Source organism: Epinephelus moara, chromosome 6 (genome assembly GCF_006386435.1).
Source record: "Epinephelus moara isolate mb chromosome 6, YSFRI_EMoa_1.0, whole genome shotgun sequence".
Taxonomy (NCBI): domain Eukaryota; kingdom Metazoa; phylum Chordata; class Actinopteri; order Perciformes; family Serranidae; genus Epinephelus; species Epinephelus moara.
Window position 1 is genome coordinate 2,217,875 of NC_065511.1, and position 60,959 is coordinate 2,278,833.

At 41.2% G+C, this 60,959-nt stretch overlaps 1 protein-coding gene across 5 annotated transcripts; it reads left to right on the forward strand.

Moving 5' to 3' along the window:
* The first annotated feature begins 755 nt into the window (after nt 1–755).
* LOC126391239 (transforming growth factor beta-2 proprotein-like) lies at nt 756–60,542 on the forward strand. 5 transcript variants are annotated; one of them, XM_050045870.1, is made up of 2 exons: nt 756–2,106; nt 60,414–60,542. In XM_050045870.1, exons 1-2 carry the CDS (start codon nt 1,761–1,763, stop codon nt 60,455–60,457), a joined length of 390 nt encoding a protein of 129 aa, XP_049901827.1. In that variant the 5' UTR covers nt 756–1,760; the 3' UTR covers nt 60,458–60,542. The 5 variants fall into 5 exon arrangements, 4 of the variants coding, with proteins under 4 accessions (XP_049901827.1, XP_049901825.1, XP_049901828.1 ...); XM_050045868.1 differs by lacking the exon at nt 60,414–60,542 and adding an exon at nt 24,622–25,101; XM_050045871.1 differs by lacking the exon at nt 60,414–60,542 and adding an exon at nt 16,660–16,955 and having other exon boundaries at nt 757–2,106.
* The last annotated feature ends 417 nt before the right edge of the window (nt 60,543–60,959 follow it).

The following is a 60,959-nucleotide window of genomic DNA, read 5'->3' on the forward strand; positions in this document are numbered from 1 at the left end:
TGGGGCCAAGTCTGGCTGCACTAGAAGGCACTTTTGTTTTTGACTTCTTTGCATTATTTATACTATTGTAACATGTCTAATTATGTTACAATTTCGTTATTATGCTGTGTTGGATGTTGCCTTGTTCAAATCAAGTTCCAAATAAACCTTTATTTTAATGGCAAGGGAGTTAACAATATAGTTACAGTGCACTATTTAAATAGATCTACAGAACACCAACACGTAACATTTTCACTTCAATGAAGCCAATGATTTCTGTGAGTTGATGAAACACACACAGACTATAGAAATAAAATAAAATTCTAATAATTAATAATAGTTTTATATATATATATAACTTTTCAAGCATAAGCAGATTTAATATTTACATAATAATAAAAAATATCAGAAACGACTGCAACTGCAAAATAAAATTACAATTTCGTAAGTAAAATATTGATAAGATAGCTCATATAAAGCAGGTAACATTTCAGAAGAAAGAAGAAAATACCCATATATATATGTAAACAAATAAAATTCAAATAGAGGAACATTTCTGACATTCTACAGCAGTGATACTCAATTTGTGGTCCAAAACAAAGGAACGAGTCTAATGAAACTTTTAAAATGGATTAAAACTTGGCCCGTTTCAAGAAAAGAAAAGGAGAGAGATGAGATAGATGAGAAAGAATGTTTTAGAGTCCTCGACTTAACCGGCTTTAGGACCCTGCGTCACGACTCAGAAGGGGCCAGTGGGCCATTGGCCGTTGCGGCGCTGTCCCAATGGGCACGGTGAGCACTCCTATTTACAAGAAATCGTCTCGTAACGTGGAATTGAAGGGGTTCCCTTCTCCGACAGTGATGACCACAATCTCTGTTTGAAGCGGGCGGAGGGGGGAGCACATGGTAACTTTAGTCTTTTTCAAATCTCCTACAAGCGACCACTACTGTCCGCTTGGCACGCGTAAAAGAAGAGTGGTTCCCCAACTAGATGGGTTGAGGGAGACGCGTGAAAGCGCTATGCAGTCGCACCGAATGCAACTCTGAGGTGTGATTTTTTTCCTTTTGAACCACTTTTAAAGGAAGACGCGTTCATCGTGAATTCACAGTTTCCTATGGATATTTGATTTCGCCTTAACGCCTCAGCCAAGCTTGCGAAGTTTACACCTTGCGCCCCCCACTCAACGTTAGGACCGCGTCTGAGTTCGGATGTTTATCAAGCAACCTTCTGATATGTCTGAGAATAAAAAGCACAGACTCGCGTGTCAAGACACTAAAGTCTGACGGATTAAACCCTCGGAGTCCGGGCTGGTATTAGCTGTGGTGCGGAGAACTGCGAGCCGAGCGCTCTAATGCGGTGGGGGTGTGCGCAATCCCGCAGGCTATACGTCTGTGCGTCCCGCTGATGATAACCTCAGCTGTTTTTAACTCTCCTCTTTTCATCCATATAGTTCAGACTCGTCGGATTTCCGCACGTCTACCTGCACCTTTATGCACTCTCGCTGTGCGTTTACCGTCATCCGGGAATAGATCCGTGCGATCCCTTCCGACTGAATAACGGATCTATTTTTGTGTCGAGACAGTTGAATGGATTTTCAGGTACACTTAGCTGAAACTGGGGAATTGGAACCATACGATTTTCAAAACATTGTTCGGGGCCACTTGGCTCGTGTGCCCAAGAAATGCGTCTCTCTGGCGACATTTAAATCGCTTCGGTTAATACTTTTCTGAGTCTGATTTTTATTTTATTTTTTTGAGATATTAAGACATTGGAGGATAAGATGAACCTGTGCATCGTCAGTCTTCTCCTCACTCTGGATTTAGCCACCGTGGCACTCAGTTTGTCCACATGCAGCACGCTGGACATGGATCAGTTCAAAAAGAAGCGTATCGAGGCCATCCGAGGGCAGATCCTGAGCAAGCTGAAGCTTAGCAGCCCACCGGAGGACTTCCCCGATCCGGAGGAGGTGTCTCGGGACATTGTCGCCATTTACAACAGCACCCGCGACCTGCTGCAAGAGAAGGCGAACGAACGGGCGGCGACGTGTGAGCGGCAGCGGAGCGAGGAGGAGTATTACGCCAAGGAAGTGCATAAGATCGACATGCAGCCATTCTACCCCTCAGAAAGTAAGTGTGTCTGTGTTTGAGGATATGTGTATGTGTGTGCATACATTTGCAGGCCCTCTGCGGCCCCCACTGAGTTGCGTTGGTATGTGGTCGCGTGTGTTTGTGATAGTTTTGGAAAATCCATCCCATCGTGCTGGGCTGGATGCAAGGGAAAACAGACAAAATCGGGGAGTTGTGACTGAGCTGCAGTTCTTTTATATCAGCAACGCCTCCTCCTCTCTAACACATGAAATAAATCCTGGTGCAGTCTGTTCACTACTAAGACCATTACATCCGTCAACTTTACCATCACCAGCAGAAACACTTAGAGCTAGGATCTGTAGCTGCGGCTTTGTTACTCCTTTAGTGTTCACTTTCATTTCTCCTCTAGTGGTATCCCTTTATATATCGTTTTCGGTTTTGTTCACTCATGTTTAAAATCAGCTGTCTCTGAGATTCTTTGCCTCTCCTCCACTCATTGGAACTACTTTCCACTACAATTTTAACTCGTGTTAAAACCCCCCAAAACAAAACAAAAACCTGTGGGTAGATTATCCAGAGTAATAGGGACCCTGTTAATGAAAGTACTGTCTTTGTAATTTGGAGAATTAACCCTTTAAAGCACATTTATTCCCAAATTCCAACCCCAAAACTCTCACTCATCTGAAAATATCCTACGTAATATCACCACATGTATGTATGTATGTATGTATATATATATATATATATATACATATGTATATGTAGGCCTACATATATATGTATATTTATATACACACACACGTGTGTGTGTGTGTGTGTGTGTGTGTGTGTGGCCTAATAATAAAAAAGAAAAAAGTCCCAGATTTAATAATCTGTCATTCTGTTAATACTTGTACTTGAAGAATATATTTAGTTACACTCCACCACTGTTAACATAAATACATATATTTGACTATTTTTCCAAATCTAGTCAATAAATGTGTAATGATAGAAGATGTAAAGCTCTGTCTGCCTCGTTGCTTTCCTCTATGGGTAAACTTCATATTGTTAAAAGAGCTCATTTTGGGCAGAGTAGGATTTGAACACGAGCACATCGTGTCACAGCCAAAGTGATCATTCTGATTCTTTTCTGTCTTTCCTTTAATGTGAAAGCAGCAGCAGGTTGGTGCTGACATCAGAAGATAAGATAAGATAAGATAAGATACACCTTTATTGATCCCACAATTGAGAAATTCCAGTGTTACAGCAGTCAAGGAGAAAGAGTCAGATTAAAAATTTCAAAATTTAAACTTAAAAAATGAAAACTTAAAAACTAGCCATGCAAAATAAAGTACAAAAATACAAGAAACGGTGATAATAATAATAATAATAATAATAATAATAATAATGAGAAGTGGATAATAATGAGCAGTGAATAAAAATGAGCAGTGGATTAAAGAGAGCATATCTAGTGCAAGTGATTGTATGTGCAAAAACAGCAAACAGCAACAAGGGGGACAGTAAGTTTATAATGGTGTTTATAAAGTGTCCGTACTGTCCATAAAGTGTCCATGGTGCAGATTACTGTGAGCAGTGCTGGTTATGTAGTCTGACAGCAGCAGGCAGGAAGGACCTGCGATAGCGTTCCTTCACACACTTTGGGTGAATCAGTCTACCGCTGAAGGAGCTCTCCAGAGCTTTTATCTCCTCCTGCATGGAGTGGGAGTCATTAGTCCTCAAGAGTGGAGCCAAGCTGTCATCCTACTTTCTCCCACCACCTGCATAGAGTCCAGAGAGCATCCCAGGACAGAGCTGGCCTTCTTGATCCGCTTGTCCAGTCTCTTCCTATCTGTAGCCGAGATGTTGCTGCCCCAGCAGACCACTCCGTAAAAGATGGCTGATTCAACCACAGTGTCAAAGAAGGTCTTCAGGAGCACCCCCTGCACTCCAAAAGACGTGAGCCGCCTCAGCAGGTAGAGTCTGCTTTGGCCTTTCCTGTATAGTGCTGTTATGTGATTAGTCCAGACCAGTTTATTGCTAAGATGAACACCCAGGTACTTATAAGATGTCACCATCTCAATGTCGTTTCCTTGGATGTTCACCGGTGTTTGGGGGAGGAGTCTGTGCCTGCAGAAATCCACCATCAGCTCTTTGGTTTTACCCGCGTTGATCTGAAGGTGGTTCCTCAGGCACGAGTCCACAAAGTCCTGGTTCAGTTCTCTGTACTCCCTGTCGTCTCCATTTGTGATGAGGCCGATCATGGCAGAGTCGTCGGAGAACTTCTGCAGATGACAGGTGGAGGTGTCATATGAAAAGTCTGCAGTTTAGAGGGTGAAGAGGAACGGCGCCAGCACCGTCCCCTGCGGGGCCCTAGTACTGCAGACAACCAAGTTGGATACACAATCCTGGGTCCTGACATACTGCGGCTGGTCCGTGAGGTAGTCCAGGATCCAGGATGTGGGGTGATTAGCCACCCCTGTGTGCTCCAGTTTGTCCCTCAGAAGTGCAGGCTGTATGGTGTTGAAAGTGCAGGCTGTATGGTGTTGAAAGCGCTGGAGAAATCAAAGAACATGATTCTCACAGAGCTTCCAGGTGAGAAAGAGCTCTGTGTAGGAGGAAGATGACGGCGTCGTCCACCCCAATGCCAGGCCGGTAGGCAAACTGCAGCGGGTCCATTGAGGGGCCTACTACGGGGCGGAGACAGGACCAGGTGCTCCAGAGTCTTCATGAGGTGTTAATGCCATCGGTCTGAAGCTGCTGAAGTCCTTGGGGTGCGGAGTCTTGGGCACAGGTACCATGCAGGATGTCTTCCACAGCTGTGGTACTCTCCCCAGCCCCAGGCTCAGGTTGAAGATGGTTTCAACTATCCCGCACAGTTGGTCTGCGCAGGACTTCAGGAGCTGTTGATGCCGTCTGGACCCGCAGCCTTCCTCGTCTTTATCCTCCTCAGCTGATCTCTCACCTGACAGGTGAAGGTGAGGATATGGGGGGGTTGCAGCCGTGGTGTCTGGGCCAGGGGAGGGGCAGACTGATCAAATCTATTGAAGAACAGATTCAGATCATTCACCCACTGCTGGTCGCCTCTGGCCTGGGAGTCTGGTTGTTTGTGTCCTGAGATGGTTTTCAGACCCCTCCTGACTCCGCTGACGTCGCTCTGCTGCAGCTGTTCCTCCATCTTCTTTTTATATCCTTCCTTTCCCCGCCTAATGTTTCTCCGTAGCTCCTTCTGCATGGCCTTCAGCTCCTCCTTGGTTCCAGAGTTAAAAAACTCTGCTTCTCCTTCAGGAGAGCTTTTATATCTGGAGTAATCCAGGGTTTGTTGTTGGAGTAGCAGCGTACAGTCATGGCGGGTACGGTGCTTTCCACACAGAAGTTTATGTAGTCCGTAATACATGATGTTAGACTGTCAATGTCCTCCCCATTGGAATCGCTGAGTACATCCCACACAGTGGTCTCGAAGCAGTCCCTCAGGGCCTCCTCGGCCCCTTCAGACCACCTCTTCACAGTGCGGGTGGTTGCTGGTTTCCTCTGCACCAGGGGTCTGTAGACAGGCAGAAGATGAACCAGGTTGTGATCAGTTTTGGTGTTGGCATAAAGTAAATCCAGTGTTTTATTGTCTCTGGTGTGGCAGGAAACATACTGGGTGAAGGTGGGCAGGGTGGTGAAAGGACAGGTGTGGTTGAAATCCCCAGAGATCAAAAGGAGGGCCTGAGGGTGCTGTGTTTGCAGCCTACTCATAACAGAGTGGAGAATGTCACAAGCAGACTCAGCTTTAGCTGACGGGGGGACATACACTGCTACCATAATGACATGAGAAAACTCCCTGGGTAGATAATATGATCTCATGCCAACAGCCAACAGCTCGATGTTCCCAGAGTTACACCATCTATCATTCAGAAACACAGCCAGCCCTCCTCCTTTCCTCTTACTGCTGTCCGCTGTCCTGTCATGTCTGATGAGCTGGAATCCGTCCAGCGCGGCCATTGTGTCCGATACTTCCGTGTTCAGCCATGTCTCTGTAAACACCAGCACGCTGCTCTGCCGGTACTCCCTCTGATGGCGAGTCAGCGCCGACAGCTCGTCCATCTTGTTGGGGAGCGGTTTTCCATTCCCCATGACAACAGACGGGAGGACGGGTTTGTACCATCTCCTCTGGTATCGGCGCTGCACTCTGGCGCGACATCCCCGTCTCCTTTTCCGCAGCTTGCGGGGAATATCGTGCCTCTCCTCGGGCCGTACCGTGGTGTGATGCAGCGCTAACAGCTGGTCCTGGGTGTAAACAATGGAGCCACGGCTGGGCGCTGGGTCCCCGCACATGATCATGTCCATGGAAAAATAGGAGAAAGACTGCTATGAAGAGAGCAGTCTTAATCTCCATACTAATACAAAACATGAGTGCTAACTAGCTAACTGAAAAAACTCCAAGTAAGAAAGTTAACCCTATGGGCACGAACGACGCATAGTGCGTCCAAATTCACACCTGTTCTTCTCTATGGATTTTCTCCGTAACCGTTCGTCAAAGCGAGAAGCCACGCATATCACTTGAAACAGCGGAATCGTAGCTTTCCAAGACCAAGCACTTGTCAGTAGTCCAATGTTTTCACAGCGAAAAAAAATGATAAAGTTACACTAAAATGATGTATAACAGAGCTTTCATACAGCTTTGCACACACATTACTCTTGGATGGATTACTCGCGAATGCAGGGTCGCACAGAAATGCCATGCATATCACATGAAAACGCAGGACCAGAGCTTTCCAGTGATACCACACACATCATTGCGCTGTCATCCCATCACGCTATAAATACAGATTTATTGTCTACAAAATAAAAACCTGACAAATTTCTTTACAATCTATTATACAGCTCTTGTTATCAGTCACTTCATATANTTTTGGACAGCTGTGAAGTGACAGAATGTCCCACCATCATGGTTCTTATATTGCCAGATTCCAGAGAGTCTACCCTCTTCATATATGGCAGAATATGTCATTTTCCAACTTGCTATGCTGAGATACATGTCAAAATGTAAAAATTTAGTCATACTGATTTGTTTTTTCATTGATATAAAAATTAATATAAAATACAGGCACATAGCAGGACATGGAATGATGGCAAATCTGGTTAGCCCAGATTGTCCTGAAAAAACAAAACAAAACAAGATATAGCATGTGTATGTAGCCTTTATAATGACTGTGATATGAGCTTTAAAGTAAAGGCAGTAAAAATACCCCAAAAAGGCCTAGGGCCCATAGGGTTAAATGAAAAAGAAATTGAAAGAAGCTCAGCGGTGAGCAGGAGCTGCTGTAACAGGCGACCGCACTGGGGGCGCCATCTTGCCAAGAAGGGTGGCATCATGTCAGTGATGACTAACAAAGACAAGTTGTTATTGTACTGAGTATGTGAGCAGTTAGGCACATGGCAATGATGAGTTAGGCAGTGATCCAAGATTTGTCCTTTAACCCCATTTAAGAGTGTTTACCCTGTCTTATCATGTGTCATCCTTGTGGAAAAATGATTAACTTAGCATTATACAATCACACAAACCAACCTCAACTCAGTTTACCCAACTGTTTATTTGCATAACTTTCACGGCTATTTACATCAGACATTTTAGCAGTCCCGAAAACTGGAGCATGTTTTTAGTTGCCACGTACAAACTTCTTCCTTTCTCCTTCTTGAGAGTGTAGGCATCATCAGCACTATGAAGTGTTTGCACTGACATGCAAGCTTCGTAGCTGTTTATGATTTCATCCACTGGGACTTCTCAGTGTAACTTCAGATCTTCTCCCAGTCAGTTTTCAGCACTGATCAGCTTACTTTTGAATTTAGCCCAAAATTTGCATCTGCTTGAATGCACCTTAAATGCTAGGTGCCACTTTCCATTAAAAAAAGGAAGATGACAAGACCAGCCACCAAGGCTTACTGTCACTGAGCAAATGTGTACGATAACCTTATAACATTACAACAACCTTCAATGTGCTCCTTTGATCATGGATAGCAGCGCTGGGCTACCCCATGATATAATTTGCCACATAAGGTTATCTTTAGTAGCTGTATGGATAGTCAACTTATGTAATGCTAATAGTAGGTTAGCAAGTTAATGTTACGTTAATTGCAGCTATTTCATTTTAATGAAATGACATAACCTAAATAAATGTGGATAAACATAATATGAATAAAACTTTAAAACATTGAATTGTCCATGAACATGATTCCTGCCTGAGTCACATAATCACTGTCTCCCCTATATGCATTTAGCAGCAGTGCTGTGCCACTGCTATAAAAATCTCCCCGTACAAAGGCAACTCACTCTTTCTACTTTAAGCAGCCAGAGTTTGGGACAAGCGGGAATTGTAAATTGAACACCCAAAGACAAGGGTGCTCTGATTGATCAGCCACTGATTATTATCAGGAGATATTTGTTTGAAATAGTTCAAAGGCCAATTAGACGAGCAGATCACATGATGCAAAACACTCCAGACAATTTCTCTATGCACCACTAAAATAGCTTCACTGTAGCTCACAATAAATATATTTACTTATATATTTATACTGCTATCCTGACGTCCTGTTAGGGGTGGGAATCACCAGAGGACCCATGATTATATATTATCACAATACTTAGGTCACAAAACTATACTACTACAATAATAAATGTATTGCAATATGAGTATTGTGATAAAATATATTGTGATATATTGCCACATATTGCAATTTATTACCTTTTTATCCAACTGCAAATTATTTTCCCAAAGGAAAACTTTGTCAACATCAGTTTTACCTCATAAGATTAGTCTGTTCATCTGACTTTAATCTTTTTTATTGCAGCAAAATGTGATGCAAAGCAGAAATGTTGCAACTGAACTGTTGGCAGATTTAACAGCCTCTGCAAGGCCAGATCAAGCATGTGAGCAAAACACTTCACATGCAGGTGTACTGCTAACTGAATGGCGACACCCATGTTAGAAGCATTGTCTGTTACAACCACAATCCATCATTCTTGTGCTGCATTTTGCAGGAGGTCTGCAATATTTGCTCCAGTGTGACTTTCATGTACTGCTCTAGTTTGGAGAACCTGAGACAGCAGTCACTAAACCTCTGTGAGATAATGTGCCGTTACAATTACATATGAATCCACTGAACTTGACGTCCAGACGTCACAAGTTAATGTCACCCTTCCTACTGTAATCAAAGATTCCTCAGCTTTATGCATTACTTCTCTGTAGAGCTTGGGTACGGCTGTGTCGGTGAAAAAATCTTCCAGAGTTGGATAGTAGTTTTGTCAAGGTATGTGTGTCCAGTGTTGGAATTTTTCGGCGGAGCGGGTTTGACATTAGCTTGGCCGTCAGCGGCTGGATGGTGGAGTGTGAGGTGAGCCCTCATGTTCGTCATATTCCATGAGTATTTTATTCTCATATGACACTTTTTGCAAATCGTGTGTCATATCCAAGTCAGCTTTTCCTTGCGTGTTAAAAAATCCAAAATAAGTCCAGACAGTCGACGTAAATGTTGACTGTGCATTTCTGATTGCTTTATCAGGTGCCTCCATAATTGTTTTGATAAATTCCCTGCTAGATCTGGCTGACTGAGACCTTTGCTGACCTCACAAGAAAAAAAAAAACCTAAGTACCATCTGGTGGACCAAAAAAGCAATTGTGATACACTCAGCTGTTTTATGACAGTGGTTACATTTAGCTTTGTTTTGTTCTGTATTGTCCCCACACGACTGACATGGCGTCTTTAATGTGGGGAGACAATTTGGCAATGTTTGGTTGTGTTGCAACCCCCTTAAAAACCTCTTGAACTATTCGGATACATTTTTGATGTAGATAATGTGTATCTGTGTACTATTTATTAATAGTCATCAACTGTTTTTACAGTAACCCAAAGTTAACAGTGTGGTTTCTTCAGCGTTCACTCAGGAGCAAATAACAACTTCTATACTTGAAAAAAATAATGATTTGACATTTATTGTAATGATTATTGATATCGACTGATATTATATTTTTTGCTGTGATAACATTTCTGGCCATATCACCCAGCCCTAAGTTTTCCTGTTACTATTTAACTACCACTTTGTATAAAGTAGGAAATATTGATGCGCGAAATATTTTCCAGCCATAATGCATGATTGAAAAACCTGACAGTTTGTGTATTTGAGGTGTGATGATATACTAAAAACAGTTCTTTCATGTATGAATCTCAAACAACATGCCATTTGCAGAGGAAGTCATGTTTGAGTAATAATCCTTTGAGCAGAAGGCATGGGTTCAGTTTTTCTGCTGACAGCTCCTGTGCTGAATCCACCAGCTTCAGTGGTGTTGTTCTGTAGCTGAACCTGACCTCTAACCTCCCATGTGGAGAGGATGAATTTCTCTTTCAGCAGATCAAAGAAACATCAGAGGAAAGGAATGGCTGTTGAAACAAAAATAATCATATTAAATGAAACTGCAGAGCCATTAATCCCAATATGGTATTCCCATTCACATCAGAAATGCGAGCACATGAACTGAAGCAAAAATAAATTAGCACATTTTGTATATCCTGAGGTGTATTTTGCATTAAATGTTATCCTTGGCTCTGCCTCTTGCATAAATACCCTAAATATGAATAGGTGTGGCCTGATGCCAAGTGCAGTCAGGAAAGCATTTACAGGTTATAAATAATACTGAGTCAACATGCAGGGAGGAAAGAGGCCAAAATTGATTCCCATTCACATGAAATGGTGACACTGGTCAGGTTCTCTCATCTGGAGACAGATGCTTACAGGAGAGAGATCAAGCAGTGAACTCTTCAGCTGACAGCTCTATTTATTAAGTCTCTTTCACTTGATGTGTGAGCTTGAGTTGCTGTGAAAGGGAATCTCTATAAAAATAAAAAAATAAAATAAAGAGAATAATGTGTGTGTGTGTGTGTGTGTGTGTGTGTGTGTGTGTGTGTGTGTAAGGATTAATAAGATTGGGTATTATTAGGCAATTACAAGTTACAATGTAAAACATATGTACACATATAGTTCATATTAAGTGATAATAATAATAATAACAATAATAATAATAAAATAAAATAAAAAACAACAATATTATATTATAGCAATAATGGTTCTGATCAGCATTCGCGCGTTTCTCTAGTATCATGGCAGAGTGTTACATATTGTGCAGCTAATTTTATAAATTGTGGCTCTTCTCCCAGACATACTTTTAACAGTTTATCACATTTTTTTCCCTGATATGATGGATCTGCTGCAGTTATCTGCTGTAGGAAAGCCACTCTCTCAGTTTGGTACAGGGGGCAGGAGAGGAGAAAATGGGCCTCAGTTTCTATTTCTCCTGAGGAACAGTGTTTACATACTCTTAATTCTCTGGGCTTCCATTCTTTCTTATGCCGACCTTTTTCAACCTGTAGTTGATGGTCAGTGAGTCGATACATTGTTAATGTGTGTCTCTGTTTGGGGTTTTTATGCTGACCAGATATTGTGCTGGAGAATATTCTCTATCCAGTAAGCGATAGCATTCTAATTTATTGATGGATTTAATTTCATTCTTCCAATTGTCAATGTAAGTAATTTTGTTCTCTTTGTCTATAGATGCCAGGTGAGTTTTGTAGAGATTTTGGAGGTCTTGGATTTTGAGGTGGCAGGTTTCTCTGGTGTTTTTCAGAGGGTCTGTCTGTGGATAGAGGCTGTTACTGAGAAAGGCTCTGTGGTGATAGGAATCAGGATCAGCTTGTGCTAAGTGAACCTGGAACTTAATTGACCTTTTGATTATGTGTAGAGAGAGAGGGAAGTGTCCCAGCTCTGCTCTACATGCATGGTTTGGACAGTTTCTGTGGACCTTGAGGATTTCCTTGCAGAATTGAAGATTAAATTTCTCTGTGGGTGTTGTGTCCCATGAGGTGTGCCTCTGGGTAATTAGAGGGCCCCACACTTCACTTCCATACATAAGTATGGGTTTGATTACACTGTTAAATAGTTTTAGCCAAACTGAAATTGGAGGATGGAATTTATAAAGTGAACTTTTGATGCTATAGTAGGCCCTGCGTGCCTTTTCTGTGAGGGAATTTACTTATGGTGAATTCAGGTAATGTGGGACAGTTTTTGGTAGATGCTCCGGTAGACTTATATAAAAACTATTTACTTGCTCCAATGATGTTTCATTAAATCATTTTAGGCCTTATTAACATTTTATGTTTGAATTCAGTGGGAATACAATCTTTTTTTAGAAGCTACACACCTTCAAACATAACATGACACCCTCTTTCGTTCGAGCAGCATGTTCAGGTAATGTGGGACAGTTTGTTTGGTTAAGTGGGACAGTCATTCTTAGATTTAAAAAACAGGCCTCTTCATTCATTGCCCCCTTCATCCTTTCCTCACTCCACATATTGTGTCTCATTCCTTTTCTTCTTCCCTGACTATTTCTTCGTCCATCTTCCCTCCTTTTTCCTTTCTTCCCTGTCGTTGCCTTTCTCTGTAATTGCCCTGACTCTCCTGGTGCCATTATCTGCAATAGATAGTATGCATTGTTTAACTCTATGTATGACACCCATTTTAATTAGTTTGAAAATCTTAAAGTCAAATAATGCAGGCTCTGTTTAGAAACACACACCTGAGGTTCGCCCCTCCCCCCTCCTCTGTGCCCGCTCTCAGTACTGCCTGTGTGTGTGTGTGTGTGTGTGTGTGTGTGCGCGCACGTGTGTGTGCGAGAGTCTTGCTAGGCATAAATTTATGAAACAGAAGATTAAAACACTATTTCTGAATATTTTCAAAGTGGTAACGTTGTGAAAACACTGATAAACACCCACAACTGTGACAGATTATGTTTAAATGTGCTCTGTATTTGTGTCGCGACAAAGCATTGACTGCTTGCTAGCTAACACGAGATAGCTATCAATGTTACCTATAGCTAGCTAAATGAAATGATGGAGTAGGCCTAGTTGTAGTTCTACAAAGGTTAAAACTTAGGAGGGTTAGGGTTAGGGCCAGTTTTATAGCATAAATAAAGCATAACACGCTGTCCCACTTTACCTGAACAATGCCGTCCCACATTATCTAACATGTTCAGCTAATGTGGGACAGTGACATAAATCATGTTTTCATAAAAACAAAGGATTATTTTACACTTTTTTCTCCTGTTTCTCAACCAGTGTTTAACCTACTTCATTATGAAACAGAAGTATAGGTTCTTACCTAATTTAAATTTCATTAAAAGCCTTAACATTGAAAAATTGAAACCCACTTGCCGCTGAACTTACCAAGCGTTTGTGCTGTGCAGACCTCCTGTGAAGATAGGCCACGCCCACTCTGATGATGTCAGACCAACCCAAACCATTGTTTAGTGGCAAGAAGTGTTGTAGCAACAATTCAAGATCAGTTCTGATCATTGTGTATTGATTTTGACCATATTAAATCATCACAATGCATAAACGTCCCACATTACCTGATGTCCCACATTACCTGAATTCACCATACTACTTTTTAGTTGATACTTTGTCAAAGCTGCCGGATGCACTGATGATGATGCCTAGATAATCATATTCCATTGTATCCTGAAGTGTGGTCCCTCTTACACTGAAAACATGCTTGGATTCCTGTAACCTGGCCTTTTTTTGGAATACCATGACTTTGGTTTTGCCAAGGTTGATATCTACCGCCCAGTTTTGACAGAAGGTCTCCAGCAGAGAGAGGCTCTGCTGTAGACCATGTTCTGCTGGGGACAGTAGAACCAGGTCATCTGCATACATGAGGAATTTAATTTCTTTGCCTTGTAGATCTCTCTCACACACACACACACACACACACACACACACTCACACACACACGTGCGCACACACACACACACACACACACACACACACACACACACACACACATCACACAGGGTATCGGCGTTATTTGGTTGGGTGCCAGGAATCCTCAGAGGCAGCAATGTGGGGCACAACAGCCCTGGAAGCTTGTCAGAAATGCTGGGCAGTCGAATGAGGAGGGTAAGGAGGGGTGAGGGAATGTGGAAGGGGTTGGAGACACTGTCCCAGGTCTCACAGTCATTTATTTAAACCCACTTTGCTGTAAGGCATTGTGTATACCCAGCCTGCCTACCAATGCATGGAAAATTCCAGCAGGAGAGAGTGTAAGTTAGTGGCTAATAACTTTTAAGGCCTTTCTGGAGATTTACCAGAGAAACTGGGGGTGTGGAGTTGGGTGTTTAAAAGGCAAGGAGGGTCTAATGACAAAATGGTTGCATCATAGGAAATGTAGAAACAAGCACTTTTTAAGATTGACTAAATCTGACTGAAAGTGAAGACATTTTGGCCACATTTGATTTAATCAAAGTTGTGAGTTCCTCAGCTTAATGGAAGTGTTACACTTAAGTGGGGTTTATACTTCTGCATAGAATCGACACCATATCTACGGCATAGGCTTTGTGTAGACATGTACCCTACACTTTAGCCTGTGCCCTAGTTTAACATGCACCTCTCCAGAACTGTAACTATGCATAGCGCAATACAAACCCCCTGTGTATTTTTCTAAGCTGAAAAACGTTTCCCTTAGTGGAATTGACACTTTTATTTACTTTTATTTCACAGATAAGAAATAGTAATTGTGAAGAAAATAAAGCCCCCACAAAATGGCATCTTAAAGGAATACTCCGACGATTTGGGAGTTATGCCCTTTCTCTATCATTTTCATATTGAGACAACATGATCCATATCTTAGTGCAAGGAACTCATCCCTGCCATGAAAGCTGCCAGAGAACGCGGCGATATAGCCTACATCTGATATGATAGGCTTATTGTCCATCCCCCCTCCCAAAAGCAAGGGATGGGAGCTAGAGCCTAGCTCTCTGTCTTCTTCAACTTCAGCTCCTATTTCAGCATCACCATGGACTGAACTGACCTACTGACAAGGAATCAACTCAGTATGAACTTACCTAAGGGCTTAATTTTCGCACACTTAAGTATCTGTTGTTTGAGAAACAAAATACATGAACTTGAAACACTTTTAAAAACAATGCTATTCATATTATGGCTATAATTGAAACACATCTAGATGGTTCATTTGATGACTCATTAATATTTATTAATGGTTTTTCTATATATCGTAGGGACATAAACAGTTTTGGTGGTGGCATAGCAATTTACATACAAGATCACCTGCCAGTACAACTACGATCTGATTTAATGAAGGATAATATTGAAGCTCTGTGGATACAAGTGCATTTACCTTTTACTAAGCTGATAGTTGTTGGCTGCTGCTATAGACCTCCTAACACTAATATGGAGTATCTGAATGATATTTGCACAATTGATTGACAGAGTGACTGATGAAAATAGAGAAATGTATCTGCTTGGTGATTTTAATGTGAATTGGCTTGCAGACAACTGCCACATGAAGAATAGATTGTTGTTAATTCTAGTACCTGCAATTTAACTCAGTTAGTGTCTAAGCCTACAAGAGTGGTTGTTAGTAAGGATGGTGTTCTATCTTCTTCGTGTATAGATCATATATATACTAATATGCCAGAAATTTGCTCCACAGTCATGTCCCTCCCAGTTGGATTCAGCGACCATAACCTCATTGCAATGTCCAGAAGAACCAAAGTTCCTAAAGCCAGAACAAAGATAATTAGTCCTAGGTCTTATAAGCATTTTAGTGAGAATGCATTCTTAGAAGATTTTAAAAAGGTTCAGTGGTCTAAGGTTTGTGAGGAATCTGACCCTGAGATAGCTTTGAAAATCTGTATGGAATACTTTGAGAATATAGTTAATAAACATGCACCAATCAGGAAGTTTACTGTAAGGTCTAAAGGTGCACCCTGGATGGATTTAATCAGTTTAATAAAAGAAAGAGACCAAGCAAAAAAGGTTTATATGACTTTGGGCTCAGGGAGCGAAAGAAAAGTATATTGCACACTACGAAATCAAGTAACTAAACTGAACCAATAGTAAAAGGCTGCGGAATGTGCTGAACAATATAATGGGTAGACATTCTAAGATGCATCCATCCTTCATTGAAACTGATGGAGTGTTTATAACCAAACCGTTGGACTTGGCAAATTATTTTAACAACTACTTTGTAGAAAAGGTTAACAAACTACGGTGTAATATGGGAATGGTAAACAATTGTAATTCATGCACACTAATTGATAATTACATTATGAGAGGTAAAAATTGTAAGTTTGAGTTTAAACAGGTGGATATTAATGAGGTTCAGAAATTGTTATGCTCCATTTCTGCTGATAACTGTGCTGGTACAGACTGTCTTGATAGTAAGTTATTAAGAACAGCAGCTATTTACATACCGACTCCCATTGGCATATCGATATGCCATTTATTCAATGCTCTGGTGCGAGATGGCGGCAGGTGTCCGCCACAGTTCGGCAGGTGCTGTGGTTTCGCCTTCCCTAAAACCTTCTGGGGAAACGCCACTCTTTTTTCTTACTGAAACTAAGGCAAAGTTGACATCCTGGCTGCTAATCTTGGGCAGAATCAGATCCCAAGAGCTATCGCGCTGTAATCCTGATCTTATATGTTTTATTTGTCACTGTGTTACATGCCCCCCCCTTTGCTCCTTGATCCTTGATCCTCATCCTGTGTCTGCCTCTTCTCCACCAGGTGTGGCTGCACACTAATTAAGAGTACCTGTAAAGAGGGGGAGGGGAATGCAGCTCACTCTCTTCCCTCACTCTGGCCTGGCAGCAGCAGCAGCAGGAGCTGCTGCAGTGTTTCTTGGTGAGACCTTATGTAGCTTTTTGGTTTCCTTTATTTTCTCTTCTCTGGTGGGTCCAGTGGTTCAGTTTTCGTGGCTTCTTTTCATTGTTTAGGGTAGTTGCTTATGTTAGGGTAGAAGGGAGAACCCTGTTCCGCCGGCCCCATGTGGGCTGGGCAGTGGTGGCTCCCTTTCTTTTGTTCTTTTCAGCTGGCCCACCAGTAGTTAGTTAGTTTGGCAGGGGGGGGCTTATTTAGTCAGGGTTTTTTTTCTTGTATGATTTGGTCTCTTGAGTTGGTCACATTTTGTTGATTAATAAAAAACATGCTTTTCAATCGCAACTCCTGGCTCCTGTGATTATGTTAGATCCCACTGGCACGAGCTGATTCATGGGATCGTAACACACTGTCCTACCTGTGTGGAGGAGTTGGCACGCTGCCCGCCTGCAACCATCCTGCGGTGATGGCTGCTGAGTAAATCCGCCACTCTCCAGCATCCCGTTGGTTTGTGGAGCCAATTCATCATATATTCCACTATTTTGAACAATGGACGAGCATCACCTGAGCGTCGCGGGCCGGGCCGTGGTGACGGGCATGGAGCATCCTCCGGGAGGTTCGCCACTTTTCTCTGCACTATTCTCCTGCTCTGCGGTGATATCCATCTAAACCCTGGGCCTGGAGACTATTGATTGCACCGAGGTGACGGCTTCCTAACCACACCCGGATCTCTGGATCAGCGGCCGGGGACAGGTGAAAAGTCTGGATACACACGTGTTGTTCACGGACGCACTTTGTTCCCTGAGATTCTGCATCCCTCCGGCGGCGAACGATTTGACGCCACACAAGGTAAAAATGGGGTTAACTCCACACACAAACAAAAGGACACAAACTCCGTTCTTCAAGCTTCTTCAATAAACAACACTACAACACGCAACAACGATATTGCGACCAGAAAACAACGGACTCTAAATTTCTAAATTTCTAAACTTTCAGACTGTAAATCATGAATTTTTGGTGGACACTTAAATATAAGAAGTATTGTCTCAAAAATGGAGCAACTTGAACATTTATTGTTGGATTCTAACCTTGACTATCTGTGCCTCTCTGAAAAAAAAGGGAAGGGTGGTGGTGTTATGATTTATGTTAATGAAGGGATTCAGTGTAAAAAAATTGATTTGCCCTGTGATACCGTAGAATGTGTAGGGGTTAATATTACACTCTCCCCAGAAATGTCCTTTAATGTCATTGTATTGTATCGACCACTTAATGAAAAGGACATGTTTTTTAATGATTTATCTGGTGTTCTTGAAAAATGTAATGGCAAAGAAGTGATCCTAATGGGAGATTTCAACCTGAATTGGCTGGACAAAACACGTAGAAAGAAATTAAAGGATATATCCACTAAATTCCAGCTGACTCAGATGATAAAAAACCCCCACAAGAATAACAAGATCCTTAATTTTTACAAACAGAGTTGATCGTATATCAAAAACATATAATTTAATAACAGGTATGTCAGATCATAATCTTACTTTAGTTGCGAGGCAGCTGTCCAAGTTGAGGTACAACCACCAAAATAGAATGGCGGGTAAGAAACATGTCCCTCTGATTCCAAAGAAAGATATAGAGCATTTTGAGAATGCTGTCAAGAAAACTAAATGGGAGGGTATAGTTCATAATAAAAACTGTGAGCAGGCCTGTGTGGATTTAATATGAACATTTAAGGCACTTTTGTCTACATACACTAAAACAGTGCTTGTTAAGCAAAGTAAAAAACAAACTTTACCCTGGTTTAATGACACCCTATGGCACTTAATGAAGACAAGAGATGCAGCACTAAAACAATCTTTAAAATCTGGTCTGGAAACAGATCGCTTGATATTTAAAAGCCTTAGAAATAAGGTCATAGGGCAGCTTCGAAAGGCAAAAGCAAATTTATTTCTTGAGATAATTAAACAAGCAAAAGGAAACTCTAAATTGTTGTGGAAAGGCATAGATCAACTCAGTGGAAAAACTCACTCTAACAGTGCCCCTATAGAGCTTAAGTTAAATAGTAACATACAGACTGACAGTCTAGCTATTGCAAATGGTTTTAATGATTATTTTCTCAACTCTGTTATAGAATTGGGAGGCAATCTCCCTGAAGTTCAACTCCCTATTGTCTCAACTAATGAGGCAAATGCCATGTATTTTAAAAATGTAGATGAGGCAAAGGTAAATAAAATCTTATCATCATTGTCAAATTCAAAGGCTAAAGATATTTGGGAAGTTGATACTGTTTGTCTTAAAAAACATAAGGATGTCCTAACTACCTCCATCACTCGAATTATAAATTTGTCGCTGAATGAAAATATATTTCCCAGCACACTGAAGATTGCCATTGTGACTCCTGTTTACAAATCAGGTGACAGACAGGAAGTGAGCAACTACCGACCCATCAGTATACTTCCGGCTATTTCCAAAGTTGTTTAAAAGGCAGTTGCTGAACAATTGGTAGCTCATTTAAATAAAGAAAACCTACTGCATCCTATGCAGTTTGGGTTTAGAGCAAACCACTCTACTGAAACAGCATGTTGCTACTTCCTTGAAGTCATTAAAAGTAGCCTTGATAAAGGAGGGGTGGTGGGTGCCTTATTTTTAGATCTGCGAAAGACATTAGATACAGTTAATCATTCAGTGCTTCTTTCAAAGCTGTCATCATTTAAACTCTCAGTTGATGTATTAAATTGGATCCAGCCCTATCTACTTGGCCGCTCTCAGTGTGTGCGGATTAATGACAAAACATCGTCTTTAAAAGCCTGTGTGTTGGGTGTACCGCAGGGTTCCATCTTAGGATCGCTGTTGTTTAGCGCATACATTCATGACCTTCCATCCATGTGTGCTGAAGTGGGGACCCTGATGTATGCGGACGATACAGTCCTGTATACTAGTGGGAAAGATCCCGAACAAGTGGCTGCTAAGTTGTCATTGACAATGGAAAAAGTTACACAGTGGCTTCAGTATTCCCGTCTCACCCTTAATACTGACAAAACAGTGACCATGTATTTTTCAAACAAGCAGTGAAATATGGTTTTTCCAAACATTTATGTCAATGGACAAATGATAAAAAATGTTAATGAGTTCAAATATCTGGGGTGTGATATTAGATCCCACTCTCACATTCAAAAACCATATAAAAAAAATGAGCCTCACATTGAAATGTAACTTATCAAATTTAAGACACATAAGGAACTCATTAACAGTTGAAGACTCTAAAACTTATTTCAATGCCATGATTTTGTCTTATTTTCATTATTGTATGTCGTGTTGGTCTCAGGCAAGTACATCTGTCTTGAAACCCATCAGGTCACTCCACAAACAAGCCCTGAAAATCTTAGATAGAAAATCACGACAGTTTCATCACTGTGATATACTCAACAAATATGAAATGCTTAGCTTTAATAACTTAACGTTGTATTCAGGTGTCCGTTTAGTGTACAAAATAATTCATAATGCTGCTCCTCCCCCACTGAAAAACTTTGTTAAACTCCGCTCTGAACACACTATCAGAGCCTCAAGATCTGTCTCAAGTGGAGACTGTAACATCCCTAAGCGTAGCTCTGCCTTTGCTCAATCTGCTTTCTCTTTTAAAGCCATCAAATCATGGAACAATCTTCCAACCAACCTGAAACTTTGCACAGACTTCAGTGTTTTTTCTTGTGAAGTAAAAAAAATGGATCTTAAGGAATCAGACTTGTCAGCATTAATCTTAAGCCTAAATGATCTTACAACTTTGTTAAAGTATGTAATATTTTAATACCTGTATGTTCTTATTTCCCTCTGTTATGAAATATCTTTTGTACCTGAGTGTTTGTGATGTGTGAGTGGGTGTGTGTACGCACATGTGTATAGATGATTGTTTTGTTTTGTATGTTGACACTTTTTACCTTCTTATTGTCCTTACTTACCTGCCCGGTACAAAGCATCTCTTCTCATTTTGAGACTAATGTTATTTTGTACATTATCCCTGATACAAATAAACTTATTAAACTAAACTAAACTTGTCTGTCAAGTGGAATTTGTCCAAAGCTTTGGAAAGAAGGAAAAATAATTCCCATAATAAAAAACCCTAAAATTACTGAATGGTCAGAATTGTAAACCAATTACAATCTTATCAATTCTCAGTAAACTACTTGAAAAATTGTATTCAAACAGATTCAAGTTTATTTGATAAAAAACAATCTGATAAACTAATGCTCAACATGGCTATAGAGAAGGTCATTCCACATGTACAGCACTGGTAAAAATGACTGATGATTGGCTAAAGGGAATCGATAATGGCTTGCTATCTGGTGCAATATTACTCGATTTTAGTTCAGCTTTTGATCTTATTGACCAAAAATTGCTGATAAACTGAAGTGTTATGGATTTGGCTGTATGGCTGTCTCTTGGCTAGAGAACTATTTATCTGACAGTACTCAATGTGTATATTTAAATGGTACGCTGTCTACCAGCAAAAGTTTAATCTGCGGGGTGCCACGAGGCAGCTGTCTTGGACCACTTTTATTTTCAATTTTTACGAATGATCTTCCTCTTGTGACTCAAAAATCCAATTTGGTATTGTACTCTGATGACTCCACATTATATTATTCTGCATCTACAATTAGTGAACTTCACTCTGTCCTCTCAATGGACATGGATGCTGTGTTTGATTGGGTGACTAGCAATAGACTGGTTTTAAATACTTCAAAAACTACTGGGGCGTCAGTGGCTTAGTGGTAGAGCAGGCGCCCCATGTACAAGGCTGTTGCCGCAGCAGCCCGGGTTCAAATCCAGCCTGTGGCCCTTTGCTGCATGTCATCCCCCCTCTCTCTCCCCCTTTCACACTTACCTGTCCTGTCCATTAAAGGCAAAATGGCCAAAAAAAAAAACAAAAAAATTAAATACTTCAAAAACTGCTAGTATAGTCTTTGGTTCACAATATAGTCTGGCTAAAAATCCTGTACTTAACTTACAGATTTCTGGGCAAAAAATAAAACAAGTTTCTAAGGTAAAGCTTTTGGGCATTACTCTTAGTGACACACTTTATTGGTTTGATCATATTAACCAACTAGTTGCTAGGATAGGTAGAAGTATTGCAGCTGTTAGGAAATGTACCACCTATCTAACACCTGCTATATCTGCATAGATAAACCAGGTAGTACAAACTTTGGTGTTGTGTCATCTTGACTATTGCTCTGTTATTTGGGCTTCTGCACCTAAGTCTGAACTTAGGAAGTTGCAAACTGTACAAAATAGGGCAGCTAGACTTACTCTTAATTGTGCTTATAGATCTAATGTTGACCAAATACATTCTCAACTCAGATAGCCTGAAGTTATCAATAGGTTTTCAATCAGTTTATTGTTATTTATTAGAAATATTATCTACAGCCAGTACGCTATAGATCTTGCTAATCAAATTGGATATAGTTCTGATGTTCATCATTACAGTACCAGAATTTCAGCTCATGGATTACTTACATTACCTCGCCCAAGAACTAATGCAATGAAGAGTACTACACTATATAGGGCCATATTTTTTATAGAATAATCTTCCTTTGAATATTAGAAATACTTCAAGTAAGAAAGCTTTTAAAAAACATGTAAAGTCACTTATGAACCCTTGAGAGTTACTGTTGTCTCTTATTGTTATTGCTTTTGTAATTATTATTGTTTTTTTTTTTGTTGTTGTTGTTGTTGTTTTGTTTTTATTGTAATTGGATCTCTGTATTGCTGTAACTTGAACATTTTTATGAGGACCCCAGGAAGACTAGCCTGTCACTTGTGCGTCGGCTAATGGGGATCCTAATTAAACAATAAACAATAAACAATCTTTTTGTGTCTGTACATCCAGTGGCTGGGTCTCAGCGGTTAGCATTGCGGCTTAGCTTAGCGAATACAATTGAAGTCTGTAGGGGGTCAGTAGACTACAGTAAAAGTGAACAAATAAACGTTAGAGAAACCCTGAAGCCGGCATTAAAATAAACCTGTTTAAACATTTATTCGAAAAACGAGAGTCCTTTTTAGTCGTTTTAGAAGAAGTTTGATACACGGAACTATAGTGTGTTTACGCCCTGTGCGGAGGGATACACTGGTGAGCAACAGCTGCAGCTGGCTCTGGGACAGGTACGCTGGGTCACTCGGTAAAAGCAAACAAAGAGACGACACGGACGATATTACTCACTTGACTGAAAGCTGTCCATCAGCTCCTGCAGGCCTGGGGTGTTTTTTCCAGTTTATCTTAGGAACATGAAAAAATGTTTCAGTCATGCCAGGATTAGTGATTGCTGCAAAGTTTTCACTCCTTGTGATGCACTCTCTGCGGCGGTTTTCCTCCTGATGATATATCTCCCCAACGATTGTAGCACCGAATCCCATTCTGTGCAGCAAAATGATTCCACCTCCGTAGGCATAGGTTGGCAAGCCCTCCAGCTACACCACCAGTCCTTCCTGACCTCCGTCTCCCCTCGGCCCCTTGCTGTTCCGCCGCTTTGGAGAATTGAGCCTCTCTTCTCGCCCGCTCAGCATCCAACACCTGGAGTTCCTCATCTGTATACTCTGGCTCAAACAGGTATGGCTCTGGATCTGTGTCCGCTACAAGAAACACTTCAAAATCACGTTCAGACTTGTCCATTGCAGCTACTATAGTCGGGAGTTTTGTTTACAGGCTACGTCTGTGCCTGTGCCTGCTCACCAGTGTATCCCTCTGTGGATCACAGTGCAGGACGTAAACACACTATAGTTCCGTGTATCAAACTTATTCTAAAACGACTTAAAAGGACTCTCCTTTTTCGAATTAATGTTTAAACATGTTTATTTTAAATGCACATGCAGAAATGCCAGCTTCAGGGTTTCTGTAACGTTTATTTGTTCACTTTTACTGTAGTATTCGCTAAGCTAAGCTGCAATGCTAACCGCTGAGATCCAGCCACTGGACGTACACGACACAAAAAAGATATCAATCATGTTGTCTCAATATGAAAATGATAGAGAAAGGGCATAACTCCCAAATCGTCGGAGTATTCCTTTAAGTCTTGTGTGGGATTTATCTAGTCTTTATAAGAGTAGAGGAAAAACTCAGCCAGCCGCTAGGCTAATTTAAGCAATGTAAAATGTCATAGTTTTTTGCTAATAACGCTAGCATGTTGTATTTGTGGGGAATACATGTTAAGTATTAGACAGTTGTTTTTCCTGTGAGTTGTTTTTCCTCCTGAGTTGTAATGAAGCAAAACTTTGTAACATTGCCTTTGTTAAATGTTGGTAAATGGTAAATGGACCTGCACCTGTATAGCTCCTTTCTCAACCCGATCTCACAGAAATATGTGAAATAACCACGACCTCTTAACACCGCATTTCGTGGTGGCGGCACGTAATGGGTTAAAATTACGTGCCGGTGCCACGGAAACAATGCCAATGTAAAGTCAATTAGAATCCTTTGTCGTGGTGGACACACAAATTCCCTGGTTCAACAATGTCACATAATGGGCGGTGGTTAATGTTGTTTTCTGGTTTAGAAAACTTTATTTTATTGCTATTTTTTTTGTCATTTGACTGAATTTATTATAGTGCATTAGTTACGATTGTTCTCTAAAAACTTTGAATGGTGTGTGATATAACTGTCATTTTGATGTAATGAGGTAGTTAGATTATAGTTATTAAAGGGTAAATCGTTCCCCTTACGTTATTAAAATGGCAAATATATTCCTCTTTTATAATTTCCCCTCAATGATAATAATAATATTAATAATAATAATAACATGATAGTTCACCTGTAAATTTAATTTTATATACTTTATTAATCCCCCTGAGGGTAAATTCAATTTTTTCACTCTTTTTGTCATTAACAAACAGGTCCGAAGGACACACACATGCACAAACAGGACCTATACATGCACAAGGTGGAGAGATGTCAGAGTGAGGGGGCTGCCTTGGTCAGGTGCCCCGAGTGGTTGGGGGGGTTGGTGCCTTGCTCAAGGGCACCTCGGCAGTGCCCAGGAGGTGAACTGGCACCTCTCCAGCCACCAGTCCACGCTCCATATTTGGTCCGGATGGGAACTCGAACAGGCGACCCTCCGGTTCCCAACCCAAGTCCCTATGGATTGAGCTACTGCCGCCCATTTGATATATTCAGTAGATTTACTTTTTACGACCCTATTTGACAACTCTACAACGGAAGAACTACTATCCCAAAAATGCCAATTCTACAGTACTAGGTAAAATATCTGAAATTAACCAACATCTTTACTTTTTCTTAACATAGCTAATCTAGATACAGTGTAATTACTAGTTCGGCTGTACTAGATATTTGATATATTCAGTAGATATATCTTTTTTACGACCCTATTTAGAACCCTACTTTGCAAATCAGAAGAACTACAACTGTGTAGCTGATATGTATCAAGCTGCATGGCGTGGTCCTAGGGAATTGTAGTTTTTAAAAAATATTAGTGTTTTTGCTAGATTTGGAAGTTGTAAATACTGAATTGAGAATATACTGTGGACTTTAAGGGGATGGTAAACACATTTCTGTAATCACATTTTAAATATCTATTTTTTAGATGTGTGAAAATTAATTCTAACCATATTTTACCCATATCTGACAGCACCTCCAGTTGTTGACTACATTCACATGATAGTTGAGGTCAAGAGCTATCTATATCAGTTGGTCCCATGTCTGTACCCCCTTTTGTTGCTGAATTATAAGCCTTCAAATATGTACCGAGGTCAAGGTTCAAAGCTTAGTATTTTAAAGCAGGAGCCATGTAGAATCTTCATACTGACACATGTTACTCTCCAGGTTGAGACCTTTCCAATGATGTATTTGGTTTAGCTCCACGACAGAGTTTTGATTTTTTTGGACACAAGCCATGCCAGGGCTAGTTTCAGAGAGCACTTTGAAGGCCCAGTGTATAAAATGATTTTTTTTGTTTGCTTGTTTTTTTCTTTTTTCTTTTTTTACTGTAAATAGATACTAAAATGAGTCATCCTCAGAGAATACAATACTACTGACAATATAGTATATTACTACAGGCTTGGAGGAAGGTCTAAAGTGCTTGGGTTACGGTTAGGGCTGATAAGACCAACCAGCATAGGTTACTATTTACACAACCCTGGAGATTTTTTTGTATCTTTATGATTCTTAGTTTTGGGATTTTTTGTCAGCATGACATACATTCAATCAGAATCTGTTTTATTAGCCAATGCAAGCATACAAAGAATGTGCCAATGCAAGCATACAAAGAATGTGTCTTGGTGTTTGCTCCCAAAAACACGCAACACAGAAGAATACAAATAGAAAAAAGTAAACCAATAATAAAAATAATGAAATAAGCAAAAATGGAATAGTAGCCTAATAGTCCAAAAATGGTATATAAAACATGAAATTAAATATTGACTGTACAAAGGAAATATGGTCTGCGCTATTGGCAAAGAAATGAAGTGTATGAAATATATGACGGTGACAAGAGCAAAAATGTGCATAAATAATTAAATTATGTAACAGTGGAAGCTGAATGCAATGCACAAACTTAAGTCCAGTTTGATGAAATAATATGAAAGTGACAAGTGCAGAGATTAAATGAGGGATGTGAAATTTAAAGTCCAGTTTGATCATCCCGTCTTCATCCTGTTTATATTGCCACGGAACAAGATTTGATGCACACACACACACACACACACACACACACACACACACACACACACACACACACACACACACACACACACAAACTTTTCTTAACAGAGATAGTGCCATTTGGATTCGGGTTGCGGCACACCAGCGGCAATTTGAAATGGAATGAAGCCCACAGATGGCAGACAATACAAAACAGTAGTCGCACGCGCCACATTCACCCACAGTACAATGCTCTTATAGCCCTATGCTATCAAAAGCTGGCAAAATACATTTATTTTATTTTATGGCCTTAACATTAACCTATCATATTGTTGAGTTATCAAGGACACTTTTGTGTTTTTGTGTGTATACAGAAATGTTAAAGATATCTTTGAGGAAAACGAGGTTGATGTGACGTTGTTGAACCAGGGAATTCGTGTGTCCACCACAACAAAGGATCCTAATTGACTTTACGTTGGCATTGTTTCCGTGGTACTGGCACATAATTAGGGACCGTGGCCGAAGGTTGTTTGAATATTATTTTGTTGCATTTATTCTTTCTTTCTTTATTCTTTAGTCTTTCTCCCGCCGCCTCTTTGAGGCCAAATCTGACCCCCTAAACATGCTCAAAACCTTACCAAAATTGGCACGCTTGTCAGGACTGGCGAAAAATTTGATAAAATGAAAAAATTAACCCCAAAAGTGCCAAAATGGGCTCTCTAGCGCAACCTAGGCACACTAAAATGGCCGCTGCGGCCCGTAGGAATGTCGTAGAAAGATGAAATCAAAACTGGCTTGTTCGTAGTTCGACCTACAAATTACATGCTGACACCCCTGACCTAAATCCAACAAGAAGGGAGCTATTTGCCCTTTCAAAGTAAGATTTCGCCTCAAAAATGCTCTTTTTCAAAAACTATCTCTTCCTAGACCATTTATCGTATCGGCTTCAAACTCACACACATGACAGCTCACACCCTGCTGAACAAAAGTTCTGAATAACTTTGTCATCACTCGAACGGTTTGGATTTTGGATTTTATTGGCGCTGTTGCCACAAAACCTCCTGACACTCTTCGAAAGCTGTCCCATAGGAAATGAAAGGAGAAAGGGACCAATCATTGGCCTTTTTTGAGCCTATACAGCTTCTCCATATTTTGTGCTACAGACTCCATTCCAACACTCAAATGTTGCCATAGGTCTCATCTATTCACTCATGTTTTTAATCTGTGCCTCTGAAAGTACCATGAGCAAATGTGGAGAAATTAGAGTGGAGAGGGTTCTAAAATCGTGTAAAACTTTTGAATTTAACTGGCTGCCAAGGCCACAATTTTCACTGTACAGACACAATTTATACGAAAAAACATAGGAAAATTTGTCCTGGTCGCACTGGTGTCCCCATAGAATCACTCACACTTACACTTTTGGGTCAGTGAGTCCCAAGTGAAGGGAGCGCCGAGTTTTCTCTCATTCACTCCCATGTAAACGGAGAGGAGAAATTTCTGGAAAACAGCTGTGGGGCAACACATCTTAAACTTGCGACCAAGATCTCATTTTTGACTCCGCAAACATAAAAACTATGTGTCTGTGTACGGGATAAGCGTATCTCTCGGCTGGTATGCTCAGATTGATGATTGGACCCACGGTTTGGGAATTAAAGGGAGGAGTTCGAGACATTTTAAAGCCTGCCTGGTCTCACAGCTTGTCTCTCCCTCTGCTGCATGCATCTCATTTATTGTCATAACAACGGCTTCACTCTCACAGACACAGACCTCTGTGTGTGTGTGCCTGTCTCACAGTCTTTAAAGGAGAAATTAAAGCTGCACAATCTTCATTTTAAACAGCATCTACACATTATATATCAGTGTGTTCCATCACTTACATACTACTACAGCCTTTATTACTGATACTACTGTTGCTAATTTTGTGATTATGACTGTTAAATACATATTGTAACTAGGGATGTAACGATATGGAAAATTTGATATCTCGATTATAGTGACCAAATTATCACAGTAAACGATAATATCGCAATATTTTTTAAGTATATTTTTTATGTTGTTTCCTTGAGCTTATGTTGAGAAAGCACAACTGGCCGTCTATATCGATTCTAGCTCGCCATACAATAACCATAATCATAGTGATTCAATCATAGTTGATCTCAATTAGCGTTACGTTACGTCGGTTTATATTCTGTCGGCTCCACTCAGTGTTTTCAGCTCCGTTTGGTTTTGAAACACTTAGCAACATAGCTGCTAATACGGCTATTAGCTACTCAGCTGGTATTAGCTCCTAAGTGTCTTAAACGAAAACGGAAAACCTAGTCGCCGTTAAGGAGGACAGATACGGCTCAAATGTCCCGTATATGTCGAGAGTTACACATTATGACAATCTTAGTTAAACCGAAGTCCCTCACACAATAACTGACGTTTACATAGCATAACTTGCATTGGCTGTAAAGCTGTGGATGATGGTCACGGAGATGAGCCAGCAGATTTGTAGTGTTGATACCCTTCGCAGCAACTTTCTTTCTGCATGTTCTGCACACAGGATAGTTGTCCTCCACCAGCTGTCCCTCGGCATTCTTCAGAAACCCAAAGTATGCCCAGACCTCAGATTTTGTGCGTTTAGTTGGGGGGAAAATGTCCTGAGTGCCGCTATCACCACCTTCCGCCATGTTTTCATTCTTTGTGTTTACACATGCTACGCATTCACGCAACGCCTGCATCGCGAGACTTGAATGAGGCTGTTATTACATATCCTGATAATCCACTGCGATAATGCAATTAATTTAAATATAAACGGTAATTCTTATCGTGTAAAAATTAACTGAGATTTACCGTAATATTGGTAATCGTTACATCCCTAATTGTAACTTACTGTAATATTAAGTTCCTTTATTGCCAAAAATGACCTTGCATACCCTTGAAATTGCTTGTTTTATCGACATTTCGACTCTTACGAATAATTTGCACTGTCTGCGTGAGCTGGAGGCCGAAACGGCGAGAGTCCGAGGTCCTGCCCAACACTGCTTGCAGCTTTAATTTTAACCTGTTATGTGCCGCCACAACGGAATGCGGTGTTAAAAGGTCGTAGTCATTTCACGTGTTTCTGTGAGATCGGGTTGTCCTTTCTAGTCTTCCGACCACTCCATGTCAAATTCACACACACACATGCTCACACTGATGGCTGAGGCTACCTTACAAGGTGCCACCTGCTACTCAGCTTTAACACACTCACACATGAATAAAACAGCTGTTAGCTGCTGTTCCTGGTTTCATATGAGGAGACAAAAAAACTCTGATAGCAGCTAGGCTAATTTGTACAATGTGAAATGCCATAGGTGTGTGCTAATAACATATTGTATTTGTGGGGAATAAGTGTCCAGCAAAAGACAAGCATTTTGTCTGTACTTTGTATTTGCTCAATAGCCTTGTTAGGAACAATGACCAAACATCAGACGTTTTACACAGAGATAAACAAAACACTCATTTTGGACCTGTCAGAGTTTTGAAACGATCTATTCACAGTCAATACTTATATTCCACACCTTTCTAAAAGCTTTATGGGTGTATTATTTAAAAAAAACTAACAAACTAAACATGAATATCATTTACTATTTTAACTTGTGGTGTAGGTCGATAGTAGGCATGAAATAATTACAAGCAAACATGGCTTTTCTTGACCTCCTAAAGGGCAACACACATGCAGCGGCGATGTATAGCAGGTATTGAAACACATGCACCCACTGTTTTCTATGTATGTCTGCATACCTAGAGCTAACCAGCAGTGTCACAGGTCAGGTTGTTAAGCTACGGTGACCAGACGTCCCCGATTTCCGGGGACAGCCCCCGATTTGGGTGACCGGTCCCTGGTAAAAGCTGTCCCCAAAAATGTCCCTGATTTTGACACTGAATGAGGGGAAAATGCGTGCAGACTCAAACACCAGTCATTACGGTAGTCAGTAAACGCATCGCCTGAGAAGACGTTGTATGACGTTATCAGGAAGCACGACCAGACGCAGCAGCAGCAGCATCAACAACAACAATCTAGAAGCAGCAAAAAGGAGAGAAAAGGAGACCAGTGGCCGTGTTAAATGGTATGTTGTGTATGAACTTATTTATTTTGTGTGGGCTGGCAGTAGACTTGACTGTGTGTGTGTGTGTGTGTGTGTGTGTGTGTGTGTGTGTGAAGTGAGGTAAAGTAAGTATGATTGTAACATGCAGTGCGTAACATGCAGGAGAGGAGATAGAAGGAGAAACTGGCTGAGTCTGTCCCCCTGATGAGTGACTTTTGTGAGTGCACTTTATTAATGTAGCCTATTCTTTGATTTTAATAAAGTAGCATTTTGTTGATGTTGTTTAGCCTTACTAATGCTGTTGCATGGGTGATACAGTTATTTTTATTGTAATGAAAAAATCATATCTGCAGTAGAAAGTTGCACTTTGGAACTTTGGTTTGGTACAAAGTGGTACATGGTCTGAAAGGTTTAGGAACCTCTGATGTAGGTCTAGCACATTTCAAACAGAAGCAATTACATAGAGCAGATAAAAAAGAGCACAATGACTACATTATATAAGTATATTACCAAAACTGATGTTATTTCTTTAAGAAACTATTCACTTACTATTGGCTCTGTTCTTGCAGTTTTTCTCATGTTCTCCTCTGCTCTTATTCTACCCAGGTTCCTGAGGCGGAGGCTACGGAGGTGGATGAATGAGGGGATCACGGTGATGTCACCCATTTTTTTGATTGCCACCTTTTGTGTATCACATATCATTGCAGTATTCAGGTATGAGTAGAAACCTTTGACCAAAAAAATTAATCCTCAAGCTAACAAGATTAAGATATTTTTGTCTTCCTCAGTGGATGGATGGTTGGTGATGTCACACATTTGTTTGATTGCAACCTTTTGTGTAATAAAAGCTGGTCAAAATACATGAAAAAGTACTTGTCCCCGTTTTTTATTTCATAATGATAATATTTAATGATTTTTCACCGCCGCACTTAAAATGTCCCCGATTTTCATCTCAGAAATCTGGTCACCTTATGTTAAGCTGGATTTATACTTCTGCATCAAATTGACTATGGCCTATGGCATAGGCTCTGCATAGCCGCGTACCATATGTTGTAGCCTGGTGCACCTCCCCAGAAATGTAACCATATGTTGTAGCACAGACCTCGTCAGCTGAAAACCATTTCCCTCAGTGGAAATGAAGCCTTTATTTACTTTTATTTCACAAATTTTCGCAGATTAAAAAAAGAATAAAGACAACACGAAAACAATAAAGCCCCCGCATGATGGCATTTAAAGTCCTGTGTGTCCTGGATTCATAAAAAAAAAAAAAAAAAGCTCAGCTAGTCGCAAGGCTAATTTATGCAATATAAAATGTCATAGGATTATGCTAATTATGTTAGCATTTTGTATTTTTTGGGAATGTGCATTTAGTTTCAGATAGTTTTTTTGTAGCTGAACCTTGTGAATTGTAATGGAGCCAAATTTTGTAATGTTACTTTTATTAAATTTTGTTGTTCCTGGCTTCATATAAGAACAGGAAAACTCTAGTTGCTAGGCTTATTTATACAATGTAAAGTCTCATTGGGTTGTGCTAAAGAAAAAGTATTTTGCCTGTGAATCTTGGGAGTTATAATGAAGTCAATGTGTGTGCTTGTGTAAGAAATTGTTGCTATTAAGCCATGTTTAATGTGTGTTTTAGGTGTGCTTTGTATCAGCCAGATTTAACAGCACTTCAGCACTCCACCACTGACTAGCGTTTCGGAGGTATAACTGCAGAGCGACACACCACACAAGTATAAATGCTTACAACCATGTAGGCCACGTGTATAGGCTATGATGTAGACCCTGAGAAGAGCTGATGCACAAGTATAAGTCTGCCTTTAGGCTCCACCACAGTCTTATTTCCGAGCATCGACTTGTGTTAGCTGTTCAATAAAGCAGCAGGTTGATCACATTGTTCCCCAGATGGGCTATTGTCTCTGACTAGCCTACTGCTTCTGTCTGTATGACACATCTGATGTGAACTGCAGGCATTGTTTGACATAACTCTCAATGTTATGCTGTGGCCAATCTGTGTTGCTCAAATTAATTGGAAATAGCTGTTTATTAGTTTGCAATAACTAACCGTCAAGCAGTTTATATATCCAGACCATATTAATCCCGTCAGTGTTGATAATCAGTCTCTAATCACAATCTCTGCAAGTGAATAAGTGAACCACACGTTAAACCATTCCTATCAATGTACTTACTTTCTCACCAGCTCAGATATTCTTTTCATCACTATGAATGTGTTTGCTTCACTACACAGATTGTCCCTTTTTTCTCTTTTGGGGGCTGCTCAAAAAAGTAAAACTTAAAGCTTTTCAGCCTCAGTTTAAAATACCAGCATAAAAATATAATAGTGTAATATTCCATGTGCCATTTGACCGCTTGCTCTCTTACAGCAGCAGATAAAAACCTCTTTCTGATCACAGCCTTAGTTAGATGCTGCACACCTCATCCATAGTTAGAATTTCATGAAGACTTTTGATTTTCTTTGGGAGTGTATCACTTTAACTGCTGCCTGTGTATGTATATGCAGTGTCATAGCTGTGTGTGCCTTAGCTGTAAAACACTCAGTCTAATAGTGTGGCTGGTTGACACAGTGCCTCCCTGTTTGTTTGGCTGTAATTTAGCTGAGTGGACAAAATGCCTGTGTTCTGTGGCCTGTGTGCCCTCCAGCTGGCTGTATGTCTTTGGAGTGCTATAGAGTTTGAGCTTCCTCCACAGCATCCTGTGAACATGCTGATCCTACTGTGTGCTGCATCTCCACACAACAGTGTCTACACAAGTGACTAGTTTTCTAATTATTATTTACATTTCAAAAGGATGGAAGAATTTTAATGTGTGTATTTTTACATTAGTAAAGACTACTGAACTCACATTTACACAGCAGTCATAAAGTGTCAGGGTCTGTGTTCAGGCTGCATCATATATTGTAACCTCATCTCATACCTAACCTTGTTTATATCTAGGGATGGGAATCGAGAAGCGGTTCCTGTTAAGAACCGGTTCCAACTGGTTCAATTCAACGACATCATTAGCCTTTATGCTTAATGATTCCCTTATCGATTCTTTTCATTACGCCGAATCTATGCTCGTCAGTCAGCAGCACGTTCAACAACGAAGAAGACGTAATGGCGGAGAAACAGAAGCGGTCAAAGCCGTGGCTTCACTTCACGCTGTTGTTAGCCTCCCTGGAGCTACTAGCACACTGTGGAGCCTCGCGCATCCCTGCTCCAGGTACACGGCGGCAGGACGCTGTTGTTGGCCTCCCTGGAGCTGCTAGCACACTGTGGAGCCTCGCGCATCCCTGCTTCAGGTAGATGGCGGCAGGATGCTGTTGTTGTTAGCCTCCCAGGAGCTGCTAGCACACTGTGGAGCCTCGTGCATCCCCGCTCCAGGTAGACGGCGGCAGGACGCTGTTGTTGTTAGCCTCACTAGAGCTGCTGGCCCACTGTGGAGCCTCGGCCTGTCCCCACTCTTGTTGTCGGATTTCATGGGAACACCAAGGATGGTAAGATGAGGGCAGTTGAGTTGATTTGCACGCCATTTGTTCTTATAATATGCTGGGCTAGCTGCATTAGCTGCCTCACCTGAGTTAGCTGCACTAGCTGCGTGGTGTTGACACACTCAGGCTGTGGGCCGGGATTTATCTCTGGATCAACAGGGGCCTGTATCACGAAGCGAGATCAACCTTTCCTGGGTTACCCAGACCTATCCTGGGTTGACTAACCCTAACAATGGCAACCAGGATAATCGGTATCACGACGCTGGATATCAACTCGGTAACTCAACCCAGGGTTGCTTTATCAAGAGCCGTGAACGCGCACGCAGCGGACCAATCACAATCATGAGAGAAGCGCAGCGTCACTGAGCGTCACTGAGCGTCCTCACAGAGCGCCGTATGTGAGGGAAAAAAAGTATCTCTTGTGAGGATCAGAGATTAATTCTACTAAAATATGAGGAGGAGAAAAGCAACATTAGAGAAAAGGCCAACACCGTGGCAGCTGCAGGAGGAGGAAACATGCGTGGCAACGCATAACGGGATGAATAATGTTTAGTTTTAGTTTAGATTAGTTTATTTGCACATAATGTTAAAAACAGACAGTATAACATTTACAAGATTAAAAAAAGAAAAGTGCCGGAGAGGTTAGAAGCCACTAAAAGCTTATCAAAGAAATTCCCCTGTCAAAACATCAATGAAATCACATAATAGAGAAGAAGAAAAAAACAGGTAAGGAAAGAAGAAATAGAGGAGGAGAGAGGGAAAAATCAAGACAAAACAAGGGAGCAAATAAAATGTTATGTAGGTTAAATTACTCATCACTGGTTCAAGTAGCTACAGTACCTGTACCTGTACATCTGACACTGATCACACCCTTGAATCCCATGAAATCAATGCTGCGCAGATGAAATGCGTGTATTACAATTATCGTCTAACATCATTGCGTCTGATAAATGTCATAACGTTATATATGCTACAATAAAGCTTAAAGCTGACGCCACAATTAAATCATATCAACACCAAATTGATAGTCTGAATAAAATCATCCTGATATTGAGCTGTGTTAGAAATTAACAGCTGTGCAAAAATATACAGAGTCTCCCTCTTTAAAAAACAAAAAGGAAAATCCCTCAAACACCATGAAGTGTAGACATGATAGGCTACTTTCCACATTTCCAGCAGCAAAGCTGTCAATTAGGCCCATTATCTTTAACAGGGATTATTTCCTCCAACAAAACAAAATGTTGGCACTAATTAATGGTGCTATTAAGTGTCCGCTAATGATCAGTTTCTTTCTTATGAAGGGGTGGGATGAAATTTCGACTTCTTTCCACTCTTTTTTGAACAATCTTTTCATTGTCTGTTGTTGTTGCTTTCTTTTCTTTTTTAATATTCAAAATAAACTTTCAAATCAAAATCAATCAAATTAATTAAACTTCCCGTCATGACTCGGCTGCATTTCTGTCAGCGGAGTCATTTTTTTCCGAACAGCTGATTGGCCAGTGGGTGGTGCTTTTTATTGGATCAGATTCAACCCTGAACTTACCCTGCTCCGGAGCAGGATAGCCGTTCAGAGTAAGTTACCATGGTGATCTACCCCGATAAGAACTGAAGCGGCTTTGTGAGACCGAAAACCCAGGGTTAACCCTGAAGTTACCTCGCTAAGACCAAATCCTGCTTCGTGATACAGGCCCCAGCTAGGAGTAACATTAATGACAACTCATTGTGGCTGTTGTTGTGATATAGATAACTGTATGCCAATGCTGGCTTATGACTGTGAAAGCTGCTGTTAGTTTTTTGTGTGGTTAGACAGCGTCGAAACATTTCTATGCGGGAGGAGGTGCGTCGTTAGGAGGCTCCGAGGGGAGAGGGACACGAGTATTACAGTGCAGTGTAGAGTAAGAATGTGAAGGTCAGAATGGTAGTCATATAAATGTTCACACATTTTCCATCTCATGCTAGTAGTTGACATTTTTATTAGTGAAGAATACACTTCTTCTTTTGGACCCTTGGTATGCATTTATATCAAATCGAATCATTAAATTATGCTGCAAAAGTGGTCTGAGGCCAGAACCATTATGTTTTCATGTCCATCTGATCCATTCTCATGAAAGTGATAACTCAAGAACAGTTTAAGGGAATTTCTTCAAATTTGGCACAAACGTCCACTTAGACTAAATGATAAACTGATTAGGTTTTGGTGGTCATAGGTCAAGGTCACTGTGACATTGCATCTGTCTCATTCCAGTGAAGGCCATATCTCAAAAAGGCCTTGAGCGATTTTTTTTACCTTAAATTTAGCACAAACATCCAGTTGGACTTGAATTTGGTGGACAAAGGTCATGGTGACCTTACAAAACATGTTTTTGTCCATAAGTCAAGAATTCATACGCTAATCATTACAGCTGCACAATATCAGGAAAAAAACATGTGATATGCTTTAATGTTGTTGAATATTGTGATGAAGATACGACTCCTGATAAATAAACATCATTAAAGCATATAGTTTTAATGTCCCTCTGCTTTAGGTTCACATTGTTAACATAGACCCCAGATAATACACAGCCTATAAATACTGAATAAAGAAAAATGAAATGCTGTGATGTTGATGTAGGTTTTCAATGTAGTGAGACCCCAGAATCCACAGATGCCCATTTGAGTGGGTCACCATAACATTTGTGTTTTTTTGACAAATTGTAGTGTAAAACTGGTGTTGGATGTTATTAGGGGTCCAAGCCCGTGGGGCCTGGGGAACGCATATGCAAGCAGACGCGTTTCCCAGGACCAGCGGTGCTGGGAGACCTATTGTTTTTGTTCAGATTTTTATTAGGGGTCCAAGCCCGCGGGGCCTATGGAACGCGTATGCAAGCAGACGCGTTTACCAGGACAAGCGGTGCTGGGAAAGTGCCGCGTAGGGCCCTATTGTAATGGCGCTGTTTATTATTATTTATTATTATTAGGGCCCGAGCACCTAGCGGTGCGAGGACCCTTTTGAAATGCAAGGATTTATTATTATTATTAGGGCCCGAGCACCGACCGAAGGCCGGGCGAAGGCCCTCTTGAAACTGAAGGAATTATTATTAGGGCCCAAGCACCTAGAGGTGTGAGGACCCTATTGAAATGCAAGGATTTATTATTATTAGGGACTGAGCACCGACCGAAGGCCGGGCGAAGGCCCTCTTGAAACTGAAGGAATTATTAGGGCCCGAGCACCGACCGAAGGCCCTGTTGAGACTGAAGGAATTATTATTAGGGCCGGAGCACCGACCTCGGTGCGAGGACCCTATTGAAATTGAAGGAATTATTATTATTTTCATCATTATTAAGGTCCGAGCTACGACGAAGTCCTCCATAGGACCCTATTGAAATCGTGCTGTTTATTATTATTAGGGCCCGAGCGACGACAAAGTCGTCCGTGAGGACCCTATTGTAATCGCACCGTTCATTATTATTATTATTATTATTTTTGTTATTATTAGGGCCCGAGCGACGACGAAGTCATCTGTGAGGACCCTATTGTAATCGCGCTGTTTATTATTATTATTATTAGGGTCCGAGCGACGACAAAGTCGTCCGTAGGACCCTATTGTAATCATGCTGCTTATTATTATTATTAGGACCCGAGTGATGACGAAGTCGTCCGTGAGGACCCTATTGTAATTGCGCTGTTTATTATTAGGGCCTGAGCACCTAGCGGTGCGAGGACCCTATTGAAATGCAAGGATTTTTTTATTAGCGGTGCGAGGACCCTATTGAAATGCAAGGATTTTTTTATTAGGGCCTGAGCGACGATGAAGTCGTCCGTGAGTACCCTATTGTAATCGCGCTGTTTATTATTATTTATTATTATTTATTATTAGGGCCCGAGCGATGATGAAGTCGTCCGTGAGGACCCTATTGTAATTGCGCTGTTTGTTATTATTAGGGCCCTAGCACTTAGCGGTGCGAGGACCCTATTGAAATGCAAGGATTAATTATTATAATTATTATTATTATTATTAGGGCCCGAGCACTAGAGCCCTGCGCTGGAGCCCGAGGCCCAAGGGGCCCGACAGCCCGAGGGCCGGGCTTCGGGCCAATTACCACATCATTACCTCGGACACGGGCTGGGCTCGGGCTTGTTTTTTAACCTGCCAATTAGAGAGGTGTGTGTTTGTGCTTAACCAATTTAAACGGCATCACTTGAACGCAGCAGCCGCTGTGCCTCTCCCTCACCGCTGCACGTCACTCATCATATTTTACTGATCCCATTCGCGCGTCCAGCTCACAGGTCCCGCCACAAACATGGACAACATAAAGAAAAAGATTGAAGATGGTGAACTTAAGACGGTGAGCAACACCAAGGGAAAAGCTTAGTATTGGACAAAGTTTAAACTTGTTACCCTTCAAGATGAGCCAACCGGGTTTGTTCAGTGCAGTCACTTCAAAAAACAAAATAATCAATTGAACAACCCCAAAAATGCTTCGAACACTTTTCTAAATAATCTTAATATTGAAAGGAAACGAAATATACCCACTTATGCCATTAAAAGTGCTTAGATAAGGTCGGAGGTCTATAACTGTGCAGTTATAGACCTCCGACCTTATCTGGGTATATTTCGTTTCCTTTCAATATTAAGATTATTTAGAAAAGTGTTTGAAGCATTTTTGGGGTTGTTTAATTGCCGGGCCCGGGCCCAGATAATAAGCCTGTGCAGGGCACTACCGAGCACCGACCGAAGGCTGGGCGAAGGCCCTATTGAAACTGCTCCGTTTATTATTATTAGGGCCCGAGCACCAAGCGGTGCGAGGACCCTATTGAAATGCAAGGATTTTTTTCTTCTTCTTCTTCTTCTTCTTCCTCCAAATGAATTGCCTTTTTGGGATGCTTAACATACCCGAAAACTCATGAAATTTTGCACACATCTCAGAACTGGTGAAAAATTTGATATTTTAAGGGTCTCGTGTGTGGGTTCCAAAAAATGGCTCAGTAACGCCCCCTACAAAACTTTGAGGAAACAGCCCCTGAAGCTAGTTTAACCTACATGTATGAAACTTGGCAGGCTTATGTAACGCTCAGAGATGTACCAAAAAAAGCCTCTTGGACTTACTGTACAATTTTGGTGCATTTTTGGCCATTTCCAGGGGTCCTAAATGAATGAACTAGTCCTAGAGATTTCATCCGATCGACTTCAAACCTTGGTCTGTCCCATCCCAAGACCTTGAAGATGAAAAGTCAATGCGTGTGACCGTGGGATGGCGTCAAAGTTAGCTCGCTACGAAACAGGAAGTAGTTTATAACTCCAGCATACATGGTCCAATCTTGCCCAAACTTCACAGGATTGAGGACAGTCCTGCCCTGAACACATCTACATGTCAATAATTAGAGATAAATATAGCACCCCCTACTGGCAACAGGAAATGTCATGTTTTAGACTTTAATGTACATCTACAGAATTGACCAGATCCACCTTAAACTTGGTCAAAAAAAACATTTAGACATTGATAACGCTTTATTGTGGAAACTGTGAGTTTTCATTGAAGGGCGTGGCCATGGCCTGGCGGCGAACTTTGATGTTTTGTGGTGATGATAAAAGTTGCAGTAACTTGACTCCACGTTGGAATATCTTGCCAAACCTTCACACATATGATGACAGTCCAGCCCTGAACACATCTACAGAGAAATTTTGAATCACCGCCATAGCACCACCTACTGGCAAGAAAAAGTTACTTTATACATTCTTTGATGTCCCTCTTCTAGCAGGTTAATCAGACCCACCTCAAACTTGCAAACTTGCACCTCAAGCTCTAAGCTCCTTAGACCTTGATGATACTTAAAAATGAAACGCTGTCACCGTGGCGCTGCCTTGTTCGCCATTAAACACGATGTTGTTTTGAAGAGACAAAGGATGCTTGAAAACTCACCAAACGTGGCATACACAGGTCAAAAGTCCTGTTGTCTGATGTGATTTTTGTGCTTTGATGCACCAAGATGGCTCAACAGCACCCCCTAGAATATTTCAATTAACCAGCCCCCAAAGCTGGTTTGACCTGCATGTATGAAACTTGGTAGGCACCTGTAACACTCTATCACATACAAAAAAGCCTCTTGGAGCCATGCTCCAAACCCAACAGGAAGTCTGCCATTTTGAATTTCCAGGGCTTGTAAATTAACGAACTTGTCCTACAGATTTAATCAGATTTGCTCCAAACTTGGTTTATGTGAGCCTGACTATGTTGCAACCAATGTTGAATGGCGTGCCCGCTGCGGAGTGTTGAATTTTGAGGTCTCGCTATGAAAAACGAAATTGCTATAAATTTGGCGTAAATGGTCCGATATCCACTGAACTTCACATGATTGATATTAGTCCTGCCCTGAATACATTTACATAACCATATTTCCTGATACTCATAGTGCCACCTAGTGGTGACAGGAAATAGGTCTCAGCAAACACTTATCTTTCGATTTATCCGAAAGTTACATGCTGTGGTGTATATTTGATGTATAAAAACATGATGTATAATTAGTGCACTCTCCAACTCCCTCTAGTGGAAAGAGGAAGTGATACAAAATGTGAAATATGTCATTCCAGCACTGTATCAAAGACATGCCAAGTCACTTCTGCATGCGATGTCTAACTTTGACAGAAATGAGTTGACGCTTCAGAAGGCATCCTGCCAGCCCCCCCATGTTGCGTGAAGGTGCAAGGGCCCGTTCATCGCTGCTTGCAGCTTTAATTATTAAGGCCCGAGCACGGGCCCTAAAATGAAATGCAGGGATTTTTTATTAGGGCCTGAGCACCGACCAAAGGCCCTCTTGAAACTGAAGGAATTATTATTATTAGGGCCTGAGCACCTAGCGGTGCTTTTTATTATTAGGGTCCGAGCGACGACGAAGTCGTCCGTAGGACCCTATTGTAATCGCGCTGTTTATTATTATTATTATTAGGGCCCGAGTGACGACGAAGTCGTCCGCGGAGGACCCTATTGAAATCGCGCTGCTTATTATTATTAGGGCCCGAGCAGGTCTCGACCTGCGAGGTCCCTATTGTTTTTCGAATGATTATTAGGGCCCGAACAGGAGACCTGCGAGGTCCCTATTGTGTTTCGAATGATTATTATTATTTTATTTTTTTTCTTTGTCCCAAATGATCACATTTTTCACCACCTGAACATACCCCAAAACTCATCAAACTTGGAATATAAGTCACACCTGGCGAAAAATTTTATAATCTATTGTCGGCCTGAATTTCCACCACTAGGTGGCGCTATAATCAAAGAAAGTGCATTTTGGCTCATAACTCCCATATACTTTGTGGCACATTCAAAACGCGTTCAGTCAATTGTGCTGAATCTCGTAATATAGGCCACGCCCATTTCCGCCTATAGTTTTTTTTTCACAAACCTACTTTTTTGAACTCCTCCTAGGCAATTTCACCGATTTGCACGAAACTTTGCACACAGCATCTGTGGACTCTCCTGACAAAAAGTTATTAAAATAATTTTGATATTCCAAAGAATACTCAAGTTATTAAATAGCAACTTCCTGCAGATTTGGTACAAAACAGGAAGTGTTGCATATCTCCACATTGGTGTGTCCGAATGACATGAAACTCAGTTTACTACTTCCCCATGAGCCCCTGAGGCTCTGTGCAAAATTTCAGGCGATGACCACCAGGTGGCGCTCTTTAAATTGAAGTATTTTATATCTCAACATCGGTTGGGCGGATTAACACGAAACTTGGTATAATTATTGTCAATGCCCTCCTGAGGATATCTGACGAAGGACTTACCGATCCGCCACTAGGTGGCGCTCTGGTGGCCGTCTAATTTAATATTTGGCACTGTGCCAACACCATAACACTCATGGAAATAAAATTGATAGGGGTGGTATAGACTGGCCCCTGTAACTCACACACCAAAAATGACCAGCAGGTGGCGCTATTTTCAATGCAAAAGCGTTTTTGGCTAATAACTCCCACATAATATGTCGCACATTGTTAAACCTTCTATTTACGTGTTCTCTGAATTCAGCTGAATTGTGTGGTGTAAGCCACGCCCACTTTCGCGGTAACTTTCCATTCGCTAAATCGCGACAAATGAAAAACGTACTTTTTCGAACTCCTCCTAGGCGATTTGACCGATTTGCACCAAACTTTGCATGTAGCATCTGTGGATCCTCCTGACAAAAAGTTATTAAAAGAATTTTGATCGTCCAAAAAACGCCCAAAATATAAAACAACAAATTCCTGCACATTGTTTTCAAAACAGACAGTCTTTCATATCTTGACCAAATACAGTCCGATTACCACAACACTTTTGCTAATTGTGTTCCATGGCCCGATGAGGGATTGTGCAAAATTCGGTGCAAATCGGCCAATAGGTGGCGCTCTGGTGGCAGTCTAATTAGTGTGAACGAAAATAAATTGGAAAATCTTCAAATCCTCTTCAAAACTCATCGACTTTCCACCTCTTCTTGTCCCTCATACTTTGAGCTAGAGACACCATGTCAACTTTTAAAGAGTCAGAAGACCTTGAATTATTGGGCATGTATTCAGCTTCTACTTTTTGGAAAAATACATACTTGGGTTGGGTGCCTACCTGTATACTGGAAATATAAGTAAGATATAACGTTTCTTTTTTTTTTTTATTACAGCTGACAAGACTTCTAGGTGCACGGCCCCCGATGGCAGCATGCCCCGACGCGCGTGGACTGTGAGGGCCCGTTCATCGCTGCTTGCAGCTTTAATTATTATGATTATTATTATTCCGACATTTCGTGTCCCAATTTCGCCCCTTTCCCAAATTTGAAAATGCTTCTAACTTTCCACATTTGTCCGGCCGGATCCGAAATTCGATATTTTTGGGCGGTTGCACATGGTCGACCCGAAATGCCGAAATAGCGCCCCCCCTACAAAATTTCAAAAACCCCTCCCCTTGGGGTTACTTTGTCGTAGGCAAACAAAATTTGGTACGCACATGTATCATACCGAGACGCACAAAAAAGTCTCTTAACATCATGGTAAAATCCCAACAGGAAGTCGGCCATTTTGTTTTGAATTTTTTCGTTACGGCGATTTCCACAACTTAAATTTGAACGAACTCCTCCTAGGCATTTTGTCTGATTGACTTCAAATTGGCTACAGATCATCCTGACAACATGCTGATCAAAAGTTATTAAAAGCTTTTCTCTATGTCAAGGGGCGTGGCCGCTAGGGCGTGACAAATTTTGGCGACTTTTCGTTTTCTTACCATCGAATTTCGAACGGACCTCACACCCACATACTTGATCTCAGCAGCTTCAAACTTGCTGGACATGATGGTGGCTCCGATCCAAACGCCCCGATATGTTAATATCCCACCTTACTCATAGCTCCCCCCGGTGGTAACAGGAAGTGACCAGTTTTTACTTTAACATGTACTAATACTACAAACTTGACCGCATCAACTTCATTCCACTTCTAATGCATGCAGAACAAGTTGGTGAAGCTACCTCATAAACGCTGTGAAGCTACGTCTAATGGTGTCCATGTGGCGGCGTGGCGACTATCGATCCCTCGCCACTAAATACATTTGGCAATTTGATGGTTTCATTGATCTCATCTCCTCATGAAAATTGATACACAGGTCAAGAATAGCGAGCTCTTACATCTGATAGGGGCATCGCCTATAGGGGGGACAAAATGCCTCTATAGCGCCCCCTTGAAATTTACAAAAACCCCTCCCCATAGGGTTTTTTTTTGGAGTTTGAACATGAAAATTGGTACACATGTGTATGTTGTCCAGACGCACATAAAAGTATCTGGCACCAATGGTCTACTCCAAACAGGCAGTCGGCCATTTTGATTTTGACTTGTCATTTTGGCGTGATTTCCACATGTTGTATTTTAACGAACTAGTCCTAGGGATTTCATCCAATCGACTTCAAATTTTTTACAGATCATCCAGACACCATGCTGATCAAAAGTTGTGCTCTGCATGTCTGTAGGTCAAAGGGCGTGGCTGCTATGGTGCTGCCATTTTTGATCCATCGCCATGCATATTCAAGCAGCTCTCTCTCCCACATAATTCATCCAAACTGCTTCAAAATTTCTGTACATGATAAGAGCCCCGCCCTCAACGCCTCCATATGCTCGAAGGCAATCTTGCTCATGGCGCCCCCTTGTAGAAACAGGAAATGCCATCTTTTACACTGACAAACACCAACCTCAAGCTCCTGACCTGATCAACTCCATTTTGTGGCCACATGACGATCAAGTTGATGAATCTCCACAGGGACACACATGTCCTGTCATGTTGCAGGCTGCCGCGGAGGCGGTGGTGACTTTTCATCCTTCGCCACGGAACATCAACTTGGTATAAATCCTTCATGCATTGTCCGATTTGCTCGATATTTCACATGTGTGATGAGGGTCCACCCCTGAACGCACCTGGCCACATCTGGTTACGCTTGTAGCGCCACCTGGTGGATGAACGAAACATTGCGTTTTTTCGCTCCTGCCAGGAAAGTATAAACTGAGAATTTCTCCACATCTGCTCATGGTACTTTGAGAGGCACAGATTAAAAACGGTAAAAGATATGAAAAAGATGAAAACATGAGTGAATAGATGAGACCTGTGGCAACATTTGAGAGTTGGAATGGAGTCTATAGCACAAAGTATGGAGACGCTGTAAAGGCTAGAAAAAGCCCAAAGATTGGTCTCTTTCTACCCCCTGCTGCCATTCATTTCCTATGGGACAGCTTTCGAAGATCGTCAGAACGTTTTTCTGACATCTCACCTTTAGGAGGCCATCAAATCCAAACTAATCGAGTAATGAAAAAGTTATGAATAAGATCTGATTAGCACCAGTTGATCTGTAATGTGTGCGAGTTTGAAGCCGATACGATAAATGGTGTAGGAGGAGATGTTTTTTTTAGGAAGAGCAGTTTTGAGGCGAAATCTTACTGTGAAAGGGCAAATAGCTCACTTCCTGTTGGATTTAGGTCAGGGATGTGAGCACGAGAATTGTAGGGCTTGATGAGACGAACACAGCAGTTTTGGTTTCATGTTTCTACGATGTTCCTACAGGCCGTAGCTGCCATTTTTGTGTGCCTAGGTGGTGCTAGAGAGCCCATTTTGGCACTTTAGGGGTTAATTTCATGATTTTCTAAAATTTTTCACCGGTTCTGATATGCGTGCCAATTTTGGTGAGTTTTTGAGCATGTTTAGGGGGTCAAATTCCAGTTCAAAGAGGCAGCGGAAGAAAGAAAGAATAATAATAAACGAAGCAAAAACAATAGGGTCCTCGCCTTCGGCGAAGACTGCTCTGTGAGCAGTCCTCTGCCTCTAGGCTCGGTCCCTAATAAACGCACCAAAAACAATAGTGTCCTCGCCGAAGGCGAGGACTGCTCTGTAAGAAAAAACGCAGCAAAAATAATAGGGGGGGTCCTCGCCTTTGGCGAGGACTGTTCTGTGAGCAGTCCTCTGCCTTTGAGCTTGGTCCCTAATATACGCAGCAAAAACAAGAGGGTCCTCGCCTTTGGCGAGGACTGCTCTGTGAGCAGTACTCTGCCTCTAGGCTCGGTCCCTAATTAAAGCTGCATGCAGCGTTTGGCGGGACCTCGCACTCGCGCCCGTTTCGGCCCCCAGCATATGTCGTCACTGTGAATTATTTAGAAATATCAAACATATTGCCACAAACATCAGAAAATCCTTACAGAGCTGAACGTTTTCATGTTTGAATTCTTTCTGTAGCTGCAGGTATGCATAAGTGATGTCACAATATGCAAATTAGATGAGCGAATTTACTCCCATCTGATTCCTGTTCCTTTATTTTGAGGATGAGATGACAAAAACAGCACAAAACAAAAGAAATCTACTGTGTAAATATGTTCAAAATGTTGTTTTACTGAGATGTATGAAATCCAATATGGCCGCCGCCAAATGACGCCACAATATGCAAATTAGATGAGTTAATTTACTCCCATGACAAACTTTGGGTCATGATGAATATTTTTCTCATATATAGTATGCCTTTATCTCTCACCACTTTCAAGCCATAGTCTTTTGAAATGTTGAAATGAAAATGGAATATTTTCCTCAATAAACTCTGGCACCTAAAGGGTTAAAATGGAGAATGTGCCCCTGTCATGTCTGCATGTAAGATCTAGACACACACACACATCATGTTTCTGTGAGTTTGTGTGTGACAGCGGTTGCCATGGTGATGAAGTAGGTGCACCTGGCAGAAGAGCAGAGAGAGACAGACAGAACACAGAGAGATCTGTTTTAGTGGAGATTTAACTCCTCGAAGAAGTTCTTCCCATTCCCAAACCGTTGGTCCAATCATGAAAATAATGTGATGATGAGAGAGATAAAGTTATACAGAAGCTCTGTTTAGTAGCAGTTGAGGTGGTATGTGTGCGTCTTTAAAGCCGATACAATAAACGGTGTAAGAGGAGATGTTTTTTTTTAAGAGCATGTTTGAGGCGAAATCTTACTTTGAAAGGGCAATAGCTCACTTCCTGTTGGAATTAGGTCATGGGTGTCAGCGCGTGATTTGTAAGTCAAACACACCAGTTTTGGTTTGATCTGTCTACGACATGCCTACAGGCCACAGTGGCCATTTTAGTGCACCTAGGTGGCGCTAGAGAGCCCATTTTTGCACTTTAGGGGTTAATTTCATGATTTTCTAAAATTTTTCACCAGTTCTGATATGCGTGCCATTTTTGGTGAGTTTTTTGAGCATGTTTAGGGGGTCAAATTCCAGTTCAAAGAGGCAGCGGGAGAACGAAAGAATAATAAACGCACCAAAAACAATAGGGTCCTCGCCTTCGCCTGTGATTCTTATAATTCCAAACGTATGGCAAAATTATGGAGTCTAGTTCTTTAAAAAAAGCTGATGTGAGAGAAATAGGGAGAGTCTGACAAAGGTAAAGAAACCTGGGAAGGGAAACCATTTTAATCGAGTTGATATGGCCGATCATAGACAGAGGCAAGATCCTCCAAACCTCTATATTTCGCTTAAGCTTAGCAACGAACTCAGAGAAATTTAACTTAAATATGAGTCTGGGTTCCTTGGGTATTGTCAGGCCAAGATATGTAAAGTGATCTTTAACCAACCTAAAAGGGATACCTTCTAAGAAGCCTGGCATGTAAGTGCTGGAAAGAGGCATAAATTTGCTGTTTGTCCAGTTAATTGTGTATCCAGACAGCTTACTAAAAGAAGTAATCAGTTCTAGCAAAAGGGGAACAGATTTTTCTGGTGTTTTTAGACCTAATGTGACATCGTCTGCGTACAGACTAATGAGCATTTCAGTGCAGCAAAGAGGGCAGGCGAGAGAAGACAGCCCTGCTGAACCTAGCGACGTAAAGGAAATGAAGGCCGACCTATTGTCGTTGGTTAAGATGGAACACATCGGGCTAGCGTATATCAGTCTCACCCAAGATATAAATGAGTCACCGAACCCAAATCTGTACGGGGATTCTAACATATATGGTCACTCGACCTGGTCGAAAGCCCTGTATGCGTCTGGAGATGAAATTGCTGCTCCACTGGCTTCAACATGATCAACATACATAATATTAAGAAGGCGTCTGACATTGGAAAAAGAAGAGGGATGAACCCTGTCTGGTCGGGGTGGATTATAGATGACAAGTGCCTATTTAGTCGGCCAGCTAATATTTTGGTTATTATCTTCCTGTCAGAGTTCTGAAGTGCAATGGGTCTGTAGCTGGTTGGGTCTGTTTCCTCTCTGCCCTTCTTCGGAATGAGGGAGATATTAACCTCATAAAGGGTTTTAGGTAAGGTTTTGTCTCTTTTAGAACTTACCATCATCCTAAGCAAAAGCGGAGCGAGAATGTTACAGAATTTCTTATAAAATTCGCAGCCGAAGCCGTCAGGCCCCGTCGCTTTGCCTGATGGAAAGGACTTAATGGCAGAGATTATTTCTTCCAGTGTAAAATCGGAGTCTAGGTCTTCCCTAGCGGCATCAGTAAGTTTAGGTCATAGACCGCGGAACTGGGGGGGCCAGGGGGGCCATGGCCCAGGTAACTTTTGTACTCTGACACAGAGGGCTGCATTGGGATTGGGTCCCGCCGGGTCCCGCGGGTCCCCATTAAACAGTAGAAGAAGAAGAAAAAGAAGAAGATGTAGCCTAGCGACAGGATGTCAACACAGGAACTTGGTGCACATGCATGAGCGTTTCCACTCTATATTTATTCATAAATGGACGAATATGCCCTGACCCAGCTTTCATACCAATTTGCCGCTTGCTCCACCTGTCTGTCTGTCTGTCTGTCTGTCTGTCTTGCTCCACCTGTCTGTCTGTCTGTCTGTCTGTCTGTCTGTCAGCTCCATCTGTCATGAGACAAATATGAAAGAAGACGTGCAGTTTATTGTGTTTCACCGGCGACGAGCTGTCATTACACGCGACTATTACACACGTCTGCGTGCTCTTTATAACTCACTGTGTGAACCTATGTTGCATAATAAAGATTTGCCCCCTCGTAATTTTTAACCATCCCCTCAGTAACTTCATCCTGGCGCCTGGCTTGCCTTAACCTCAATCACTGCGTGATTATATAAAGGTAGAAAAATAAATAAATACAGAGGAGGAGAATAGAATATGAAACAGCCTTTATTTCATTAAAAACTAAATGAAAACAACGAAATAGGAGCACTATTCCTGACCAGTGCGTCAAAAGACATGCAGACCAGGGAAACGAAACAAACAACCCCATGAATGTCTTTATTAATAGCCTATAAAATGACGTGTTTTCTCCTGCAGGACGGGAGAAGACACAAAATCAATGCATCTCTATTATTGTGCGGGCATAAATTCTCAGAGTTTTGCGGGAGCGGGCAGGAGTGGACATACACATTGCGGTTGTGGGCGGTAATGGTCAGAAATTCAGCGTTATGCTTACTTTTCAGTAACTGCGCAGCTGAGCTTGTTTTGTTGTTGTGTGTGTGTGTGTGCAGCTCTGCACATCAGTCTGATATGAGTGCTGACTTGTGATGATAATGAATATGATGTTGATTTAGATTCAAGGCAGCAAGACGAGTTTTGGTTGTGGTTGTGGACTGGATGTGCTTTGTTGTTTGCTATAGTTTCATCTGTGTGTTTATGTTTAAATAAGCTTGGCCTGTTGTGTGTGAATGTTAGAGTGGGATCAGAGGGGTTAATCTGAGCAAGAATGTGTTCGTGTTCATGCGTGTACTGTAGATGTGACTGTGTGGCGTCGGAATAAAAAAAGTGCTCCGCAACGTTATTTAATACATCAGTAATATTGTCTGTTTCAATGCATATGCCCCCCCACCCCCTCCGCGTGACTTATAATTATCTCTTTAGGGTCGGTCAACAGGGTGCCTGTCTTAGATTAAATACTGTGGATCATCCTTGAGGCCTGCACACCCTTAAGCTGTCGCAACAGGAGCCCCAAGGCTTTTTCCCCCAGTTCAAAGTGTTTCTGCCTCAGTTTCAAAAGAGGTGCTGTTTATTTGGCCACCTAGAATACAGTTATACTCATATTTAAGCTTAACTATCTTATTGTAGTCTTCAGAAGACTTTGAGGCTCAGTACATCGCTTCATAGGTGGGAAGAATATTCTCAATTTCTAACAAACGCTTCTCCCTCTCTTTTTTGGTGGCAGATTCATAGGAAATTATAGCCCCATGGATAACAACCTTTAATGTTTCCCAAAGAATAGAATCCAACACCTCACTGTTGTCATTAACTTCTATGAAGTTTTTTAGTTTGGTAGTAATAGCTTCCACAAACTTATCATCGGAGAGCAATAGAGGGTTAAAGCACCAGGAATAACTCTGTTTAGGAAGAGAGAGGTTCAGAGACATTGACAGGGGACTGTGAGTATGAGAAATTAGTATATTGTGATATTTAGTGTTAGTGACAGAAGTGACTAGATGAGAGTCAAACAAAAAATAGTCTGTAAGATTTGTGCTGTAAGATTTGTGGACATGTGAATAAAATGAGTAGTCCTTGTCCGTAGGATGCTGAATCCTCCAGATATCCACTATGTTCCTGGACTTAATCAAATTGTTTAGGACCTTCACTGATGTAATGTTTGGAGGCGGACGTGAAGACATTCTGTCCAAATAAGGATATAGGTAACAATTCAAATCCCCTCCAATTATTATATTAGAGTTGGTGGCATCTGGCAACAAGTCAAAAACCTTTTTGAAAAAATTAGGATCATCTACATTCGAACCATAAATGTTTAGGAAGGTTAAAGGAAATTAATTAATAGTCCCAGAGACCATAATGTATCTGCCGTTAAGATCTGTGTTAAGGGAGGTGAGTTGAAACGGAATATTTTTCTTGAAAAGGATAGCCACACCATGAGCGTGAGAGGTAAACGACGACTGATATATCTGGGATATCCAGCTGCACCGCAATTTGCGTTGCTCAATTGCTCTAATGTGGGTCTCTTGCAGGAAAATCACATCTGCAGATAAAGATTTCAGATGTTGGAAAACCCTGTCCCTCTTAACAACATGACCTAGCCCCTTGATATTCCATGACACTATTGTGACATCCTTGCCTCCTACTGTTACTCTATCCTGGGACCCCTGCATACATGAGTAAAGGAAAAGATGACATAATTGAGCAAAAGCATATTAACCATTGTGAATTGGCTGGCGGCATTTGAAAAACATCACACAGAAAAACAAATAACACAAACATCTCTGAGCCACATACAAAAACAACATAATCCCCCACCCAACCCACCTTGTGCCTACCTGAACCTGGCACGTAGCATCCTACATTCATCTTAAAGAGAGCTGCTGGGCAAATACAGCAATTACTACTATCTATGTTATAACTATCTCCCCTCCCCGCGACATCATAATGTCAAAAAACTGTATAATACCGCTAAAACAAAGTTGTTAGAACAAGGAAAATATAACCAGCATCAGCACCTCAGGCTGTGAGAACATGGCAGCAGTCTGAATGGGTCTTTGTAATGACAGGTGTATGTAAACAACGTACACAGAGAGGTCCCAGTGCTGCGAGCGGCTATCCAGCTGCTTTGAAGAAATAGTTGCCCCATCTCGGTGCGACCATGGGTTGAGTAAAGAGTGTTAATGTGTGGATTTATTCCCCTTCGCGTAGATTATTCCTTCCCAGGGACCGTGCTGCCTCTTCCGGGTCCGCGAAGATCGTGGGCGCCTAGCCATCCCGGGGATAAACATAGAGCTTGGCCGGGTACCGTAAGGTGTGTTTCACTCCTCCGTCGTGCAGAGCCTGCATCACATCTCAGCCGCCTGTGAATTTATTTATTCATTTATTTTTTTTATGCGGAGCGTCCCCTGGATGGTAAAACGCCATTGGGTCTTCATCGACATGAGTCAATAAGGAATCGATCAGTGGCACAATCACATTATTACAGTATAGCAGTATCGGGAAAAAAAACACAGCACGTCCCTTAAACAGTAAAGCACTATCATCACTTACATTAGTGAATACAGCATCTGCTGGTACAGCAGACGTGAGGTAAGATAAGAGGAATGTGTGTAGTAATATCCTACACATTTGTTTATTCAGGTGTATTTTATGAACCATAAAATACAAGGTTATTGCCTACCTGCAGTCCTCGGGGACCTTTGTGCCGCCCCGCCATTTTAACCAGGAAACAGTGGCAAACCGAGCTTCAGAGGGCTGAGAACAGGTTGGCGGGCGGACATGTGTCAGAGCTGTGCAGACCAACATAATAAAAACACTGACACATCACAGACAGTATGATAATAACATCCAAAATACAAGTTTCTCTCCCAGCGGTTTCTGTGACATGAGAAATACTTTAAAAACTGGTTGGCCTACAGTCACCCGACACCTCTGTTTCAACATGACATGCAGTGTGTGAATGCATGGCACATGAAAATAAACTATTTATCTCAAGCAGTCTTTTGCGATACCTGTACTGCACATGGCAATATTGCAATGAAGGTACATTTTTTGATATACTGTGTAGCCTTACTAATCTATGGAGCTACATTTGTTTCTTTATTATTCAATCAAACAGAGTAGGTTTTGCAATCAAAAAAAAGATTTGAGAGCAAAAGTATCAATATTGCAGTCAAAAAATGTTTTATTGCAAGTAAAAATGATTGATTAAAATTGCAAATCCAAAAGTTTTGTTTGCAAATCCTAAAGTTTTGTTTGCAAATCCTAAAGTTTTGTTTGCGAGTCATTTTTTTTCATTTGCAAGTCAAAAAGTTTTGCGAGTAACAAGTTGAACCTGGTGGACGGGGCTTTAACTGAAAGCTGTAAGACACGTCTCTATTGGCCAGTCTCGATCGGAATGACAGCTTGCAAAGCAACATGGGAGTTCTGTAGTTCACGGAAATTCAGTGTGGGAGCTGTGGCGAAAATCAATGAGCAGGTATGTTTATACATGACTACTAATAGTAAGAATGTTTTATTTGAACTGGTGCATGTATTGCTTTTGTTTAGCCAGAGCAGAACTATTCAACGGCGTAACGGTCAGTACCGTCGATGACCCGGAGTGTAGCAGTAGAGGGTGACATGGGAGTGGATTTTCAGTCCTGTCCCATCCCACTCCCACAAAAATAATCCCATCCCGTCCCATTCCCATTCCCATGAAAAAAAAAAAAAAAAAAAAATCCTGTCCCAATCCCACAAGAATGACTCCTGTCCCATCCCGCTCCCGTGTTGTGTTTCAGTTACAGTAAAAAAAAATAAAAATACAGTACATGGATCACACAATGCCTACCTTAGGTGAATATAAACCCAAATATGACATCTAATGTTGTGTTTTGATGTTTATTGCCTAATTATTTTTACATTCACTCCACCTTGAAGCTGTTCAGAATGATAAACACATTTGATTTCTGATGTGGTCAGACAACACGTCATAAGAACCTGTTCTGAGAGAGAAAAATGTAGTTAAAGTATTGCAGTAAAAGTATTGTTTGGTTCCTATGACTGATATTATTATATATGACATCATTAGATTATTAATACTGAAGCATCAGTGTTAGAGCAGCATGTTACCATTGTAGCTACTGGAGGTGGAGCTAGTTTCAACTACTTTATAAAAACTTGACTGTTGTTATTATGATTAGGCCTGTCACAATAACAAATTTTGCTGGCCGATTAATTGCGTCAGAAATTATTGCGATAAGCAATAATATTGCGTAATATTGTGCTTTTAAGACCATTTTTATTATTGTTGTAATTTTGCTGTTTTTAGACCATTTTGTAAACTTATATAATGATAATAAAGGCATATTGATGCAAGTAGACCCTTTTAAAAAGAAATAAACATTTATTTAACAAGAATATTTAGGAATGCAAAAAAGAAAATTTAAATATCCGAAATAACACGTAAAAATATCAAAATAAATAAATAAAAAATAGACTCTCAGTCTCTCACTCTCAGGTGTGCAGTTAAGTTGTTCATATTCGCTCTTTTTGTTGAGATGGTTTTAGAACAAACCCGGCACACTGGCTCGTCCAAATTACTGGGCTCCCCTGTCATTTGGTTTAAATCCAAAATACTCCCACACAGGGGCCGTGGCATTTGGTTTAGGAACAAGTTCCCTGCCTTTCTCTTACGCTCAACTGATTTTTTTTTTCTCCGCCTCGTCTCCCCCTCACGAAGATCGCACTGTGTGTGTGTAGCCCATAGCCCCGATTATGATTCCCAGTCCCGCCTGCTCCCGTTGACTTTTTTTCCCATCCCGTCCCAATCATGTGACGAATAGTGAAACTGATTCCCATCACGTGGGAATCCCACGGGAATCACGTGACCCGAGGGACTCCCGAAGAAATGGCAGCCTCTATGTAGCAGTAATGCCGACTGTCGAGCATTTCCAGTGGGAATTGTGGGTGTAGCCTGCTCTGGAGAGTGTATAAAACGTTATATATACGTTATGTATAAATGTTAGAGGGAAGAGGGAAGGATGGTGGGCCTGAGAGGGGGGGAGAAAATAAAAATGAAATAAATTAATAAAAATAAATGAATAAATAAAATAAAATAGAAAGATTTCTCTCTCTTTGACTTTTACTTATTTTTTTTCCCCCCATGCTTTATTATCAGTGTTTAACATGGGAGAGGGTGACGGGAGGTCGGCCAGGTGGAGAAAAATAATAATTAAAAAAATAAATAAATGGATGGATGGATGGATGGAAATGAATTAGAAAGATCTCTCTCTCTCTCTCTCTCACTCTCTTTTATTTTGTTTTTTCATGTTTTATTTTCAGTGAAGAGAAAACTAATAAAAAATAAAATAAAAATTAAATAAATGAATGAATAAATAAATAAATATATAAAATGAAATAGAAAGATTCCTCTCTCTTTGACTTTTATTTATTTATTGTACGTTCAGTGTTCAGTCTCCCTGAGAGGGGAGAGGGACAACAAAAGAACTAACGACTCACATTGTGACCTTAACGACTCTGAAACTAAGAGCTCACATGTGACCCCTATGACTCTGCCAGGGTCCACACCCACACAGGGTTTAAAGCCTGCATCTCTGTGATAAAATGAAAAAGAAAAATGTCTCCCTCTTTTGTTTTTTTTATTCTTGTTTTATTTTCAGTGTTTAAGATGGGTGAAGGCGGCGGGGGTGCCCGGCGGCTCCCGGGCCCCCGTCCCCCGTGGGCCTGTGTTTGGGGCGGCCGGTCTGGCCACCTCCATCACGTAGTGAGGGAGGTGCGTGAGGCAGGCAGGCCGCCGGGCCCCGTTCTACCACCGTAGCCGGAGTACTGTGGTATGACGGTAACCACAAAAGCAGTACCGCAGCTCATGTTTACTGTGGTATGTTATACCGCCCAGCCCTACAACCTGTTGCCTCTGCACTTTGCTTTGCACCTTATCTTGAGGTAAGCAGAGGTGAAACAGATTATGTGTAGAAGGCCTCAATAACTGCAAAACATCAGTAGTAAACACACACTGAACGCACATACTGTGTGTTCAGTGTTAACCTTACAGATAGCATTAGTTGTGTATTAACAGCATTCCTACAGAAGACTATTGAAAACTGCTCGTTTCTCTGACCTCCAGATTGACAACTCCAAATTTACAGCGACATGTCGGTTTTGGTTGGTTTGCATGTTTTGCTCAAAGTATTTGTCATACTCCAGCAAATATTGTTGACTTTATCACACACACACTGAGAGATTGATATCCTGCTTGTGCCCTCTCCAGAAGACATCAACGTAGCAGAGTTGTGTTTTTCCCGTGGTGTGCAGAGAGTGTAGTGTCAAACATCCTGATAAAGAGGATCTGTCCTTGAAGGCAGACAGGCTGCTCAGCATGGCTGAACACACTTGGACCGTTCACCTCAGTCACTGATAAAAACCTGCTTTTTCACAGCCAGTGTTTGTCTTTTATGATATGTGGTATTTGATTTACACTGCTGTTTGTCTTTGAAGTGCCCTGGAAATGCAAACACACACACACATATACATTACAGCACAAATACTGCACCAAACAGAGAGTACCCAGGTCTGTAAATATCTTGTCAGACCACTAATTTGTAGATTTATTTATTTAAGAAACAAAACAGGGCCAGTGCATATTGATCATAACATTTACATGTAAATATGCAAGATTATAGCCAGTGGCTAATTTCCATCTTTAGTCCCTGGGGGCAGGTTGATGTTAAGATAATAAAAGTACAGTAGTCAGACAGATAAACAATAAGCATAAAACCGTGTACTCTTGACAGAACCAGAATTTTGGGAGCCATAAAGTGCTTGAGTGCTAAAGTGTTCAGGTGCTAAAGTGCTTGAGTGCTAAAGTTCTAGGTGCTGTAGTATCAAAACCTGCTGGTGTTATTGCATATTTTGACATATTTCTTATACACATAAGTGTGCAGATATTATTGCACCTGTTAAATGTACACAGATGTATTTGTGTATGCACTATTCACAGTATTCACCTACATAATTATATGTATAAGATAACAAGGACTGGTTTGACACCAGCAACATCCCCAAAATTACAGCCCAACAAATAATCCCACACATTACAGCAAACAAATACATACAGCACATTCAGAGGATTAAGATAGGATATGAGTACAGAATTGATTATCTAGGAACCATGTTTTTAAGTGTTTAGTGAATGAGGTAAAGGTTGGTATATTTCGTATGTCACATGGTACTGTGTTCCATGTATGCAACGCTTGATATGAGAACGCTGACTGCCCAAAAACAGTTTTCCTAAATGGGACCAGACAGTCACCCCTGGATCCTGCTCTGGTTGACCTATTTGTGTTTTTCTTTATAAATTCACTTAACGGAGGTGGAGCCAGTGCGTGGAGGATTTTATATGGTTGGTGAGCATTTCAATCTGCATTTAAAGAAAGTCTGTTTGTTACAGAGTGTGAAAATGGTGATCCAAATACTGATACTGCTTATTTACAAAGCAAATGTGGACCACATGTTGCTCTCTGTCTTTATTTAGTGAGCTGAATTTGAGTAATAAAAGTAATAATTAGCTCCCCATCATGTAACAATTTACCGCATTACACACTTTGAGAGTACAGCATTTGTGTAAGCAAAATCCCATTAAAGCATTATGTGAGTACTTTAATACACTTCAGTTTACAGCATGACCAAATCTATCATTGTGAACTCTCACTGAAGGAAACTATAGATCTGCTTAAACAATGAAAAGACTTGGGGCTGGTAATGTGAATGAACTGTTGTCCATTCAGGTATTAGCAGCATGAAGAGACATTCCTGTGGTGTGTGAATTGCCTAGGAGGTGCAAGACAGCAAGCATTGTGTGGCACAAGTTTCAGATCTGCCTCTAATCAGGCCTTTAAAGAGCCTGCAGGAAGCATGTGTCACTTTTTAATAGGAAGCAGAAAAACTGAAAGGAGTGGCCCAATTTATATGGAGAGTTAGTGGCATGTGTCTGTGAGTGTGTGCACTGCAGTGGCGAACTGTGAACACTGGACTAAAGCCCTCTGTCCAACCTCCATCCCAGGCAAAAAATATGTCTAGGAACAAAAGTTAAGGTAAGGAATTAAAGGGAAATGCAAGTCATTCAACATTTTTCCTCACAGTATTGATTTCAATATCTCAACTCTGGTTAGCTGCAACCACTAGGGCAGCTGTGGCTCAGGAGGTAGAGCTGCCATCTACCAATAGTAAGGTTAGGGTTTGATTCCTGGTCCTTGAAAGTTTGTGACCTGGCCGCCATGTTAGATACAGTTAAACGTAGTACCAGGCAGGCAAAACCCACCAGCTGGACCAACTTTCTCATTTTACAGCTAACTAGTACACTAAGATATGTTTGTTAAGACATTTGAGGTGAGAAATACGTAGCGCAGTAACAGAGTCTTGATTCTTAATTGATCAGCACTGCCTAGTTTGACATTTGACCGCAGTTCACGGCATGATTGACAGAGGCACAAGGAGGGACACGATTTTTTTTATCTTTTATTTTTTCACAGATTATCTGTTTCATGTACTTCTTTCAGAATTTATTGATAGCTTCAGCAAATATGACATAAAGTAACTTTTTTTTTATAAAAGTTAACAACTGTAGCTTTAAATAACGACCATTGAAAAGGGAAAATGATAGCCAATTAATTAACGTAGTCTCATAAAGTATACTAAACCATTATTTGGAACTTGTTTATAATTAGCTATAACCAAAATTAGAATATCAATAGTATAGGTTGAGGAGTTTGGAGTTCAGACATAGAAGAGGATGGCAAGATCCACTCAATACAGTACAGTATTAAATGGACACCATTTGTATTCCAAAAGCCTTTACTCACAAGATAACAAAAGTTAAACATCCTTACTAGTAACTAATATACAGGTGTGTGTGTGTGTGTGTGTGTGTGTGTGTGTGTGTGTGTGTGTGTGTGTGTGTGAGAACAAAGACAAAACAGCCTCCTGAGTTAAAAATGAAGGCTCCATGTCCTACAAAACAATATGGCAGACAAGGGAAAACTACAAGGATGGCTGAATCAAAGATGGTGAAAGAGGTCTTTGTTCTGTCTGGACACGTGGTCATTCAGAAAAACAAATAATTATGTGGGGCTGGAGCTTTGAGTTCCCTCTTGTGTGTTAGACTTTGTTTAAAAGCCACATTAAAGTGGGTGATCTGTGTAGAATAAAGGAAAAGGGTTCATTAAAAGGATTGTTGGTTGCATGCAAGACCCTGAATCTATGTAAAGCATACCAGCATCAGCTTAGTGGTGTAACTACCAAATAGCTACAAAGTGATCACAACAATAAAACTCAGTGAATTGATTTAAAACAAAATGATAACATTACATGTACATTGACAAAAGTTCAACAGACTTGCTTAGATTTGTACAACCATGCTAATGTTATGCTATGCTAAGTTCAGTTACATTACCAGTGAATGGAAGAAGAGTTTCCTTGGCAAACACACCACAGTACATAATGCCCACTAAACTTTTGGTTATTTTATATTGTGACCCTCTATGTTGTGCTCCACAGTTAGAGAAGTAAAATCCTGTGCCACATCTTTGCACTCAGTATGGGAAGCTATTGCATTGTACGTCGTAGCCTGTAATTCAGTAGGCATTGTCATCGTGGAGTCTACATACATCAAACTCAATGTCATACCCACGTTTATTAGTTCCATGTCACACAGTGTAGCTTGCACTAAAGTTATAAGACTGCTAAAATAAAGAGATCAGAGGCCAGTTGTTTTTTGTTCTTCAGACTTCGCAGCTCAGTGCTGATTTGCTTGGTTTGTTCCTTGTTGCTTGTGAGTTAGCTAGCAGACTTTGTCATAGCAGCTGGCACTAACTTGTTTACTGTCAGTTAGTAACTGACCAGGGATCATCAGGCAGGCTCTCACGTCCTCTGCCATTAAGAAAAGTTCTGTGTCTACTTACAGCAGGCCATGCATGTGGTGATCAGAGGGTTGAGCTGCAGAGAAAAAGGGGCATGCAGCAACTCAGCCTTGTTGGGTGTCTCAGAGAAAAAGAAAGAAGAGAAGATGGCTGCTTCCTTTTATTGACCTGATGATGTCATGAGTCACATGTCATAGTGACCAATAGTGATTGAAAACTGGCACCTTGGTGTGAAAACCTTTAGACTTTTTTGCCAATTGAGTTAATTCAGGCAAAGGCACAGGAATGAAGTGTTCCCATGTCACAAAAGTCCAGTCTAAATCACACAAATGAACAACTTCTTCTGTGGAGTTCTAGTTGTCCACACATGCTGCCTTTGGTTTTAGGATTGCAAACCTGAGAGCACAATCTTGTGTAGTCCATAGTCCAACAAAATTTAGATATACAACATGTCAGTAGCCTGGTAGAAAGTAAGTAACCTGTGTTTCCTAGGTTTTTGTCAGGGTTAGCAAGAACAGAAATGTTATTTTTGTGAATGTGTTAAGTTGAGATGGAGAGAGAGTGGCACCTTCAATGATAAGAACATGTGTATGACCAGCTGTGTAAGGTCATGATGGGATGCCCTAAGCTAGTGTTTTGCCCTAGTTGTCTTATCAAGAAAATACTACCAAGGAATTGATACAAGTGTACTTGCAAAGGTGGTCAGTGTTGTCTGAGTCCAATCAGAATTTATTTTTTTTTTGTTTTTTGTTTTTTGTTTTTTCATGTAAAAGTATGTCTGGCTGTCATTGGGTTCAGAGTTATTTACTTGGAGCTGTTGCTGACAAATTCAAGTTTGCCTATGAAAGTGGAACACTGTGATCCAGCATCTGTGTTATTGTCAGTATAGAAGTGGACTGTGTTGTTAGCTAGGACTGTGAGAGGCAAACTCTGGTGCTCTTGTGCTTAAATTGTGGCTCAGAGCTATAATGCTCCAGGGAGCCAGAGGCAGACGCGGATTTAGAGGCACTGCCACTGTCTGGTGGATCCTGACCTGACATGTTAGTTAGTAGTAGTTAGTAGTTTTCCCCCTTGCTTTGGACAACAGTTTCCCAAGTCACCTGTGTCATGTTTTTTAGCTTGTGGGTTGAGGGATTACCATGATGCGTCATGAGTACAATGTGAGTGTGTACACATGGTGGAGGGTTCCACGAGAACAAGGACTTGAAAGTGAAGTTTTCTTCCAAGGCTGAGGCATTCATGCCCCATATGCATGTATGTATGTAAGTATGCATGGCTCAAACATTTGTCATAATCTCTGGGATGTTCATGATGGCAATTTTTGATTTGGACGGCCACAACCATTGATGTGATCTAGTCAGCAGTACAAGAGAATTCTTCTAGTAGTGCTTGATGGAGCTCTTTTAGTCATTTCTGACACTGGGAAGTTGTGATTGTATAAAACTCATGGGCAGCTTTAGAGCTGGTCTTCCACACAAGTTTAACTGTCTCTCTTTGGGTTGCATGAGTCAAATCAACAAGATTGTGATGTAGTTCCCTAAAGTAATTGTGGACATAGTGATCACGGTTGTTTGGATCAAAATTTTCAATGTCCTTAGCTATGAACTCAAGCACTTCAGGGCGACAACACTGTGAGGTACTTATAGATGTGTGAATTTCTTGTTTCAGTTCTCTCTGGTCGAAAGGTGTGGACGGAAAAGCTGTCAACGTAGTAGTATGGCAAGGAGGCTGAAGAGTTCTGGAATGTGCTAATCCTTTCTTTGGAAGGATGAAGTGATGAATGTGTGGTGCATCAGTGGCTGAGAAGAAAACGGGGCTGAATATCTCCTTAAGGATAAAGTACATATCTCGTCCAGGTCTGTGTCAGAAAGATGGACAAGTCAGGTCGCTGTAACCTCTGTTTCTCAGTAGAGGTTGAGAAGCTGACTTCATTCTGAAGGACTCAGGTGTTGGGATTCACAGTACCACAGATGTTTTGTCATTTGGTAAAATCTAAACTGGAGATTTAAAGGCTTTTTCCTCTGCATGCTCTTTGTCTTCAAACAAAGAGAGCTAGGTGACACCCATCTCCACAGGAGGTCTCACCTCACACCTCAGTGAGACACAAGTCTCACAACTTGATTGGACAGGACTTTTACAGTGACATGTGACTCTGTGATGTCACAGGCATCTGTACAAGGTCTGCTCCCTCCAAGCCTTTTCTCTCTCTTGCTC

Bases quoted from the DNA above. Each gene is read 5' to 3' on its own strand.
- LOC126391239 (XM_050045868.1), top strand. From the start codon at position 1,761: ATGAACCTGTGCATCGTCAGTCTTCTCCTCACTCTGGATTTAGCCACC. The intron at 2,107-24,621 runs GTAAGTGTGTCT...ATTAACAAACAG, and splicing joins GCCATTCTACCCCTCAGAAA to GTCCGAAGGACACACACATG.